General features: G+C 39.7%; 2 protein-coding genes across 2 annotated transcripts; one reads left to right on the forward strand and one right to left on the reverse strand.

Annotated features, from left to right (window-relative positions):
• Window positions 1-12651: 12651 nt before the first annotated feature.
• LOC107804408 (serine/threonine-protein kinase-like protein At1g28390) lies at window positions 12652-14451 on the forward strand. The gene has a single exon (XM_016628289.2). The coding sequence runs from the start codon at window positions 12918-12920 to the stop codon at window positions 14409-14411; it is 1494 nt and encodes a 497-aa protein (XP_016483775.1). The 5' UTR covers window positions 12652-12917; the 3' UTR covers window positions 14412-14451.
• Window positions 14452-38742: 24291 nt separating this feature from the next.
• Window positions 38743-40171, reverse strand: LOC107779291 (zinc-finger homeodomain protein 2-like). The gene is made up of 2 exons (XM_016599683.2): window positions 39627-40171; window positions 38743-39479 (listed from the first exon to the last, which is right to left on the reverse strand). Exons 1-2 carry the CDS (start codon window positions 39874-39876, stop codon window positions 38965-38967), a joined length of 765 nt encoding a protein of 254 aa, XP_016455169.2. The 5' UTR covers window positions 39877-40171; the 3' UTR covers window positions 38743-38964.
• Window positions 40172-72089: the final 31918 nt, after the last annotated feature.

The following is a 72089-nucleotide window of genomic DNA, read 5'->3' on the forward strand; positions in this document are numbered from 1 at the left end:
AAAAACATGCTTCATCACTAAATACGATACCTACTATTATAACGTAATGTCATTCGGACTAAAAACTGCCGGTGCCACTTACCAACGCCTAGTAAATCGGATGTTCAAAGAGCAAATAGTAAAATCAATGAAGGTTTATATTGATGACATGTTAGTTAAGTCCCTACGAGCAGAGGACCATTTGAAACATTTGCAGGAGACCTTCAACATATTAAAGAAATACAATATGAAGCTGAACCCAGAGAAATACGTATTCGGAGTCGGGTCCGGAAAAATTCTCGAATTCATGGTGTCCAACCGAGGTATCGAGATAAATCCCGATAAGATCAAGACCATTGAGGACATTATCATGGTGGACAATGTCAAGGTCGTCCAAAGGTTAACTAGGCGAATAGCCGCCTTGGGTCGACTTACTTCAAGGTCCTCCTACAAGAGCCATCGGTTCTTCTCGTTATTGAAGAAGAAGAATAACTTCTCATTGACCCCGGAGTGCCAATAAGCCCTGGAAGAACTCAAGTGGTACCTTTCGAGCCCGACTTTGCTTTATACTCCGAAATCGGATGAGCAGTTATACCTGTACTTGGCGGTATCCGAGATAGTGGTAAGTGGAGTCCTGATCCGGGAAGAGGAAAGTACGTAATTTTCTATCTATTATATTAGCAAGACTCTAGGCGAGACCGAAACTAGGTATCCTCACCTGAAAAATTTGGTGCTCACTTTGCTAAGCGCCTCTAGGAACTTAAAACCGTATTTTCAATGTCATCCCATATGTATCATAAATACTTACCCGTTGAGAAACATAATGCATAAACCCGAGCTGTCGGGGCGATTGGCCAAATGGGCCATGGAAATCAGTAGATACGATATCGAATATCGACCCAGAACCGCCATCAAATCTCAAATTTTGGCGGACTTCGTGGTCGGCTTCATGCCGGCGCTAATACCCGAGGTCAAAAAGGAATTGTTGTTGAACTCGGGGACTTCCTCGTGGATCTGGACCCTCCTTACGGACGGTGCCTTGAATGCAAAGGGGTTCGGGCTTGGCATCGTGTTGAAACCACCGACGGGTAGTGTAGTTAGGCAATCTATTAGAACGGTAAAATTGACTAACAACGAGGCCGAGTATGACGCCATGATTGCAGGTCTCGAACTGGCTAAAATCCTAGGGGCCGATGTTATCGAAGCTAAATGTGATTCCCTCATTGTGGTAAACCAAGTCAATGGGACATTCGAAGTCAAAGAGAAACAAATGCAAAGGTACCTGGATAAACTACAGGTAACACTACATCGGTTCAAGGAATGGACCCTACAACATGTACCTCGAGATCAAAATAGTGAAGCCGATGCTCTCGCTAACTTGGGATCATCGGTTGATGACGTTGAATTCAGCTCGGGAACGGTCGTACAACTTATGAAATCGGTAGTAGAAGAAGGCCATGCTGAGATAAATTCGACAAGCTTAACCTGGGACTGGAGAAATAAGTATATAGATTACCTAAAGACCGGGAAGCTGCCCTCGGATCCTAAAGAATCAAGAGCCTTGTGCACAAAGGCGGACAAGTTCAGTTTGTCCAAAAGATAAAACCCTATTCAGGAGAACGTTCGATGACCCACTCGCCATATATCTAGGACCGGGAGATACCGAATATGTCTTGAAGGAAGTTAATGAAGGAACTTGCGTGAACCATTCGGGTGCCGAATCACTGGTTCGTAAGATAATCAGAGTTGGTTACTACTGGATAGATATGGAAAAAGATGCGAAGGAGTTCTTACGAAAGTGCGACGGTTGTCAGAGGCACACACCGATGATCCATTAGCCCGGGGAGCTACTGCATTCGGTCCTGTCACCTTGGCTATTCATGAAATGGGGGATGTACATCGTCGGTACCCTACCATGGCACCCGGTAAATCTTAATTTATATTATTTATGAGTGACTATTTTACTAAATGGGTCGAAGCCTAGGCATTCGAGAAAGTCAGGGAGAAAGAAGTTATTGATTTTATATGGGACCACATAATATGCCAGTTCTGAATGTCAGCCGAGATCATATGCGACAATGGGAAGCAGTTCGTCGGCAGTAAGGTGAGCAAAGTTTTCGAGGACCATAAGATCAAAATGATCCTATCAATATCCTATCACCCTAGTGGGAACGGGCAGGCAGAGTCTACGAACAAGACCATACTCCAGAACCATAAAAAGAGATTGACCGATGCCAAATGAAAATGGAAGGAAATTTTTTCCGAAGTCTTGTAGGCGTATCGTACGACCTCAAAATCTAGTACTGGGGCCACCCCGTTCTCGCTGGTCTACAATGTCGAAGCTCTAATACCGGTCAAAGTAGGAGAACCGAGTTTCAGGTTCCGATATGCGACCGAAGAATCAAACGATAACCCTATGAGCACGAGCCTGGAATTATTATACGATAGGCGAGAGGAAGCCCTCGTCCGATTGGCCGCCCAGAAGCAACAAATCGAAAGGTATTACAACCGGAGAGCCAACCTCCGACACTTAAATATCAGGGACTTAGTATTAAGAAAGGTGACACTGAACACCTGAAGCCCGAATGAGGGAAAGCTGGGATCGAATTGGGAAGGTCCATATCGGATTATTGAGATTACCGGCAAAGGATCATACAAACGCGAAGCAGGGAATGGAGAGCGACTACCGAACAACTAAAACGTAACCCACTTAAAATGATACTACTGCAAAGGTATGACTCCATCCATTCTTTTCTTTACATATATTACGAATTGGACTACACTTACAGGCAACAGTCAAAAAATGATGCAGCAATTAGGCCCGAAAGCACACGCTGCACTCTTTCTTCCTTGAACCAATTTTGTCCCAAATGGGTTTTCCGGCAGAGTTTTTAATGAGGCAACAGTAGAGCTTGCTAACTTAGAATTGAAGACTGGTTGCGAACTAGAGTCGAGGGTCACATCAATAGTATTCGAGCCCTCTCAACGATCGACCTCGATTACTGGGGGGCATCACCCTCGGATAATGATTTTGTCAAGGAAGGAAACTTTGCACTTCAACAGTCTGGGCTCGGTGGATAGGATTTCTTGTAAGGGCCAAACAATCAAATGAACAGTGCCCACATAGACCACTTAAGCCATAACACGAAGCTTGTTTAAATTTGCGATCTAGTATGTTGCGCACAGAATTAAAAGAAAGTTTCTACCTTCCATATACATATTTTGTCCCTTAAGACTATTACATTTTGTTCCTTAAGGATGGATATTGAGCCTAAGGGACGCCTCTATCAGGATCCAAGAGATCACCCCCACTCGGGGATTGTCGTCCTAGGCAAGACCGAATGACTCGGGTATCGAAGGCCAGGGGTACAAATCCTATTAGAAAATACCCAAACTTAAAAGGCTACGACCATCCTAGAAACGGCTTGGAGACGTCTGAGGCCAGTAATCAAAACATAAGGCCTTCAAAAATTTCAAACCGGTTCAAAGGCTACCCTCGACAAAACTATAATCTAAAAACGTTTAAGTACGCACTTCGGGAAAGGCTTCCGGTCATACCGATCCCCCACAAGTTTTAAACAAAATTACATCGAGAACGAGCCTTGTTCGAACCTCCGAACAAGACCCTATTACTAGGTTTTTGTCATGGCCCAAAATCCTAACCTGTCGTGATGGTGCCTATCGTAGTATTAGGCAAGCCGACATTACAAAATAATCCCAACTCTTTTAACCGAAAATGAATTAAAGTAGTTAAAATAAAACAATTTTCATAAACAGGGATAAAACCCAAAACATAACGCGGAAGTTCCCAACTATCGGGGTGTCACAGAGTGCATGAGCTTCTATATATCATAAGTCTAGAAGATACTGTCTATGATAGTCTGATACAAAATACAACAAATGAAACGATAGAAAAGGAGAAACAAGGTCTGCGAAACGCCGGGCAGCTACCTTGGAATCTCCCAAAAGATCAACAGTGCAATGAAATTAACACCCTCCATGTCCGGAAACACCTGAATCTGCACAGGAAGTGCAGGGTGTGGTATGAGTACAACCAACTCAGCAAGTAACAATACTAAATAAAGAGCTGAAGATAGTGACGAGCTTCATAGGTGAGTCCAATTACAGTAATTTCCAACATAAGATTTAGGGCATGCTTTCATGTTCAACATTTAACACTCAACAGTAATTTCATATCAAGTTCGATTGGAAAAAAAGAAGAAGATAATATCTTTCAAAAATTTCCAACACAATAATATATGACAACTGTAGTGCAATAAGAATGAAATCATATGTATCCTCTCAAGACCACAGTCACTCAGCCATTTCATTCACCCAACACTCGCACTCAGTAGGTACCTGCGCTCACTGGGGGTGTGTACAGACTCTGGAGGGGCTTCCTTCAGCCCAAGCGCTATAATCCGCACGAACAACTCACGTGCTATAGTATCAATATCTGGATCCGCACGGACAACTCAAATGTTGCACGGACAACTCACGTGATATATTATAATATATGGATCTGCACGGAACACTCACGTGCTATAGTATAATATCTGGATCCGCACGGACAACTCTCGTGCTGCACGGACAACTCACGTGCTATAGTATAATATCTGGATCCGTACGGACAACTCACGTGCTGCACGGACAACTTACGTGTTATAGTATAATATCTTACAATCAGGCCCTCGGCCTCACTCAGACATAAATCTCTCCGGTCTCTCGGACTCTCAATAATCATGAAAATCAGCTCAAACAATAATAATATGATGCATCAATAATGAACAATAGAGAGTGAGATAAAATAAACAAGTAAAACTGTGACTCAGTACAAAACAATAATTTAGCATATAATTCAACATGTACGCGACCTCTGTGGGTCCCTACAGTGCCAACACATAGTCTAAACAAGATTTGTGGTTCAATTTCCTACTATATGGGGAATGTACAGATAACGACAGATTATTCAACTACAGGGTTTCATGGAATTTGATCAAGTCATAATTCTTACGGTGCACTCCCACGCGCCCGTCACCTAGCATGTGCATCACCTCAATCCGAGCAATTCTTTATTCCAATAAGACTTTTCATCGCGATTCGGTCTCCGTGCGCCTCGAATATTAGTCAAAAGAATTTGATACAATTAGCACGAGGTATAGGAATCAATTCCATATAAAAATGCTAAATTTCACAATAAAATCCGAAATTAACTCAAAAACTCAACAGTGGGGGCCATGTCTCGGAATTCAATAAAATTTACAAAGTATGAGCGCCCATTCAACCACGAGTCCAACCATACAAAAATTACTAAATTCCAACATCGGATTGACCTTCAAATCTTCATTTTACATTTTTGGAAGATTTTATAAAAATCTGATTTTTTTTTCTCCCATAAATTCACGGATTCATGATGTAAATGAGTATGGAATCATGAAATAGAATCAATATAGGATAAGGAACACTTACCCAATATTTTTCCGTGAAAATCGCCCAAATATCGCCTGAACCGAGCTCCCCAAACTCAAAAATAAGTAAAAATGGCAAAACTACCCGTTTTAGGGGTTTTTTATGTCTGTGGCGCCACAAGTGGCATGGGGCGCTGCTTGTGGCACCCTTTCCAGTACCTCCAGCAGTCCCAGCGCCAGGGATAGCGCCCCACGCTACCCTGGATACTGACGACGACGCGAAATATTTTCCGACACGGAAATTGGCATAACTCTCTCATACGATGTCCGAATTCGATGTTTCTTTTTGCTATGGCTCCGAAATTTCAATACGGATCTAATGCTTCAATAAAAACTGAATTTTGAACTCATTTTCTTAATGTTATACCACTTAATCTTGTCAGAACATTCTACATTCGATGCCAAAACCTATCAAATCAAATCCGATTGACCTCAAATTTTGCACACAAGTCATAAATGACATAACGGACCTAAGAAAATTTCTAAGACTGGATTCAGACCCCGATATCAAAAAGTCAACTCCCTGGTCAAACTTTCAAACTTAAATTTCTTACTTTCGCTATTTCAAGCCTAATTTAACTACGAACTTTCAAATAATTTTCCGGACACGCTCCTAAGTCCACAATCACCATACAGAGCTATTGAAATCATCAAAATTCTATTCAGGGGTCATTTACACATAAGTAAATATCTGGTCAACCTTTTCAACTTAAGTTTCATCTTGGAGACGAAGTATCTCAATTCATTTCAAATCCTCACCGGGCCTAAACCAATTACCCTGGCAAGTCATATAACAACTTTAAATCATAAATTGAGCAGTAAATGGGGGAACATAGTTGTAATACTCAAAACGGCCGGTCGGATCGTTACAGTTTTATTTCGTGCTAAGGCATTGAAAATCTTTGCAATCATAAAGAGGAAACCGAAATAACTAACTCGAAATTGCCAAAGGAGAGCCTTATATATATATACAATCCAATAAAGATCTTTACAAAGGCCAAACAACCTCAACAAAATGAACAAAAATAAAAAAACAAAAGAAAAATCTCTAAGGCACCTAGGCCTAATCTCTACCGGAGCCAGCCACGTCACTGGGGCCATCAGAGTCTTCTCCACCCTCGAATTCGCTGGAGTCCTCACAGCCTTCCTCGTCCTCGGGGTCAAATAGCTTCTTGGCCTCAGCCTCGAGCTTTTTAGCAAATTCGATCTCGATCGACAGGTCGAAACCCCAAACATGGACGTCCTCAAAAACATCTCTTCGGGACTGCCACTTCACGTATTCAACAGTGAGTTTCAAGCGCTCCTAGACCGCCTTAGCATCAGCTCTGTACTGAGCCACCATCTCTTCAGTATCATCCCTGGTTGTTTTCGTCACTCACTTGGCTATTTCTAGCTCCTAGCCAAGGGCATCCCGTTCAGCGATGGTCGAGCCCAGTTGAGACTGGAGGTCTTCGAATTTTTAGGCATGAGCCTCGGCTTTCTCCCTAGCCACCCAAAGTTGGGCCTCCACGGAGGCCAGCTGCTCCCGGGCAGTCTCCTTCTCTGAAGCTAATCAGTCCATTTTTCCCTTCCTCTCTTCGGTCATGGTCTTGACCTCGTCCATCTCGGCTTGAAGTTGGTCGATCATATCAACCTTCTGCTGAACCTGTGGGTTTTGACCGTTAGTCTCAATGTCTAACTCGTCATTGCTAACTTCAAAGATCTTTACCTGTTCCACCAGGTTGGCATGTTCCTTCCGAGCTACGTCTAACTCAGCCTGGAGGTTCTTGACTGCTTCTTCGCGTTGCTCGCTGAGAAGCTTATATATGTCCCTCTTCTCAGCAAGGTACTTGAACTTATCCTCGAACTAGTTAACCTCAGCCCGGTACTTGAGAAAGACTTCACGATGGAGTACCTAGCCCTGCAAAAATATGAAAAGGAAAAGGCATGAGAGCAATCAAAATTTAAATTCAAAGAAAAAAGAGTGTAATGATGCCTTACCCGGTTCAGCGCCTGCTGTGCTTCGTTGAACAAACACGGCACATCCACCTCGTTCATTGTTTCCTGGTCATCTTTGGTTACCAGGCACCGGAGGTTGCTAGCTACTTCGATAGGGGCGGAAAGAACCCGGGCGTCCTCTAGGACAGTAATGATAATTGACCGCTTCCGATTAGGATCAATGCTCGGGCAGGGAATCGGTTGATCAACTATGGGCTCGAGTTCGGCCCACCGACCTCCGATGATGAGCTTTTCCCCGGTAACTCTAAATCACCCAATCCGGAGAAGTCTTCTACAGCGGTTGATTCCACACCATAAAAAAAGCAACAGAGGGGATCGTCCGCGCCATGAGCCCCTTTGTTCGATTAATCCTTCGTCGCTCGGGCTTCATCTAACATGGACTCTGTAAAGGAAGGCGACCCCAAAATTTCTATAACACCGGGCGGGGCGGAGCTGACTTCTCGAGAAGTCTCGGCTCTCGCTTCTGCACCAGCCTCCTAAACGTGAGGGGGATTAACATCCATTTTCCCCCCTCAGTTTCCACCCTCACCTTGGGGACATACGACTCACAGAACATGAAAAAATCATCCTCCTCGGGATCTTCCCTGAGCCGGTAAAGCGAGTCCGAGTAAGGAATTCGAGAGCTGGAACTTTTCTTTGACTTACGAGCTAACCTTCTCCTTGGATTCTTCTTCTCCGTGCTCGAGGAACTCGGAGCCCTCCTTATTTTCTTCTCTTCTGCTGCGGCCCCGGGCTGCCCCGAAACAGAAGGATCAACGGGCAGGTCTTCGCCTCCTACTTAGGGCCTGAGCTCAATGGTCTTAGGAAAGCCTGCAAAAAGAAAAGAGAAGGAAGGAAAACGTAATGCTGAAAAAGAAAGCCTACTGCTACTTATTCAGGAAGAGAAACCTTACTGTGGAAACGGGCCTCCCAGCGGCCTTTCGAGAGCTCGCGCCACGAACGCTCGGCATAAGGCATCTGCGAAAAACTGCCCCTGATCCACTTCTTGAGCCTGGTAATGGCATTTGGAGCTCGAGCAAGGGCTGCACCACAGCAAATACCGATGAGAAAAAGGGAGGTAAAACGTAAAATCGACATCTAAAAGAAAAGGACACTTACGTGCTATATTCCACTTCTCAGGGAATGGCCTAAATTCGGTAGGTATCAAGTCGGCGGTCTTCACCCGAACGAAGCGTCCCTGCCAACCCCGATCCCGATCCTCGTCGATGCTTGAAAATGGGGCTTTGCTGGCCCGTCGTACGAGCTTTATCACCCCCTGAAAGATTCGGGGACTGTACAGGCGGAGTAGATGGTCGATGGTGAACGAGCATGAATCGATATTTTTTCACGAAAAATCGGAGGAGGATTGCGATCCTCCACAATGATGGGTGGATCTGACCGAGGAACACTGCATACCTCTTATAGAAATCCAGAACAACTGAGTCCACCAAGCCTAGTGTGAAGGGGTAAGTGTAAACACTCAGATTCCCCTCCACATGGGTAATAATGTCATCGCCTGGCCCAGGGATTACTATGTCCTTACCCGCCCAGCCACAGTCTTTGCGAACCGTAGGGAGAACAACCCCGGTGATGGAGTAGATGTACCGGGATACCGCGTCGCATCGGCCTTGCACCGATGAAGGTTTTTCGACCTTAAAGTCAGCAGCGACCGAACACCACCCGGGGACGAACATTTTCAAGGGAGGTTCGGCTGCCAGTTCATCGGTAGCCGCGCCCGGAGCAGACCTTCCAAGGTCAACCATATCGGGAGAGTTCTCCTCAACTTCAGCGGTCGGCCTTGAAGAGGAAGTAATTTGGGGAACAATCTTATAAGTCTTCGCCATTGTTATCTAATTTAGAATAAGTGAAAAGAAAGATTATGAGATGAAGGATAAAAGCTTGCTGAAAAAATCAAACGTGCTGGTTTGGGTAAAAGATAAACGAAAACTTGCAATTTGCTGAAAACTCTTGAAGAACGAAGGTAAAAATGTTAAGGTAAGAAGAGTGGCAGTGATATTCTGAAGCTGCGAGGGTAGAAGCTCGGTCAAAAAGTAAAAAATGAATGAAAGAGGGGAGTATTTATAGGGGCTTCGCGCTGTTTCGTATCCAAGGACATTCCGCCGACGGTTGACACGCATTTGAAGTCATTATGACGAATCTGACACGACATTTCAAATCTTTTGTCGTTTCTTCTACGGCGTATTGGGGAATGAATCGAGGTGCTCATGTCGTTTCCCATCGTTTTCGTAAACTTACTCTCCGAGAAACGAGGAGACTATCTGTATACGGGTAAAACCGAGCCCATGAGATGCCTCGTCTTCCAATAAAGCAAACGGAGCAAGAGATGCGATGACAGGGAACCAGAATCGAGACTAGGAGCCCCTCGAGCCGGGGTCCGGGCAAAATGCCCGAGCTCAAGAAGTATTGGGGCCATAACCCCGAGTTTGGTTCGAATCCCAAAGGCCTCGAAAAACACTACTAGGTAACTTAGCATGACCAACAAAAGATCGTGATATCCGTGACCAGCCGGATATCACGACGTGGATCTCGGTACTTATTCGCACAGAACGAGTGATTGGTTAAACGAAGGATTTTTATCTTTCATAGAATTGTACTTGGGGTAAAACTCCCCTATTATATAAAGGTGAGTCTGATTATTTATTAGAGACAATGTAACACGCATATCAAAGGAATATATTATTATTATCTCTGTTATTCAAAGTTCTAGTTCTTGTTCACCAGTACTTGGGCATTGTGAGTCCTTGATCAAGGGCGAATATTTTAATGAGGTTGTTGTCAAGTCCAGTATCACCTTCCGCAAGTGGTTTGATAATTTATTACCCCCTTTATACGTTTAATCTTACGCAATTTATCGTTTGTATTGAATTAATCTACATACCCTTAAAATGAAAAACAAATTTAATTGTTATCATTTTATTTTTTTAGGGTAAACAAGGTTAAATCCTTTAGTGCATTAAACCTAGATCTTAGTAAGCCCTAAAGCTGGAGTTAGCCAATTGATGATTCTCTCTTCAAAAGGAATATTGAAAATACAAAAGAAAGAGTAGTACTGTACCATATTTTCTTCTCTTTGGCCATCTGGGTTGCATAAAACTATGTCGCAAATGGTTAAAGTATATGATACTTAATACTTTAATAATAAAAATGAAACACTACTGACAGTATTTAAAAAAGGAGACTAAAAAGCAGAAGAGAACCAAATAATTAAAGTAGATGAAATGAGTAAATGAATATGAAAAGCATAAGGGAATGGGGACATTTTGACCCTACTGTATTAAGATCACGTCCCCGAGATATTCCCCTCTTCCCCTTTTTCTAAGCCATTTCACGCCACTGCTTCGCATCTCTAAACTAAACTTTTGAATACAATGCTACTATAATATTTAAAGTACTGTACAACTTTCCACCTTTTGATTTTTTTCTTGTGCTTTTAGAATGAAACATCATGTATCAAAAGATTCTTCATTTATAAAATGCGATCCTATCTTTGTTAAAAATGAAGAAATTTTAATTTATTTATTTATTTCTTTGTGACGTGTAGGTCATGAATTCAGACTCGTGAAATCATCCACTAATATAGATAAGATCCTTCTTCGAATCATCCCTAAATACGAAATATTTTGTCCAGAACTACTTTTTATAAGTTGCTTATGTGGTTGTTTCTATTGTACAGATAAACGTGCACATCTTGGATCCTCTATTTCTTAATTAAAATTTTCTTATCTCATTAATTAATGCAATTACATTTACATGTTCTTCTATCACGTAATCGACATGCAACTTTCGTTTCCTCTCAAATAACGTCAACGTTACTAAAAGGAAAAGTAATTTATGCGTGGTGCAAATTTCAAGAGCTACTCTTTCTCTTCTTTCTTAAATAAATTAATCTCATAAAATCTTTCGGCGGAGACCAAAAGAGAATGCAAGCTAATCGTCCCCTTAGTTTCCGTAATTTAAACTTTAACCCTTAAGAGTTTGAAAATTTTATGGGAAAACTGTTCTAAAATTCTTTATTCCTTTCTCTTTATTCTAGCAGAATTATTTTCCCCGTTTCCTCATATAAACCCTGGCTGTAGCACTGCCTCCCTGAAAGTAGCTTACATACCTCTTATTTTTCTTTCTAAATATATACTTTTTATATGTGCTAGGTGATATTTGAGAAAATAATTCTTTCCAACTAGAGTCAAAAGGCAAAATTTAAAGCTTATGAGTTCGAGATTTTAATCTTTTTAAGTTACTGTAAATTTGTACATATTTAATAGATTTCTTAAAACAAATACAAAATTTGAACCAAAACTATTAGATTCGACAGAACCAGTAGCGGAAACAAAATTGTCATTCGGGGGTGTCAAAATTTAAGGAAGTAAATACACCAAATTCCGACCACCTTTATATTTTTCCGGCGTGAACAGTGTTTTTCCCCCGGCAGCTACAGTAAGATTCCGACGACTACAGTACTTCCTTACTCCGTTTCAGTGGATTACAGTTGATTCTTTCTCTTATTTGGTACTACCTCCGTTCCAGTTTATGTGAACCTATTTCCTTTTTGGTCCGTTCTAAAAAGAATGACTCATTTCTAAATTTGGAAACAATTTTGCTTAAACTTACAATTCTACCCTTAATGAGAAACTTTTATAACCACACAAATACTCTGGGTCCCATTTTGAATTGTTTAGGACCACAAATTCCATCTTAAACTTCGTGCTCAGTCAAATAGGTTCACATAAATTGGATTGGAGGGAGTAATAATTTGCAACAATGTCTTTGAGATTTGATGTTTTTGGGTCTAGAAACATGAGTTCTGGAAGCTCTAGTGTTATGATTACCTCGGAACCTTTTCTTATTTTCCAAGGACGGAAAGTAAAACGAGTTGTAGGCGCAGTGTCAAAAGACATTTTTGATATTAACATAGTCAAAAGATAATTGCATGAAATTTCTATCAAATATTGACAAAAGAATTAAGTGACAGTTTGACGATTTCTTTATACCATCAATGTAACTTTAAGTTATCAATTAATATTACTAGTAATATAGTTATGTAAAATTTATTTTTAACTGATCTAATTGGATATATTTTTACTGTATTATAATACATAAAACTTACTCATTGACGAATTGTTACAAAGAATATTGTTTTGAAGGACGTATTCAGCAATTCGATATTCTCCCTCTGTTTTTATTTTCAATTTAAATTTGTAATCCGTAACACATTTCACAAGTTTCCATTCAATTCGGTATTCTCAAAAAAGCTGTAAAAATAAAAGAAAGAGAAAGATCCGTCCTTTTACCACCGCTTTTTATGTCTTTACGACCACCTCAAACTTTCACCCACTCACTCTTCCTTCTTCCCTCAGTTATGGCCTCTGCCTTCTCTCTTTTCCCACTACACTATTCTCCCTTTCTCTCCTCGCCAATATTTCTTCATTTTCAGATCCGACATTACAACACTTTTATAATTCCTCTTATTAACTTATGGGTTATTTTTCATGCAATGCAGAATCTGCAATTTCCACCTGCGATTCTTACAACTGGCCCAACTTAACAAAAAAGAATCACACCCATAAAAAACCATTCAAAATCAGAGAATTTTCTTACTCTGATCTTCACTCAGCTACCAATGCATTCTCTCAAGACAATCTTCTCGGCAAAGGCAGCCATGGATATGTCTACAAAGCTCATCTTCATCAAAATAAACTCAATACCGTAGCCGTTAAAAAAACCAAACAAACTGAACCACGTAACAGTTCTGCCAACTCCCCAGCTGAAAATGAGATCGAAATTCTTTCCCGCGTTCACCACCCTGGGCTCGTTAACTTACTGGGCTACGCAGTGGACGACAACCAGAATAAATTAATCGTCGTTGAGTTTATGCCTAATGGGTCTTTATATGAATTGCTTCATTCTTCTTCTAAACCTCCTAATTGGGCCCGACGAGTCCGTTTTGCTCTGCGAATTGCAAAGGGAGTTCATTTTTTGCATTGTTCGAATCCGCCGGTGATTCACAGAGATATTAAATCGTCGAATATTTTAATCGATGGGAATTTCAGTGCTCGTCTTGGTGATTTTGGTTTGTCTTTGAGAGGACACGTAGAAGACGTTATAGTAAAAAGTACGCCGCCGGCGGGTACGTTAGGATATTTGGATCCTGCTTATCTTGCACCGGGCGATCTCAGCACAAAGTCCGATGTTTTTAGCTTTGGGATTTTGCTGCTGGAGATTATTAGTGGCCGGAATGCAATTGATGTTAATTATAGTCCGCCGTCGGTGGTGGATTGGGCGGTACCACTGATTAAATCTGGCGAGTATGCAGAGATTTGTGATCCGAGAATCGGTTCGCCGGAGGACGAAGGAGTTTTACGGCAGCTGGCAGTGGTGGCGGCGCGCTGTGTTAGAAAGACGGCGGCAAAACGGCCAGCGATGGCGGAAGTTGTGGAGTGGTTGAAATTGGTGCATAAACGGATGAGCTCGCCGATATGGAATAACATAGGGCGGCGCGTGGGGCGCGTGAGAGAATCAACGCGCGTGGTTAAGTACGAGCCCCTGGATGATAGTATGGAAATTGTCAAGATCTCGAGAGTAGGAAGTAGAAGAAACAGGAAAGTATCCAATGTGACGAGCGTAGAATTAAGAAATGTTGTGATTGGTGGAAATAGAAAGCAAGAAATCCAACCCGTTATTAGGTCAAAATCTATTGGTTGTCTTGATGAGATTGAATCTGAACCGTTAGAAGTAGGTAACAGTAATCAAACGGTTAGGAGGATAGGTGGATTGGCTGTGAAGATGTCTACAGTGAGGTTGAGCAAGTCAAGATCAATGGGCATGATACAAAGTAGTACAAGGTTAATGAACAAGAACAATAGTAGTAATGGGGTTGTGGTAAAGTTTGTAAAGAAACCAAATGGAAAAGAATTAGAGGAGTCTAAATTGCTAGTTAATGTAGGAAAAGAATCCCAAAGGGGAGAGTAATTGATTTGCATTATAAAACTTTTGCTTCTTGTTTTATTCATTTCCTTCTATTTTTAGTTTGTACTTCTTTTCTCACCATTAAGATTTTCTTATGTCTTGAGAAGGATTTTTTTGTTGGAAGAGATCTCTATGATTAAACTCATTTATAACTTGAAAGAGAAATTTTGTTTGCTTATGGAATTGAATCAAATCCACACATGAGAGCATGTTTTTATATCTAATGTAACTAAGTAAATATAAAATTTATCCATAAACTTACTTTACAAATATCAGTAAACTTTTAGATAGGATTGGATGTCGCTACAGTTCCCCCAAACTATTTAATGTAGACAAGACATATTCCAAAAGAAGCAAAAAATGCAGGTCACTTTCTCTGAAAAGTTGCAATACCATGTACTCATGAGTCATGCCTCTACTATTCCCATTGTGTTAGCTGATTCGTAAAATACAATGTTTACCCGTTTTTTTTTTTTTTTTTTGACTGCTGAGGTAACCGAACGAAATGTTGTATTGATTCAATATCGAATCCCAGATCTTCATAGACGACTAATGGTAGGGGCTGCATTTTTCGGAAAGAAAGATAGTGGCAAAAGGAGGTTAATCAAGAACCGACGTCTCATGCCGACCTCGTTTGCAGTTGCTACTACACTGTTACATTCGGATAAAGTGATCCGTATGGTGGAATAATTGCAATGACCTTGCATCCAAATTCATGTTATATACCTTTCCATCATGGGCAACCTTTTACACGCCCAATCTTTTTTGAGTGTCTAAGACACACTATTTTTTTCTTCTCCGAATTTTCAAAGCATGTGTTTTGTCACACACCAATAAAGTCGTGACACGTGTCACTGACTAATAATAAAAAGATAACACATAAAATTATAATTTTATCCATATCTTCTTCATCATGTCCACCATAACGGCCATCGCCATGCTTTCAATTTCAATTCGTGCTCTTTCGATTTTCACAATTGAAATAGCGAGGTAGTAACTAGTAATAATAAAGAGGAATGTGCATTTCTTAGCGAAGAAGATTAAGAATTTTACAATTTAATTATTTGTAAATTTATCCATTAACAAATTTAAAGAATATGTTAATCTGCAAAAGCTTGAGGTAAGATTTAATGGCTGGGGATATTTTTGAAAAATCCATCCTTTCAAAAGTTTTAACTTAGCCATGACAAAAGCTCGCGCTAAGCTTTCTAGAAAAGAAAAGAATTTTCTGTACATACGCTTGAGCCAAGCTTTAATAGTTGGTGGAGCTACAAAGAGTTTAAATTGTTGAATTCTAATTATAATTTCTTAACAAAAAAATCTATAAAATTAAAGACTAATGATCAACAAGGAGAGAGATGAAAATTCTTGGTAGATCTATTCGAGAAGAGTAGATCTGATGGAGAGAAGTGAGTCTAAGTGTCAAGGAGCAGTTATGGTAGGTTTGGTGATTTTTAAACATGGAAAAAGTTGACCCTATTTAATTTTTTTTTTTTAAACTAAAAATTTGACATATGATACAAAAATTCTCCTGTTCACGCGCTTCATTTGATGGTAAAGATATGCACTGATCACGTGGGCAAAGTGGTGTGTCTTAGACACACTCTATAAATGTTGAGTGTGTAAAAGTTTACCCGTGATGGAGAGGTGTGTAATATGAATTTTGGTGCAAGATCAATGGGTAAACTATGTATTTTGTCCTGATTCTATGATATATAAAATTTTCATTTAAAGTATTTGGCTTTTCTTATTTTCGCCCAACATTAGAACTCATCTCTTTAACATTCTTTTATTCATTAGAATTGTTAAATAGAAATATAAACAATGGCTAAGGTCACATACTTTTGGAGTTTTGCTTCTCCTTTTCTGTCCTTTTAAAAAGTGACGATTGAGATACAGTTGAACATGGTATGAACTATGATGTATCAAAACGGCACCATCTATGTCATGTTCGCAAGGAAATCGAAAATTAAAGATAGCAATATTAGAAGATTAAAAACAATAAAGGTAAAACTGAACATGGATGAATGCTAGAAATGTTTAATGATCGAGGCGTAACTATTGATAAATGCTTCAACCCCTTCAAGAGTGATGGAAATTAAGAGCATTTATGTATAGCGGCACTAGCCCGCCCATATTTATTTTCATTTATGCAAAATACATAAGTTACCTAACCTATGGCCCAAATTCCCCTTATACACTTTCTTGGACAATAATAATATTACACACGCAATCTCTCTAAAGTGTATCTACTACACACCTCTTTTGACTAGGTCCTGTAAAAAGTTCATCCGTGTATTTCACGCGTTTAACTATAGTTTATAAACTTGACCCACTTATTTTTAACCCCTTATATTTATTAATTAACCTGATCCAACCCGACCTTACCTGACTCATCGCTAAAAAGGGTTAGAGCTAATTTATCCCAAATTAACTCTCATTTCTCGATACATCTCGAAGTAGCTCTGGTGAAGGCGATTCCGGCGACTATCTCAAGCGCGACTTTCATCTTGTATGGAAGGTGGATTTATGCGATTTTAGGTTAGTAATTTTCTTCCCTTTGCATTACCCGTTTGTTTTAGCAGTGGGTGGGTTGAACCTAGGGTTTTTTTGAAATTTCTTCTATTTGCTTTAAGGTTTTCGGACTTTTTAAAAGGGGAATCTTTTGTCATTATCGATATTACTGTGAAGTTGTCGTGTTGTTGCCTTTACAGAGAGTTTTTTATAAAAAGATTTACTTTGTGTTTGTAAACCGTGTGTAAAGTTAGGGTTTAAGTAATTATTGTAATACCATTGCTTTGAACAATTTGTGATATACTCTTGTCTTTGTCTCCACTTTTATATTTCTTTATTTTCAATTGTTGCATGTGGCAGTCGATTTATATGTCCCCTTGTTTGTTTGTAGAAAAATGTCTTTTAAATTGATTACACTCAAGTGGTACCATGATGTGGTCTTAGTTCCTGGTAACTTTGCTCGTTATGTGAGGGTAGTCAAACTTTGACTTTAGATGTAGATGTGGATTTATTATTTTTTATTGAACTGATGAACTACACTAAGTTAATGGAATTTAAAAATGTGGTTGAGCTGTATATTTTTCCAATGGATAGGATAAATAAATTGATAAATATTCTCACGGACAAGGTTATATTAGACATTTGTAATGAATTGGAAAATGGGGATACCTTAGATATTTATGTGACTCATGTTGTCCATTTCAATGTTGTTGACATAAATGAGGCTAGTAAAGGGGTTAGTGGGAGTAATAGTGGAGATTTTAATAACACATTAATCTTAGAGGAAGATAATGAACTTGTCCCTGCCCCTATACCTGCTCATGCACCTTCAAGAGAACAAGAGAGTGAAATAGATAGTGAATCAGATGATGATGAGAGTGAGGATGGCAATGAAAATGATTCAGACTTTGATAATCTTGATAGTGATGAGAGTGATAGAGTAGACTTACATGTTCCTGATGATAATGATTATGGATCTGATGTTCATGAAGAATTTGCAGAGTGTAGGGATGAACTGAGGAAGTATAGAAGGAAAATGAGTGAAAGGCCAAAATATAGGGGTGATATTAACCTAGGTGATGTAAGAGTTGATATTGGTTTTTATGAATTAAGAACTGGTAGCAAGAAAAATAGGTACACAAGCTTAGTAGGGATAGATGAGCCTTATTTTGGGTCTTCTGATGCTGAAAGCTTTCCTTCAGATGCTGAAGATGAATTTGATGAAGAACATAAGGAGAGAGTGGCTGCCAAGAGGAGAAAAAAATCTCTGATATTTGATCCAACTGTCAAGAAAATAACCTAGGAGTTGGTGCTGATTTTTTAGAGTGTTGATGATTTTAGGTTGGCTGTTACTATATATACAATTCAAAAAGGAGTTCAAATTGAAAAGTATATTAATGAACCTGGAAAAGGTGAGGGTAAAATACATGCATCCAAAATGTCCATGGTTGTTGGCTGCAAGCAAAGATGGCAGATCCAATAATTTTAAGGTAAAAAAGTATTGTCATGTCCGCAAGTGTTACAGAATAAATAAAAACAAGCTTTGCAACTCCAGATACCTTGCAAAGCATTACATGGATAAGATTGTGTCTCAACTAAATATGAAAGTTTGAGAGCTGAAGAAACTCATTAAGGATGAACTGGACATGTATGTTGTTAGGTCTACTATCCATAGAGCTAGAGTAAAAATTCTGAAAGAGATAATAGTTGATGCGCATGCTGAGTTCAAGAGACTCTATGATTATAGAGATATTCTGTTACAGACAAATCCAGGTACAACTTGTGTTGTGAAGGTAGATGATCAAGGTGAAGGAAAGCTTATGTTCAATTCATTTTATGTGTGCTTCTATGCTACGAAAAAATGATGGTATGAAGGTTACAAAAGGATAATTGGCTTTGATGGATACTTTTTGAAAGACATTTGTAAGGGTCAACTGCTTGTAGCATTATCAAATGATGGCAACAATCAGATGTTCCCTATTTTTTGGGCCATTGTAGATTGTGAGAACAGTTTCACTTGGACATAGTTTCTGAAATGTGTGACTCATGACTTAGAGCTTCAAGATGGAAAGGATCTCACTATCATGTCTGATACGCAAAAGGTGATTTCATTGCTGTCAATATTTAATTTTTTTTATTTCTATTTCTGTTGGCAACTAATATATTCTTCTTATGTTACAGGGATTGCTTAAAGTTGTATCAGAAGTGTTGTCTAAAAGTGAACATAGGTGGTGTGCCAGACATGTATTAGTAAACTGATCCAAAGATTGGAGAGGATTAGAGAGAAGAAACAACTTCTGGAGGTGTGCTAGAGCATCATGTGTGAAAGAATTAAAATTTCACCTGGACAACTTGAATATGCTTGGGAATGGGATATGTGAAAACCTATTGAGGTATAACAAGGAAACTTGGTGCAGAGCATACCTCAACTGTGACAGAAAATGTGATATAATTGACGACAATATGTGTGAGACCTTTAATGCTTGGATACTTATTGCCAGACACAAGACATTGATCACAATATTGGACGAAATCAGAGTGAAGATGATGAAGAGAATAGAAAAGTTGAGGGAGTTTGCAGATACATGGATATGTGATATATCCCCAATTGCTATGAAAGTGTACCAGAATAACATGGCCCAGTCTATGAGGCGTACAATCAAATGGAATGGTGAATATGGCTATGAGGTTTAGGATACCTTATTAAGATTGGTATTGAAGAACAGTGTGAATATGCTAACCTAGACTTGTACCTGTAGGTCATGGAAGTTAATGGGTATCCCTTGTGCTCATGCAATTGCTGCTATGCACTTCAAGAACATTGAGCCAATTAACTACATATCCTACTGGTACCACAAATCTACTAATCTAAAGGCATATTCAACATTTATCCAGCATGTGCCAAACATGCAAATGTGGCCAACATCTACCAATCCACTAATTAAACCCCCACCAATTAAAAAGATGCCTGGCAGACCAAAGAAGAAAATAAGAAGAGAAGAAACTGAACATCCTAAGTCTAGAAAGCTTTAAAGAAGGGGTATAGAGATGACATGTTCAAACTGAGGTATCTATGGACACAACAAAATGAGCTTCCCCAAGAAACCAAGGCCTGCAGATTCTACTCCCGCAAATGCTTCTTATAGAGAAAGAAGTGGAGGAAGAGGAACAAGAACAGGAACAGGAACAGGAACAACTGCTCCAACACCTTCAGCTTTAACTACTTCTTCCTTTACTGCTGCTGGCAGAGGAAGAGGAACTGGTAGAGGTAAAGGAAGTAATACACCTTCAGCTTCAACTACTTCTGCCCCTGGAAGAGGAAGATGAACTGGTAGAGGCAGTGGAAGAGGAACTAGAAGTTCTGGGTTTGGACTGTTTTAATCAAGCAGTGGGTTCATAAGTTTTTCTGTAAGTATTTCAAACTTAAGTTTATGTCTTGTTTTGTTTAACTACTTTACTAAATACTTTACTGTTTTGGTAGTCTGGTAGAGATAAACTAAGAGTTGTTTCTCATGGTGGTGAAAAGAGGTCCTCGGTAGATATTCATGAATGTGCCTTCAAGCCAACAAGTGGAGTAAAATGAAATGGTAGACCAGCCATTACTAGAAGACAACTTGAAATAACTGTTGCATTCCATTTCAGAACTGTTGCATCCCATTCCAATCTAAGTCAAGCAAGTTCATCATCCCAGCCATCCAAGAACAAATATATGTAGTTGGTATTGAATGTTGTTATTGTAAAACATTGTTAAGTTATTTTGGAACCGCTGTTAGGTTATTTTGGAACTGCTGTTAAGTGGTGTATTGAATGTTGCTATTTTGTTAAGGCAGGCTGCTGTTATTTTGGTATGATGTTAAGATGTCAACCTATATTTTTGTTAAGGCAGTCTGCTATTAGGTGACTGTAATGAACACCTTTACTCTATGATGCTATGTGTTTTAAATTGAAAATTTCTAGGCAAATTCATCTCTTTAGTGTTACCACTTTAGTATTTCAACATTTGAGCTGTATTTTAGGCAGCAATTTCAACCACTATTTAACTATGTAAGCAATGTATTATCTGCATTTTGCCCTGAAAATTCCTAGACAGATTCATCTCTTTAGTATTACCACTTCAGTATTTAAGAATTTGAGCTGTATTTCAGGCAGCAATTTCAGCCACTATTTAACTGTATAAGCATTGTATTATCTGCATTTTCAGCTCATATAGCAACAACCACAAACCAAACAACATTAACAGTTGCAAAAAATGTCATTCATTTCTAACAAAGGGAAACAAAATCCACCAAAAAGCTTCATTCATTGTCTTGCATTATATAACAATCTTTAGAACTACCAAACACAATCAACTTCAATACAATTATAATTAAAATCAACACACACAATCTCCTCCAATTTCTTTGATTCCTATTTTCCTTCAATAATGCATCGAACTCCCACTTCTTCTTAAGCATCCCCAAAATCATAATTTTCAAGTGCTCTGGAGTTTGGGGATCAAACCACACAAAGAAATTACATCCCGAGCGACTGTCCCTCTGAAAATCGAAGAGAAAAATTATTAAGGAATATAAAATCGATTATAATATTTTCTCAGATTATGCATTTCCTCTAACCCTAGAAATTATAATGTCGAAAAAGAGAAGGAAAAAGTAGAAGAAGATGGTAATATTGGCAACAGAAAATCGCATAAGAAGATGTCAAGAAGAAGAAATTTTCTGCAACTTTCGAGCTTTCAAGGAGGAAGAATAACGAGAAGAGGGATCCAATTTGAGAAGAGATGGGTTGAGGGCCTTTTTATTTGTTTGAAAATGGCTGTAGGGATTTGTTTCTGGCCGTTCATTTAAGTCAGAAATTGTCTACTTCTACTTTTCACGCGCTTCTACCATTTTGTGCTACACATGCTTAGACCTGGTCAAAGGAGGTGTATACTAGATATACTTTAGAAAGGTTACGTGTGTAATATTATTATCGTCCACAGAAAGTGTGTAAGGGGGATTTGGGCCATAGGTCAGGTGGCAACTTATGTATTTTGCTTTTCATTTATCATAATTGTCGTGCATTAACTTGTTAGAATGTTCAGTGTCTTGCGCTACTCATACGATCAACTCTCATGCGAAATAAGGATTTAAAGATTATAAGTTTTTATAATGTCCTCAAATTCATATATATATTTAGTGATTTTTTTAAATACATATACAAAACATTAGAAAAAAGGTAAGTGCTAATTTCTAAGTGCAGATACCTTGCTTCGGCTTCGCCTAGGGTTCGACTAACATAAAAAATAGAAAATTGCGTACCTTCTTCTTCCCGGACCTGGACACCACTTATCGTCACCTCGAAAACCGCCAAGTAGAGGTATAGTTGTTCGTCCGCCTTCAGAGTGTGCGGCAAGGGAGGGCTCGACAGGTATCGCTTGAGTTCTTCTAAAGCTTGCTGGCATTCCGAGGTCCAAGAGAAGTCGTTCTTCTTTTTCAATAGTGAGAAAAAATGACGGCTCTTATCCGACGATCAAAAATATGGCCCAACGCGGCTATCTGCCCGGTCAGTCTTTATACTGTCTTACCGTTGTCAACTATTCTGATGTCTTCGATGGCTTTTGTTTTATTCGGGTTGATCTCTACTCCCCGATTAGATACCATAAACCCGAGCAACTTGCCCGAGCTGACCCCGAAGGCACACTTCTCCGGGTTTAGCTTCATATTGTACTTCCTCAGTATGTCGAAGGTTTCCTGCAAATGTTCAAATGGTCCTTTGCTCGCAGGGACGTAACCAACATATAGTTAATATAAACTTTCATTGATTTCCCTTTTTGTTCTTCGAACATCCGGTTAAGTAGGCGTTAGTACGTGGCACCGACATTCTTTTTGTCCGAACGACATTATGTTATAACAGTAGGTGTCGAATTCGATTATGAAAGAAGTCTTTTATTGATCGCCCGGGTCCATACGAATTTGGTTGTACCCGAAATAAGCATTGAGAAAACTCAGTATCTCGTGTCCGGCCATTGCTTCGATCATTCGATCGATGTTAGGCAAAGGGAAAGAGTCCTTCGGACACGCCTTGTTTAGATCCTTATAATCTACACACATCCTAAGTTTATTTCCTTTTTTAATTACGACTATTACGTTAACTAACCAATCCAGGTATTTAACTTCCTCGATGGATCCTATTTTTAGAAGTTTAGATACCTCGTCCTTGATGAATGCGTGTTTGATCTCGGACTGTGGACTTTACTTTTTCTTAACCGGATAGAACTTTGGATCCAAGCTCAATTTGTGAGTTGTTACCTCCGGTGGGTTCCCTGTCATGTCTAGATGGGACCAGGCAAAACTTCTGAGCTCGGGGGTTAATCTCATGCCCATGTATAACTTTTGATCCGGTAGGTGCTCTATCAGTATAACCTGCTCCAACTCCTCGATCGTCGACTTGGTGGCGTCGGTGTCATCAGGTTCTATGAAAGATCTCGGGATGCCATAATCATTTTCATCGTCCGTTCCATGCTCCTTCTATTTTTTCGGCCCAGTTGAGGCCGAGATCATTGATTGCTATTTAGTTTCTTTTTCTTCGGTCAGTTCCCTGCTTTTTGATGTCGCAACCACGGGCACCGGGACTACTTCATCGACAGTGAACATTTCCTCTACGGCTAGCTGTTTCCCGTAGATTATTTTGACTCCTCCCGGAGTGGGAAAATTCAGCGCCTGATGTAAGGTCGAAGGCTCCGCTCTCATGTTGTGAATCCATGGCCTTCCGAACAAGGCGTTGTATCTCATATTCCCTTTGTTCACGTAGAACTTTGTAACTTGGGTGGTCCCACCAGTGTTTACCAATAAATGTATCTCACCCTTCGTGGTCTCGCATGCCATGTTGAATCCGTTCAATACCTGGACCGCCGGTATGATTTGGTCCAGCAATCCAAGTTGTTATACGGCCCTCAATTGGATGATATTGGATGAGCTACATGGATCAATCAACACAAGTTTAACCCGAGATTTATTAATAAGTACGGATATCACCAGCGTGTCATTATGGGATTGGATGATGCCCTCGGCGTCTTCATCAATGAACGAGATGGCTCCTTCCGGGACGTAATCCAGGGTGCATTTTTCCCTCGTGATCGAAACTTTGGTGCGTTTTATCATTGGCCTTTTGGGGACATCCACTACCCCAATGATCATATTGATAATGTGTTGGGGCTCCTCCTGTTCGACCTGTTTGTTGGCGTCATTATTTTTGAAATGGTTTTTGGACCATTTGCTTAGGAATTCTCGAAGATGCCCATGGTTGAACAAACTAGCCATTTCTTCTCTTAGTATGACTGTGAGTACCGAGGTATTTACACACCAAGTTATGACCCCTCTAGGTGTGGTCGGACTTTAATGGCATAGGCCACTTGGTCTCTTTGATTCATCCTATGGTCGACACTATAATTGCAACATCTACGTTGAAATTATACTCCGATAATCTTGGTGCTTCCCTATTCCTGAGCGACCTATCAAAATCGCTTTTGCTCATCAGGCTCTTGCTGCTCGGTCCTTGATCATTTTTCTTGTCGTTCCTTGTCGGGTGGTGCCTGAATCTATTTCCCCTTAGATCTGCACCGTATGGCTGGTATCGATCTCGGACTGGCCTTGGCTCCTGATCTATCATTCTCTTAGATCTGTCATTTGTTATGTTAGGGTAAACAAACCCAAAGTGCCCCCGAGCTGTTCGTCCTTGACTCTGATCTTCGATTGATACCTGTTATGGACATCAGCCCATATGACTGGCGGGTATTCCACCAAGTTTTGCTTTAATTGCTGAGAAGCCACGGAACATCGGGGGTCGGACCCTTGAGTAAATGCCCGAACGGCCCAATCATCCGCGGCCGGGGGAGGGGGGCAGATCTATCTGTTTCATCCGGAACCTCGATACGAACTCCCTAAGCATCTCATTATCCCTCTGATTGACGTTGAAAAGATCTGACTTCCTCGTCTCGACCTTGATGGCGCCGGCAATAGCCTTTACGAAAGTATCTGCAAGTATAGTAAATGAGTCAATAGAATTTGGAGGCAAGTTATGATACCATATCATTGCTCCCTTGGACAAGGTTTTCCCTTATTTTTTCAGCAACACTGACTCAATCTCGTCGTCTTCAAGGTCATTCCCCTTGATTGTGCATGTATAGGAGGTTACATGCTAGTTTGGATCCGTGGTCCCATTATACTTGGGAATGTCAGGCATTAGAAATCTCTTCGGGATCGGCTTAGGTGCCGCGCTCGGGGGGAAAGGATTCTGAATGAAATTTTTGGAGTCCAGCCCCTTCAATATCGGGGGTTCTCCCGAGATCTGATCGACCCTAGAGTTATAAGTTTTCACCTTCTTATCGTTGGCCTCTATCTTTTTCTCGCTAGACTCCACTTGTTTTATCAATGCTTCGAGCATCTTCATCACCTCGAAAGTTTCTCCGGGCCCAAATTCACCCGGCTCTATGGCAGCTTGTCCATTCCTTCGAGTATTTTTTCTGGTCCGCCCGGGCTCGACCCTGTTAGGGGCGTGGCTTTAGGTTTATAACTACGTTATTGCTGCTTGCTGAGCTTGAAATATTTCGAAAATCAACCGCAAGCTCACCCCATCACCTTCACCTTCGGCGCTTGTCGAGCGGTTTGTCAGGATGCCCCGCGAACACTATTTGCGGGGTCAGTTGGTAGATTGATGTTGATGGTAACATGTGAGTTAGCATCGGCTGGGTCGGCGGTTGGGACACCATTAGGATCAACAGGGGGCACATAATTGCTAGGTATCACGTTATTGTTCTCGCCGTGGTGGCCTTACTCATCGTCAATGTTCAAGTGAGCAGACTGAGAATTTGACACCCTTAGGATAACCTGAAATCAAAACTTCAAAGAATAAACGTAAAATAGGGTGTGTTATGGAGATTCGTATCAAATCGCCACTATTATCCTTAGCCCCATGGTGTGCACCAAACTGTTTACTCTTAAAAATGAGTAACAATTAAATTTGTATGCGGTTTAAAGAATACGTGATTTACATCAATACGAATGATCTAAGGAAAGAAAGTTATTTAATTAAAGAAAGAATGAACAATCAAACCAATCGTAATGTGACTATCAAGCATGATCTTAAGTTGAACACTGAAATTCGGCCTCGATCGGACCCTCGATATAAACTCGGTTGCGATTAAAGAAGAGAATAACTGAAGAACACTTTGAATAATATCTAGAAGAAAAAAATAAACTTTTATTTCTTTGATATGCGTGTCAACAGTGTGTTAAAATAAAAAAAAATCTTTCCTTTATATAGTAGGAGAATTTGATCCCTAATATAAGTCTAAATAAGGTAAAAATCTTCTTTTTCGATAAATGTCGATCTACAATTGATATCAGACGGGACTCGCGCCGTAATATCCGATTGAGCACGAATATTACGGCTCCCTACTTGCCATGTCCAACCGTTCCTCCTTTTCCCTGATCACGAAACTTTACTTGGTCCGGGACCGTTATTTTATTGTGCCCGATCCCACATACATCGTTCACTCCTCCCGAGTTCCTATATGAGGGATCCTTCGGCCTTGCTTGTAGTTGCGTTGAGCCATGCTTCCCTCTTGTTTCCTTATTGGGGAATCGAGGAAAATATTGCCCCCAATTTTACCCGTATACAATATAATACAAATTTTATTTATGGTATATTATATATGCTCCCTATTGCACATGTAAAAGATGTTATGTGAGACCATAAATGAGATCTGTGAGTGCGATGTGCTTGAGAAAATGCTCAAGAGAATGTAAAGTTTGGGCAAGGCATTTGCTTCTCTTAGTTTTGTTCAGCTTGGTTTGAAAGCTTGACTAAGTTATATGACTCGATCCTTGCTCATTTATGAGATCCTTATGCAGAGTTTCTTGGTCTTTGAACTGCCATTATCGTTAGCATTCATGTAAAGGCTTACAATGAAGCTCAGGTACCTTTTTTGGAAAATTGAGGAATAAGGTAAGCTACATATTTAAGTCTTATTCTCTAGGTTGCTAAGCAAGTTAACGTAATAATTTTGCGATTTCAGGGTGTTTTCTTACTCATGTATTGTTGTTGCATCTATTGGATTAGTCCCTGTTGGATTCTCTAAAGTTCAGAAATTAACTCTAAATAACTAGACAAATTTTTACTGATCAAATTTATTCCTTTATATACCTCTTTTCTCTTTATGGGTTAATACTTGCTGGTTTCGAACAAAATTTTTGTCAACAGTCAGGTGAGCTTATAACATTTTTATGTTTGTATTTGTGAGTATCTTAATTAAGAATATTACAGTTCATGGCTCTATTCTCTAGTTAGTATTCGAGCCGAATAAATCGAAATCGAAAGGAGAAAAATCGAACCATACCGAATTTAATTAGGTATGGTATTGGTATAACATTTTAAGTAATCAAATACCGAAAAATGTAGAACCGAAATGTTTAAATACTATATCGTACTGATTGACGAATACCAGGGGCGAAGCTTTGTATTGAACACCCTTCGCCGAAATTTTTTACTACATATAGGGTAAAATATTACTTGTTATTGATTAGAAATTAGACTTTGAATACTCTTGCATAGCCCAATAGTAAAGAATGTTCAAAATTTGAATATTCTTATTAAATTTTCTGGTTTCGCCACTGACGAATAATCGTGCCTCGTAGACCTGATATTCAAAACTTTAGGCTAGCCAGATTGTCCTAGTGTTGTTTACATCCATAATTTGTGTATATATAAGCTGGCATGAAAGAATCACGAGCCTGTGGTTATTGAAGGAAGTTTGGATCATTGGATGTCCTTATTCATATATTATTACTGAAATCCAGAAACTTCTTTTAATACTAAATCAGAGATCAGCCAAGACCGCTATTAATTCTTCTTGACTTACCTGCACTAAAATCCTACAACATGTGGTGTTTATATGCAAGTAGCATACTTAACAAAATTTGACCAATATGTGTTTGTACAACCAGTTGCTCTAGTGGTGAGCATCCTCTACTTCCAACCAAGAGGTTGTGAGTTCGAGTCACCCCAAGAGCAAGGTGGGGAATTTTTTAAGGGAGAGAGCCGAGGGTCTATCGGAAACAGCCTCTCTACTCCAGGATAGGGGTAATGTCTGCGTACACACTATCCTCGATTGTTGTTGTTTATGTGTTTGTACAACCACTAGAAATACTATTTTTTTTTTTTATTTGTTTATCTGCAGTTTGTCGTTAAACATATTACTAGGGCTATATTCAATTGTGGACAAGTCTGTCTGATGTTTAATTTCTTTGGACTGGAAGAAATAGCAAAATTAGTAAATTTGGAATGGATTCCCAGTTGAGGAATGGGAGGCAATAGATGCTCCTTTCTCTCTCTCTCTGTTCCCCACAATATTTAATGTTAACTAGTAGTCATACTCGCGCGATGCGCCGTCAATATTAAAAAATATTAATTAAATTAAATAATGATCGGGCTTGTTTGAACATTAGATCGTATTGCTTTAATAAGTTTTAATTGTCATTTTATTTGCCAATATGATATACCAATAATAAAATCTCTATTAAATTAAAGGGACTTACATAGTCATTGAATAACATTTTTGTTCTATATTTGTCTTTATTATATTATCCAATGTTTAGTATTATTCATCGTTAATATAAATTTTTATTAACATATTATTTTGTTTAATATTTTATCATATATTTTGTTACTCTTGAAATATTTTTTTATTTTGAAGTTTATTCTATTGTTCTCAATTAAATTGTCTGAATTTTAATTAATAAAATCTCTAATAAATTGAAGAGACTTATATATCATCGAATAACTTTTTTGTTCTGTATATTTCTTTATTATACTATCCAATTTTTAGTATTATTTCATGTTGCAGTTTAATTTTCCCATTTGGTTTATAACCTTAAAATATAAGGGTGGAAATCATTTACAGCTTCAATTTTATTTTAAAAACTTTAGACACCGCCCCCCCCCCCCCCCCCCCCCCCCCAAATTTTAAGATTGTATTTTTAGCCCAAGCGACGCATAATTTGTCCAAATTATAAGAGGGATCAATTGATTTTGTGGCCCATTACAAACTTGTATTTAGTTTTATGACCCCATCTCTTTTTTTATACATGAGAGATTTGCTTTTACACATAAGAGATCTTTCTTTTATACGTAAAAGATCTAAAAAGATATTTTCTTAAATTTAGCATTGTAAAAAACCATGAAGGCCTAAAACCCTTATAAGAGATGGCCGCCCTTCTCTCATGCAATTTATTCCATGAGGTTTCTTGTGTAGGAGTTCTTAGGTGTTATTTGTACATCACACCCCTTTACAATTTGAAAATTGAGAAAGTGACATTTTTAGATCTTTTATGTGTAAAAGACAGATCTATTACGTATAAAAGTAAATCTCTCATGTATAAAAAAGAAAAAGATGTAGGATCATAAAACTAAACACAAGTTTGTAAAGAGCCACAAAACCAATTGACCCGTTTTTTCGTCTTGGTTGTGTACTCGTATTTTACTTCTTTCATTTCCAACAATAGCCGCTAAATTTTTAATAGATTTAACTAAATTATGACGAACTCTCAAATTCTTGTACTTGATTAATTTTTATTTAGTCATGAAAAGTATGTTTAATGAATTTGTTCCTAGGGAAATTCTGTTGAAATACCTAGTTTTATTATCCTAAAAGTAGAGTGGCCTTACTATCTAAAAGATTTATATTTAATCAAACTTATAAAAGGTTATATATACGGGAAAATGCAAAACAGGTACGTATAGAAATATATATATTGCAACACACAGATAGAAAAGGCCAGCAAAGCTTCTCTCTGGTTCTTGCCCTTTGAAAGGTTTTCATTACATACTATAGAAATGTAACTAGTTGCTAGTTGCTTGATTTCTTCTAGTATACTACTCCCTCCGTTCTAGAATTTATTTTTTTTGGTCCGTTCTAAAAAAAATGACCTATTTTTAAATTTGAAAACAATTTAGCTTAAACTTACAAATATATCCTTAATGAAAAGCTTTAATAATCACACAAATACTCTGGGTCCCTTTTTAATTTATTTATGATCACAAATTTCAAAATTTTTTTTTTTTTTTTTTTTTTTTACTTTGTACCTAATCAAACAGGTTCACACAAATTGTAACTGAGCGCATCAATTAACACTTACATCAAGTAGTTTTGACCAAAGGCAAGTAATTAATTTTGACCAAAGATGTCAAATCATTGCACAACTCTATGAGGAACACGTATTTGATATAATTCGGAGGAGGAAAATATGCATTTGGATGCACGCAAGAAATTAAACTCAATAAAGTGCTCAAAATATCAGATCCTTGTGTTGATAACATTTTATAAAATAAGACTGTAAAGTAAATAAATCGAAGACAAGTATAGAGAGAGATTGATATATTATTCAACTTCAAACTGATATACATAATGAACTGAAATCTTCTCTATTTATAGAAGAAAGGAAACAGCTGCGAGGCTTTTCAGGAAGCAACTGCAAGACTTTCTTCTAGTATACTACTCCCTCCGTTCCCGATTTTTTTTTGGTCCGTTCTAAAAATAATGATCCATTTCTAAATTTGAAAATAATTTAGCTTAAACTTACAAATATATCCTTAATGAAAAGTTTTAATAACCACACAAATACTCTAGGCCACTTTTTAACTTGTTTATGACCACAAATTTCAAAAATCTTCATTTTTTTCTTAAATTTCGTACCCAACTTTTTTCTTAAATTTCGTACCCAATCAAACAGATTCACGTAAATCGTAACTGAGGGCATCAATTAACACTTATATCAAGTAGTTTTGACCAAGGCAAGTAGTTAATTTTGACCAAAGATGTCAAATCATTGCACAACTCTATGAGGAACACGTGTTTGATATAATTCGGAGGAGGAAAATATGCATTTGGATGCATTCATTTATTACAAGGCTCCACAAATGATATATATATATATATATATATAAATAAATATTGTAAAGTAAAGACAAGTATAGAGAGAAATTGATATATTATTCAACTTCAAATTGATGTACATAATGAACTGAAAACTCCTCTATTTATAGAAGAAAGGAAGCAGTTGTGAGGCTTTTCTTGAGCTGTTTGTAAGTTGTCTGCTTGAGCAACTCAAGAAAATCATTTCATATGAAGCTGCTGCAAATCATTTCATTGAGTTGCTTGCAACCTGCCTGCATCAGTTGCTTGTACATAAACTTCAATAAAGTACCAAACGAATAATCTTTTTAGGAAGATTATCTATAGCGGAGTAATAAATGGACATACATATTTTATATATATATATATATATGGTCTCGACAAAAGTTACTGAATGCATAAAAGTCTAAACTACAGTCAATTTATCGTCTTTCTTTTAATGTATGGGAAACAGCCATATTTGCTCTTTGTCATTTCAATTAAACTTTTTATTAGGGGTACAAATCGAACCGAAAAATCGCATCAAACCGATTAAAAAATCCGATGATGTTTGGTTTCATTTGGTTTGGTATTGAATAAAAAAAATCTGAATCAAACCGACACATAAATATATAAGTTATATATATACTTTTAAGACTTTATATAGAATTTTCTTTAAAAAATATCTAGATATTTGGGATTCTCTTATGTGATATAATATTTAATAGGATATGAAGTGCTCCATTTTTATTAACTTTAAATAATGTGTTGTATGATCACTTTCTTATTAATTGTTACTGAAATGCATTAATCTCTGTGTTATTCCATATTCATATGTCAAGATCTATTAGATTCTTATATCTTTTTCGAATTTGAAGTGGTATTTCGATAATTGAAAATTAAATAGAGCATATCATTATTAGGTATCATATTGATTTTTATATTTAAATATTAAATTCAGTTAACCTTGAAAGTGTACATCAATAAAAAATTATTATCAGACAACTACAAAAATAACTATCATGTGTTACTAAGAAAATTGTCAAATAAAAATATTTTAATACATCATATGTTTGTCAATTTTTTTAATTTTTATTAAACATATATTTACTTATAAAAAATTTAACAAAGCAAGATTGATATATTATTCATGTAACAAAAAACCCGAAAAATCCGACAAAATCGAACCTATCCAAACCGATATAGTTGGTTTGGTTTGATTTTAATAAAAATCGAACCAACCCGATCCATGTACACCCCTCATCTTGATCTAATGTTACTCTATCACTAAGAGAAAAATCTTATTACCCTGGATCCCGAACGGAGCTTGAACCTTAGGTTAAGTAGCCAAAAGTTGAGATGTAAATTTGGGTTAACTTATAAATCAAACAGCACTGACTACCTTCCTTTTCCTTAAAGAAAACAAAAGCATTTTTGAAGTAGATGCATATTTATCATTTAAATCATAGTCTAATCTGGCACTTGTTAGTATCATATATGTAGGTGGCTGGCTTTACACTTTTCAAATTCTTTTCTTGCAAGCCTGGCATTCTGATTTAGAATCAATATTAGTCCAATATATTGGTCATCCCGCCTATCTTTTTGGGGGAAACTACTCATTTCGGGCTTTTAGAGCAAATATGCTATCAATATTAGCCAATTTATAAAACTCCATTCCACAGTGAGTAGTAGCAATGTTAATCATTAATTTCTGGTTCATTTATGGTGATTAGAATTGAGTGACACAGATTCTATTCCCTCTTTTTAGTTTCCATTTTTTTACCATCTTTCAACTAATATTAGTAATTTTTTTGGGTCAAAACAAAGATAAAATACATATGTATAAGAGTGCTTTAAAATTTGGAAAAATATAACATTTGAAGTGGAGATTGAAACACTGTTTGATTGCTTAAAAAGTGAAGAAAATAAGCTAAACTTCTATTGAAAAGCCACTGAAACTCGCAAAAAATTTAATTTAAAATTTTGGGTTTTGAAATTAAAATTTGTTTCGTGTGTGTGTTATTGGGATAAATTAGAAACAACTCAAGGAGTTTGTATCCCAATTTTGGGATGATTTAGTGGAGTTTTGATGTGATTTTAATGAAATTAAAAATAGATGTTGAACATGAAAGAAGATGTGATGTGTATTCCCTATATACCCCCATATATCATTTGCGTATCTCATATGTATCAAATGTATATTCCTGATATATACATGTATACCTATGTGTGAGATATATGTTAGATACATGTACCACAGAAAAATTTTTATACTTGATTTTAACTACTGATTTTGAGTCCAAACAAGTCCAAATCACCTCCAATCTTGCTCAAAGTTTTGTATATTGCCTTATTTATGTGGTTTCAACAAATTCTAATCATTCCCATTAAGAAAAAAAAACTTTTTTTTCCTAGGTTTTTATATGTTATATATCATTGATATAAATTTTTAGTCCAAACCCGTGCAATCACCTCAAATCTTTCTCAAATTTTATATATTAACTCATTTACATGTTTTCAAAAAATCTCAACCATGCCCGTTGAAAAAAAAAAAATCTTTTTTACCTAGGTTTCTTGAATGTTGTATATCATTGATAATTGTTTTGACTATTTTTGATAACATGACTTTATCTCTTTGATCTTTTATTGAATTGGACCACAGCTGTACCTTTAGTTCAAGGCCCACGATTGAAATCTAAATTGGGACTTTAAAATTTTGATTTTTGACTGCCTTCCAAATTCCTACGGACTCCCTTTTGTTGGTGTGACTCCGAAAGATTGGGCTGGCTGCAACTTACTGATAACATCGTGTGACCCGAAAGTTAAGAGTTCAAATTGTAAAAATGATTTCGTGCAAAAGTGCAAGATAACGCTACGCGCGAATGATCGAACATTGAATGGTTTGCATAATGAAAGTTGAATGCACCTGACTCGCCTTAACAATAACAACAAATTAAGTAGAATCCCATAAGTGAATTCTGGAGAAGGTAGTGTGTACGCAGACTTTATCCCAACCTTATACATGTAGAAATGTTGTTTTCGATAGGTCGAACATGCTTCTTCTTTGAATCGTTTGTATAATAAAAGTTTATTGCACCTGACTGTTTCCTAAGTGATTGATAGGACAGATAGAAGTCAAATAGCATGCCAAGGTTGGACAAATAGAAGTCATTGGGCCCATTCTATTCCCAAACCTGTTGAGAGGACAATGGATTGAATTTTGGGAGAAGAAATTGAATGACAAACGTTGTTGGATTTAGTTGAAAATTCATGTGATTAGACGAAGGAACAACATAGGATCCTCGATGTAGGGAGGCTTTAAAAGTCAAATCATGCATCTTAATTTAAATTTAAGTTCCATCACATGATATAACTTCCTATTCTCTTTTAATATCTTCTCTTAATTTCAGAACTATATATATAGTCACATTCTTTTGTTCAAATCAAATAACATCTTCCTTTATATCATCAAGAAGGAATGGTTCCTCTGTGTCACTGAACTAAAACTGATTTAACTTCTAGGATTAACAATGTAAAACATGCGAATACACGTTATGCTATTGTATTCAATAAAGAAGTGTTAAAAGTAGTGCTATAGTTGGGTCAGATCTGCACTTGACTTTACAAAAGTGGTATAGATTTGAGTTTATTGAATAATGAGAGGAGGTTTTATTTTAACATATGGACCTCTTTCACAAGTGAAAACGTTCAAATATGCTTTTGAATTATGCAAAATGGTCCAGATTTATCCCTCAGCTTTTTGCGATATAGTTCAGAGTTGACCACCATTATTCCACCACCATCACTCTAAAAGCTAAGAAAGAAAACGTTATGTAGGGTGGGGTTTGAGAAAGTTTCAAGTACACAATTTAGCAGATCTGCGGGGGAATAGATATAAAAATTCCAATTAAACCTTATAATACTGTTTCATAAGTGATTGAAAGGAACATATCAAGGTTCAACAAATACTAAATTGTCTTTTGGATAATGCCATTTTCAAAACCCTACACTGTGCGGAGGTCAATGGATTGAATCGTGCATGGTAGAAGAAATGTATAGCCTGGAAGCTTAACCAAAAGCAAAAGAAAATGTCAAGATAAGTTGATTTAGTTGAAAATAATCTCGATGTTGAGAGGCTTAAGGTTCAAATCATGCATCTTAGGAATTTAATGACTTCAAAGTTCCTTCATAATGATGTAACCTCCTCTCTTTTCAAACTTTAGATCTGTTAATTTCAGAACCTAACTTAGTATGCTTTTGTTTTAGATAACTTACACCTAGTATTTGGCGCTCAAGTAATCAAACACTAAATTACAAAATAAAGTATCCATTGTAGAAAAATCTTTTGGATTAAATCCCCCTTTCTATTTTCTCATGCTCTAGTTCACTCTCTAGTCTCTATGATGAGATACAGATTCTCATTCTTAAAACAAATTAATTGTTTAGGGGAAGATCAAGTAAACTAAAATGATTTGAGTATAATGAATCTTAAGACCTATTTCATTTTTCGTTCAAAAGATAATGTAATGTATTTTCCCTAAAGCGATGTAGAACTAAATCCTGGACGTTATCCAATCGATCAAATGAAGACAAAAAGAGCAGAATTTGTGGAAATAGGAATAATTCATACTTTTTCAGTTAATTGACTTCAAACAAATATTTTCACTTCATTTACTAGGTGAAATAGTGTTGTGGATCCAAATTCACTTTAAGCTTCTCAAAACCCTAAAAAGCCGAGAGAACACAACAAAACAACAGTTAATCACCATGATTATAGACAGATCAATGAATGCTAGCTATCCTTAAAACGACCAAAATTCATCAATTATAATGCTTCTAAAAATGTCATAATCCGTTGTGTGACCAACTTCTTTGAGCTAGTAGCTTTTCTTTCTCTTCTAAGTATTTATTTTGTCTCTTTTTCTTTAAATGGTAATGCATCTAGATATGTCCAAAGGGTATCACTAATCCAATAATCGAGTGTTCAAAGCCGTAGTTAAATCTTCTTTATATTTTTCCTTTTCTAGCAGAGCAATATTCCTAGATATATAGAGGATAAGCTGCGAAAATTTAGAAAAAAAAACATAATTATCTTAAAGACACCATATTCACATGGCCTACTTGTACTCTTTACTTGAAAACGTTAAAGAAAATAATTTCATGAAGTTGGTTAATGGGGTTCGTTCCTAAAGATTATGAACACGAAAAGATATTGGACAGGACACACTATTGAAAGATGACCACATGTTAGAAATGGAAATGAGCTGTAATATATCAGAACACAAGAATTATTAATGTCAGTTTTGGGTTTATGTGAAGAGATAGGGAAGAAAGAAACAGCCCCACATGTTTATACTGGAATGGAATAAAGCAACATGAGACCGATCTTGTGATAATTTTTCCGACAGTTTCTTGACTAGACCAGTCTTTCTCCAACATAACTTAGTACTCCCTCCATGTATGTTCAACTCCTACCTACAATTTTTATTGATATCATTGGTGTCTTCTAGCTAGTTATTTCATTACATACTTGTTAAACTGTTAAATAAATAGTCATAAACTTTTATATATATCAGAAGTTTTGGGTTATACTTTTATATATATCAGAAGTTTTGGGTTGGAATCTCACCGTCACTCGCTGTGAAGGAGAAAAAAAAAAGAATTCCCATGTGTTATTAAGTAATTAGAAGTGTGGATGCTCAAATAGCTTAAGTTTTTTTTATGAGATGATCTTCACTCACTTCAACATGCACCTACTAGCGTAGGTACCAAATAATTCATCAGAGTGAGGGAGATCTAATTAGTTCCGTAGTTCTTTACAATTATAAGTTCACTTATATATATATAAAACCATTTTTATAAAAAAAAAATGGATAAAAATTAACATAAACGATCTATAAATAGACACAAGACATCTTTATATAAACATTTTTCTTCGATTCAAGTTGGATATTATCTATTCAAATTGTAAAAGACCATAGGAGATCATTTCCTCCGCCAATACAAGCTCGTCATTTTACGTGGGGTACAATTACAAATATACAGTCATATAGGATGTCTTGACATTCACATATACATGTTTGGAAGTACGGATGTAGTTATTGCTGATTCATGCATGTATATAAACAACATAAGTTAGGGAAGATTCTAATTCTATAAACAATCACATATACTAATATACTATATAATATAGCTCAAGGAATTAAGGTGTGCCATAAATGTAGAGTTGTTGGAACTGCAGGCTCATTGACAGGCAAATCATCACGCTGAATGAAAAAATCTTTTTTTTGTCCAACTAAGTAGTAATTTCTATTAGGTTCCACTTTTTTTTTTTCATACTGCCCAAAGAACCTTTGGATCGAGATCCACAACTATGGATTCCGATTATTCTTTTTTTATTTTTGCTTTCATCGAATATGATCTACTACTCTTATTTGCTACTCTACCATTAACTTCTTTAAAAAAAAAGGATTCCAACAACAAAACTGCTTCCACAACTGTGAAAGGAAATTTCTATAACATGTTCAGCAGATGCCTGTTCATCCACTGTTGCTAACTGAGTGTCATAAGCTGGTTCATTCAATCCCCACCTCATTAACTAGCTTTTGGGGTTGAATTAGGCCCAAGGTCAATTTATTTTGGTATCCGAGCCAGACCCATCCTGATTATTTTTACCGATGTTAAGCCCCCATTTATATTGTCCACGCTCCAGTTTGCAGTCCTAGGCGTGAGTTGGAGTGTTGAGTTGTCCCACATCGGTGGGATTTGAGGTCCTTGGTATTATTATATGGTCTTGGGTAATTCTCACCTCTTAAACTAGCTTCTGAAGTTAAAGTTAGGTCCAAGATCCATTTATCGATAAAAGTGACTAAGTTTTTTAACTACCAAATCCATGAAGAAGCGATACCACTTAAAAATAAGATATTTAAGACCATCCTATGATCCTAATATAAACGATACCACTTAAAAATAAGATATTTAAGACCATCCTATGATCCTAATATAAACGATACCACTTAAAAATAAGATATTTAAGACCATCCAATGATCCTAATATAAACAATACTAATTTGTCATATATATATAGTAGTAACATAGTATTTGAATGAGCTAATCCACCTTTCAAACCTAACGGTAAGGATAAGGTATACGTAAACACTACCCTTTCACTTGTGAGATTATACTGGAATAATTGTTGTAATCTACCTTTCAAGCAGGAAAGCACGAGAAGGGGTTGTTTAGTAAGAAAGAAGGTAGATGAAAAAGAGAATTAATAAGGTGAGTATTGAAGTAGTAGTACCCCTATGCTATAAGTTTATTTACACAGCAGCAAAGGTCAGCAGAAGCTTTTAATAACCAAATATAGGGGTATAATCTTATCTTTAAAGACTATTGAAAAACAAAATGCAGATGTAAATGAAAGTGCAAGTTGAGAAGGAAATTAATGCTGCAGTATGGAAAACAAAACAAAAGCTTTGAAGAGTGCTTAAAAGTAATTAAGCCCGCCCGCAATGGAGCATGTGAAGAAGAGAAATATTGACAGATGGGGAAATAAACCCGCCTTACAAACTGTAACCTTTGCATGTTGAACACGTACCAATTTTTCTTCCCACAAATTCAGCCCTTAATTCTTCATTCACCAATCTGATCATATGATAATAGTAACACACTAGCTAGCTGATGTATCAAGAAAATGCCAAAAAGAAAACACGTATAGCTTCATCATATTATACAAGAAATAATAAATATCAAGATTAACACGAAGAAAAGTGCTTAAATTTAAGTGCTAGCAATGGTTGACCTACTAGCTAGAAATCATCATTAATTGCACAGAAAATACCCCAAGAACACGTACAAAAAAAATCAGATGGAATTTAAAGTGGACAAATGGAATTTCATAAAGAAAATAAATAAAGAAGAACCAAGGTGACTAAAAATGTCTAGCTAGGAATTAACCCTAACAAAAAGTTAATTTAGTAATCTCTTACAACAAATCCTTGGCTAGTGATAATATATCTAGCTAGCTGCCGTCTACCCATTTTGCTCCTCCATATGAAATAGATGCTTTTTTTAAACCATAAAAAGGTGAAAAGCATAATAGTGAAGAAAATGTTTTTAGGGTTTTTTACCAAGAGTGTGCTTGTTGTTGTGCATCCAAACTTTGAAAACATGTCGCTGAACATTTGTCTCGGCACAAAACTGCTGCACTAATGCCTCATCTTGCTTTTGCATACGCCACCCCAATCTTTCAGCAAATGCCAACATTTTATCCTTTTGGTCTGCTGTGAACTTTGTCCTAAACCTCTTTCTTGATGAACCACCCACCCCACCATTTCCCCCACCCCCACTACTGCTTGGGTTCGACATATCTTCATCTTCTCTAGAAGTTGATGGTAGTGCTAAGGGTCTTTGGTGTGATGGTGGGGTGACGTGTAGGTACCCAGATGGGTGGTGAGGGGTTCGATAGGAAGTGTAGGGAGAAAATTGGGGGTGGTGGGAATGATGGGGTTGGGGGTGGTGGTGGGTTAGGTGGGGTGGAGGGGTATGGTGGAACACCTCTCCTTCAACCTCTTTCCGGTGGAAATTCCGGTGGCAATTGCAGGCAGCACATTTCAGAGCATCCATAGTACCTGTTGCGACATAATATAAGTAACTAACTAAAAAAATCACACGTAAAGGATGTGTTGGGACAAATATAATTAGTAATTAAAAGTAGTATACATTTTCTAACAATTTAAACTTATAAATGAGATAGTAATACGCTTCAACATTAATACCTTCTTCGCCGGCGGGCATAAAATCTCCGCAGCCATCTACAGCATGTCCACCTATGCCCACAGCATGATTTTTCAAGCACTCTCTATACCTAACACTACTTTTTCTAACAGTAGTGGAAACACCTTCTTCAACTCCTCTAACTGAATTATTTCCTTGTGTTTGGTAATTCACAGTCGCCGCAGCTGATGATATTTGGTGAATATTTCCAATTTCCTCTTCTTGCTCCTCATGTTCTTCATCAAATTCCATCACTCTCTCTTCAATCACCCTCCCAACCTACACCCTTTTTTACTTTATAATTATATAGCTGGCTATATATATTATGTAATTATTGGAATTTGACTACAAGAAAAAAATCTACATCACCCCTCAAAGAAATTAGATCTAAAAGTGGGGTTGTATATAAAAGAATTAGATAGTGAGAGGAGGGGACAAAGGGAGAGAAAAAAGAGACTGAAAAATGATTAGTGATGAGAAAGATGATGATCAGAAGAGAAGATAAGAGAAAGAGCTAAGGTGTGGACATAAATTACCCAAACCTGCAAAAGAAAAAGAATAAAAAGATGGCCTTTTTACTTGATTCTTGCTTATATATTTTTTTTCTCTCAAAACCCTAATTGTATTAGTTTCTTTAACTTTTATGTGAGGTAATTAATGGGAGGGGTAAAAAGATGGATTTTTACTGGAGTTGAGATAGTAAAACATGTGCTCCCTAGGGTGAGAGCATCAAACATGAATGCTCCTCACTGGCAATCAGAACATTTTTTGGCCAATGGAGGTAAAAGTGAAGGGTCATTGAAATTACTTTACAGTAAGCACGAGAATGGAAAATAAGATGGCGTGTCTGCTCAGTATTTCAGTTTAGTGACGTCTTGTACACCTGCAAAAAGCCTGTACCTTTGGAAAAATTAAATTTCATTGTATCTTATGAAAATTAATCTTTTGAAGCTCCAAGGTTTTAAATAGTGTGGTTAATTTAGACAAAGCTCTTTACCATTTTTGGGTTGATCTTTGCCTTCGTTAGCATATTTGTTTAGATTATTCAATCTCCGTATCACTTTATCACCTATCTCGCTGTTATTTCAATTGTTATTTCTGCTTCTTCTTTTTTTAAAACCGAAAATCTATCGGAAACACAATTTCCCTGCTTCGTTGTTGTTGCTGCTGCTCTGCTTCGTTGGAGCTGTTTAAAATTTCCCTATGAGTCAAAGGTCCACTTATCCCACCTAAACACAATTTACTTACTGATTATATGATGCATAAAACTTAAAAAATTTCTAACTAGCGATTGATTAAGTTCATAAATTGACTATCCATTTAGTTTCAAAGACAAATATAATATCGAGAATGGACATTGTAGTCCCAGCAAACAGTGTGCGGATATAAGGGACAAAGAGCAAAAGAAAAATGGGAAGGAATGGTTGTGCTTCAAAATGAGGAAACAAAGGGAAGAAAGTTAAACGGTGGGAAGAGAGGGAACTTGTCGGCATTTATGGCAGCTGCTCCGCTACGTGCTTCCTTCTCCCACACACTGTGACGCCACCATTTTTCTATTTTAGGCAACTTATAATATTACTGAGAAAAAAATAGACCTAAAAATAATGCAATTTGCACTGCAGTACTGATCCTGGACACTGTGATGACAAAATTATTGATATGAAGCTAATCTAACAAGCTAAGTTCCAAGTAATATAGGTAGGAGTAATTAATATCAAACGAATTGCTAAAGAACTTAAGGATTAGGTTTGCCAGAAATGAGAACTAGGGGTAGTTTGATACGTGGATTAAATTATTCCGGGATTATAATCCGAAAATTATAATTCCTGTACTAATTTATCCCATCTGGGAGGTGAGAAAAAATTCTAAGTTTGATGGGATAAGATGAGATATTTATGATTAAGTTTGATATTATTTGATACTATTTTTGGTTGACGATATAAATTTATCCCATGATAAATTTATAATGTCAATAAAATAACAGTATAAATTTAATCTCACACCTTATCCCGCGTACCAAATAACCCCTAATTGTACAACACATGCACTCTCCTTAATACATAGGCCAATATGGATTAGATCGGATTCATAATTTAAACTCAATAGGTTCAGTTTTTAAAGTTTTTAAAGCTGAACTCATTCTAGATTTTTAATGTAAGGGTTCAATATTTAATATTTATTAAAATTTTAGTGGTTTTCACATGTATATTTATGTTCTATATCAAAAGTACTGGTTCAGTTCAACCTGCGATGCCACATCCACTGCTGCAACATGGTGCTACGAAGATTAAACAAAGAACAAGAAAAGAAGGAACACATGATATATGGAAATTCTTGAAAGGTTGACTAAATACAGTAAATGATATTTGTCCTCTTTTTCGGTGTTGGGAATTACAGGAAGAATTGACTGCGTGCATTTGAGGGATAAGCAAATGGCTTCTAACTATTTTCTTAAATTTCTTGCGTCAATATAGTAGCATGTTTACACTTCAAAAAAAAGTGCTTACCTCTTGATTTTTCAGTTGACTCACGTCATAAAAATAACTGGGAATCAAGTTTTAATGATTACTAATGGCATCGATATATTTTTGGGCTAGCTGGCTCTAAATGATAATTATTATCACTAAGAAACTGCGCAAATTTCTATTGAATAATCGATCTTAAGACGTTGATGTAAACCTTGATTTGCGTGTATCGAAGTTCTAGTTTTAGAAGAGAGTCATTTGTTTTTTTTTTTTTTCCTTCCAAAAAGACAAAGTAATAGTAGTAGCTATTTTTGTAACGAATTATGCGTTATTTGTTTTTACGGAAGGGACAAAATACCCTCAAGCTATTCGAAATAGATTGTTTTTACCATCCGTTAAATTTTGGTACCAATCAATTAAGTTCTTGCTGTCTAAAATTTGGATCACTTCTACCCCGATTTTCTAACGGCTGAAGTTTATATCCTAATCCTTGTCTAATTGGATTAAATAATTTTAACCATTTTAAGAAATTTTTAATCCATCTTTTTACTTTAATTCCCTCTGTCGTAGTAAATCGTCAAATTAAATTTTTGTTTAAGCGGCAGTGGTGCTAGGAATCAAATATGTGCACCCAATCAATATAAATCACCCGTTGTATCATTTTCTTTTTCGTCATTTGCCATGTATTTTAGTGTGACAAATCTTTTCTTTTTTCATTTTACATTGACATCATCAGTATTCTCTCTAGTTCAATTTCTATCATTATTAACACCATTAGGGCTTATATATTTGTATGTAATAATAATCTTTTTATGAATTCTGTGTTCGATTAAACATCCAAACAATTACAAATGGGGCGAAGAAAGTATTTGAGAAGACAAATTATACATACTCTCTTTGACTATGATTTTTTAAACATTTTTGATATTTTAAGTAGATAATTCTGATACACTTTTTTTTATGACAAAGGGAGTATAAGGATTCTTTTTATTTTTTATTTCACCCTTTCGTTTTCAATGGCGTGGAGTGTGGGGTTGTAGTAAAGGGGAACAACGATGGTGACTACACATAAAAAGCAGACCTGAGAAGCTCTGACTCTTTTATCTCCATTTCCGTCCATCTTTTCTTGCCAGTCCCCTCCTCTCCCTCCTTTTTTTTAATTTAATTTTTCATCGGGTGTTTTATATTTATATGTTTGGAGTACTGTGTCACGCCCCAACCTTGGAAACGCGACCGGCGCTCAACCGAGTGAACTCGACCGAGCAAGCCTGTTAGATACTTTCTATCCACTTCACCCATAATCAAGACAAGACGTGATTTCATTAATTAACAGCAGGATGTTCATTAATACAATCATAAATCGTTTCATTAGGCATTGTGCCTTTAAATCTCAAAATACATATTTTTTTATAGTTCGAGTGGAACAAGTGATCAAACACAACACAACTTGTTTAGCATTCCCAACATCCATATACAACCCACATAGCGTCTACGGAGCCTCTAAAGATACAAAAGAGAGTAAAGATGGTGCCGACAACAAGGCCCCGGCTATACCTAAAAAAGTGACCATAATATAAACAAAAGGTACAATACATGACCCCGGAATGAAATGAGGCTCACCGAGTCCGCTGAGAAGAGGATGCAACATTATCTGTGATCAACACAGATAGTGTTTGATCCACAAAATTCCTGTAATACCCTGCTAAGCCCAAGAAACTGCGAATCTCATTGGGCGTTGTAGGCCTAGGCCAATTCTTTACTGCTGAAATCTTTTTAGGATCAACCTTGATTCCTTCTCTAGAGATAACATGACCCAAGAATGTGACAGATTCAAGCCAAAATTCACACTTTAAAAACTTCACATACAATCGGTGCTGATGAAGAGTCTGCAACACCGCCCTGAGATGATCGGCATGGTCCTCCCGACCTCGTGAATACACAAAAATATCGTCAATGAACACTATCACAAAGGAATCAATAAAATGCTTAAAAACCCGATTCATAAGATCCATGAAAGCTGTCGGGGCATTTGTTAGCCCAAAAGACATTACCAGAAATTCAAAGTGCCCATACCGGGTTCTAAAAGCTATTTTCGGAATATCCTGCTCCCTGATCTTCAATTAGTAATACCCGGATCGTAAATAAATTTTGGAGAAGTATCTAGTACCCTGTAATTGATCAAACAAATCATCTATCTTTCTTCCTCACAAATAGAACCGGTGTGCCTCATGGCGACACACTCGGTCGGATGAAACCCTTCTCTAATAAATCCTTCAATTGTTCCTTTAGCTCCTTCAATTCTGTTGGTGCCATCCTATAGGGTGGAATGGATATAGGATGCGTGTCTGGCATCTCATCAATCCCAAAATCAATCTCCCTGTCTGGCAGAATCCCAGGGAGCTCATCAGGAAAGACCTTCGGAAATTCATTCACAACTGGCACTGATTCGAGTGTAGGTGCTCAGCAGTGGTGTCTGTAACCCGGACCAAATGGTAAATACACCCCTTGTTGATCATCTTCGTGGCCTTGAGGTAAGAAATAAACCTACCCTTCGGCACAATATTATCCCCCTTCACTCAATAACTGACTCATTTGGATATTCAAACCTCACAGTTCTAGTTTGGCAGTCGAGCTTAGCAAAACATGAATAAAGAAAATCAATTCCCATAATTACATCACAATTCAATACGATCGACCATGGTGTCCTGACCACGCACCGTGACAACACAACCCCTATAAACCTGTGCGACCACAATAGACTCGCCAACCAGAGTAGATATAGAGAACGGCTCAAGAAGCTGTTCCGGTTCTATCCCAAATTCCATAGTAACATAAGGGGTAACATAGGACAAGGTGGAACCGGGATCAAGAAGAGCATATACACCATGAGTTTGGACAGTCAATATACATGTGGCAATATCTGGAGAAGCCTCTGCATTCTGGCGACCACTCATAGAATAGAAACGGCTGGGTCCTCCTGAACTCTGCGCACCACCCCTAGCTGCACCACGCCCTGCTGGTGCCGGAGTACCTCGAGCTGGAGGGGTGCTGAAGATATAGCAGCTGTAGAACTGGGTGGCTGTGCTGTGACCCTGCCTGCACCGTGGCAGGATGAACGAAACTCCCTCTGAATATGACCCCTCAATCCGTACCCGTAAAAATATAGGTAAGTCCATGTAGCAAATCCCCGAGTGCATCCTCCCACACCTGGGGCATGGGGGCTTTCGCTGCTACAAAAATCTCCCTCCTGATCGGCCCTGATGGTGGGGTCCCCTGTTGCCCTGATTGGGCCTTAAGAAACTCCCATGCTGTTGACTGTGCCCCGCTGGCGGTGCACTGGCTGAAGACTGAGCATGAGACTGGGTTGGCCCTGATGACCCTCCCGTGAAAGCTGATCTTCCCCCACCAAATGACTCCCCAAAGTTTCCCGCGGATCGGGCCTTGCTGTTACCCTCTCGCTCCCTTCTGTTCTTCAACTCACGGTCCTCTGTAGCTTGAGCAAATGCTACCATATTCCCATTGTTCATGTCTGAATTCAAGGCAACTATAGCGACCTCATTGATAACCAAGGGGCTAAGGCCCTGCATAAACCGGCGCACTCTAGCCTTCATAGTAGGCAACATGTGAATAGCATATTTTGACAGGCGCACGAACTCCATGTAATACTCCCACACACTACTACTCCCTTGCTTAAGATTCTCAAACTCTGCGGCACGGGCTGCCCTAGTCTCGGCATGCAAGAAATGGTCTATAACGGCATCAGCAAACTCACTCCATTTCGCTGGAGGGCTCCCCTCCTCCCGGGAGTCCTCTCACAGCTCAAACCAAGAATAGGCTACCCCTTTCAGGCGATAGGCGGCCAATTCCACTCCCTCCGTCTCAGTAGCGTGCATAACCCGAAGAGTCTTATGCGTCTCATCAATAAAGTCCTGTGGGTCCTCCTCGGGATTAGCATCCATGAACACTAGAGGATCCAACTGCAGAAACATGTTCACCCTGGAACCACTAGAATCCCCTTGTTGGCTAGAAGATGTGGGTGCAACATTTGACCTTTGGGCCTGAGAAGCCACTATCTGAGTCAGCATCTGAATAGCTCCCGTAAGATCCCCATCAGAAATACCAGAGCCGGAAGCTGGGGCTGGAGGTGGAATCAAAATATCAGGTGGAGGAGCCGTCGCACCTTCAGTAGGTGTAGGAACTGGTGTGGCCTGGGCCGGTGTAGCGAAATCAGGTAGTGTAGCAGTTGGGGATTATGCTCACCCCTAGGGTGTTCACCCGCATCATCAAATAAAGGGTCCACTGCCACTCCTAAGGCGGCGTTGGCTCCTTGGCCAGTTCTTGCTCTCTTCTTAGGTGCCATATATTGAAAGTTAAAGGAATGCATGAGTTAGAAGAGGAACAGTTGCACAATTAGTTTTATCGCACGATCCAGAATATCAAAGAAGGGTATTGTTCCTAAATGTCCAAGTAGCCTCCAACTTATAGATGTGGTCGACAACACACCGATAAGAAGGACTCTACTAGACACGGCTCTGAGACATCCCAGGACACTTTAAAACCTTAGGCTCTGATACCAAGTTTGTCATGCCCTAAACTCGGGAAGGGCGACCGGTGCTCAACCGAGTGAACTCGGCCGAGCAAGCCTGTTAGATACTTTCTACTCACTTCACCCATGATCAAGACAAGGCGTGATTTCATTAATTAACAGCAGGAAGCTCATTCATACAATCCTAAATTGTTTAATTAGGCATTGCGCCTTTAAGTCTCAAAATACACATTTCTTATAGTTCGAGTGGAACAAGTGATCAAATACTACACAACTTGTTTAGCATTCCCAACACCCATATACAACCCACATAGTGTCTACAGAGCCTCTAAAGATACAAAAGAGAGTAAAGATGGTGCCGGCAACAAGGCCCTGGATATACCTCAAAAAGTGACCATAATATAAACAAAAGGTACAATACATAACCCCGGAATGAATTGGGGCTCACCGAGTCCGCTGAGAAGAGGATGCAGCACTATCTGTGATCAACACTGTCTGCCATGTAACCACCTGCATCCATTTAAAGATACAGCGCCCCCGACAAAAGGGACGTTAGTACCGTCGAATAGCACTACTATGTAAAGCTAAACACCAACTCAATAGAATGAATAATAATACAAGAGGAACAGTCAAGAATAAAATAATATTAAAACACCAAGTTAAGGATCATATACGTTTTCAAGTCAATTTTCATATTATTAGGTTGGGAGATCTTTAGTACCGATATTCCATAATTTACAATACCTCCGTATTCTTACACAGAGTCCGATATCGGCCCGATCGGCTAGGCCATCTCATTTGAGACATTACCATAATTTCATTATAACTTTCCAGCACAGTACCACCATGTGTGCAGCATGGCGTCCGATCACGGCCCGATCGGCTAGGCCATCTCATTTGAGACATCAACCCTTTTCACAATTTCATCCACAATACCACTGTGTTCTTAGACGGAGTCTGATCTCGGCCCGATCGTCTAAGCCATCTCCTTTGAGACATTACCTTTTTCAGTCAATCATCTCACATCGTACTTCTTTCATATACTTTCGATTTATTGGCACTAGTGATTACGATTACAAAGTCATTCTTGGCACTTGGCCGTATTTCATAGTTCCAGACCCCCTTTTCCACATTCAATATCATTATCATTATCAACAACAACAAGGATTCCCATTCAAGACATTAAATTCACATATGAGCAATTTGGGAATTTTAGGCATATAGAGGTTTTTCATACAATTTGGCATAACAACCTTTATTTCAATCTTGACATGAAGTCTTAACATTTCTAATACATATTCCACATTTTTGAACACGTCCTCAAATAACAAGATAACATGATGAAGCTTTTAGAATAAATATTGAACTTACATCATTCAACACAAACACATTAGAAATCGCCATTTCTATAATGATCAAGAGCTTACTCTAATTACATGAACACCGTGGGGTTCGATTCTAAGAAGAAGGGGGTTTAACAAACATACCTCAATTGATCTTCTCAAACGCTAAAATGATCCGGAATTCTTAGCAACTTCAATCTATTTTAGAAATATAACAAGTTGGACCAAAATTAGGAAGCTGAACATGGTTTTAGCTCATTTGAGCATATTATCAAACACTAGGTGTGCATCAATATTTTAAGGCCCTTTTTGTGGAGGATTCTATCATTCCCCAACCCATTCTCTATCATTTTTAGCTCACAATATTCCCACATACTACAAGGATACATGCATGCAAGGTAAGCACTCCTTTCCCCATGAATTACCCTACTAATGGCCCATTCTAGTTATATTTTAAAATTAAGAGTTTGGGTGATAGAATCTTACCTCTTAGGAAGGAGACCTAGGTGCCTCTCTTGATAATATTCAAGATTTTAAGTGAGAATTAAAGAACAATGTGATGAAGATCACTTCTTCCTCTAGGACCCTCTCTCTCACTCAAAAAATATCAGAAAATATGATCAAAATAGTCTATGGGGTGTGTTTTAACGGAATTGGATCGGGTTTAAAAACCACAAAAATGAAGCTCTGGAACGGGTTCTGCGGTCGCATATGCGACCGCATATTGGTTATGTGGTCGGCAAAATGACCGCGAAAATGGGTGCCAGAGCTGGAAAGAAACTGGCCTGGCTTGCGGTCACTATACGTCCCGCAGACCTATTCTGTGGTTGCATAATGCACCGCAGAACGGTTCTGCGGTAGCATAGTGCACTGCAGAACCTCCCTCCAAAAAATCCCAAGGCGGGATATGCGACAGGAATGCGGCCCGCGAAACGATTATGCGGTCGCATAATGGCCGCGAAATTGGACATCAAAAATGCCCCAGAAATCTGCCCCTCTACGACCAGTCTGCGGTCCGCAGAGTGGTTCTGCGGCCGCAGAATGGGCCGCAGAAATACGTACTTCTACCTAACATTTTCCTTCAACTCCCAGCACACTGTTCAATCCAAAAAGTACGAACCGCAGCTCGCAAGCTCTCTTTGAATAACTTCTACTATTATTAATCTCTACGCCTACTTTGGCATCACGGAAATCCGAGTTTTTAGAAAAAATAATTTTACGGAGCATTACATATTGGCTAATTCAGATTTGCGCCGAGAAGTCCATTACCTACCTTATTAAAGTTGATTTCATTTTCATGACTCCAATTTGAATCCTTTAATTAAAGGATATAGAGATGCTTACTATCTCACTATAACCTTTTGTGATCCCCTCTTTCCCACTTCAAATTTCATATCTTTTCATTAGTTTCATAACATCTCTGCTTCTTGAGTTCTTCTAATTGACTTTATTACTCCATTTGTTATTTAATTATATTTCTAAGCTATATACTTTATTGATTACTTCGTAAGGAGAAGGGAGAATGTAAGAATTAAATTCATTCATATAAATTATAAATTTTTATTTCTAAGTTATACTCCCCAATGAGTCATTTTGCATTTTATAACAGCTCATAATAACAACGACATACCAGTGTGATACCATAAGTAGAGTTTAAGAGGGTAGTATGTACGCAGACCTTACTCCTATTTCGTGAAGGTAGAGAGGTTGTTTCCGATAGATTCTTGGTTCAAGGAAAGACGAAAAAGAAGCAGTAGCAACACGTAATAATATCAACAAGAAAACCGAAGTGAAAGAAATCGAATGTAGTAATAGAAATATTTTAAAACAAAACAAGAAAGTGCAATAAGGAAAATACACGACTACTTACTAATTTTCTACTATAATTCCGACTCCACACCCTCTCATTGATAGCCATGTCCTCAATAAGTTGAAGCAGTTCCATGTCCTCTCAAATCATCTCTCCAATACTACTTTTGCATACCTCTACCTCTCCTCAGACCCACCAAGGTCAACTTCTCACACCTCGTACTGGGGCATCTGTGACTCTCATTTTTACATGCTAGAACAATCTAAGCTTAGCTTCCCATATATTCATTTCTAATATTATCTGTCCTGGTATGCCCGCTCATCCATCTCAACTTACTCATTTCTGCTACCTTTATCTTCTGAACATGAGAGTTCTTGACCGGCCAACACTCTGCCCCACGCAACATAGTCGGTCTAACCACTACTCTATAGAATTTTATCTTTATGTGTAGGTGGAATATTTTTAATAAACTAAACACCGGATGCGAGTCTCCATTTCATCCAACCTGCTCCAATATAATATGTGACATCCTCGTTAATCTCTCTATTTTCTTGGATTACTGATCCAAGTGTAATGACCCGGTCGATCGTTTTGAGAGTATTAGCCCCGAACCCCTATTTATTTTCTTTCTCTATTTCATTTTATGGTTTTTTGACTTGTCAGGGTGCTTGGTGTCGGGTTCGGGAGAGTTTCAGAGTGAACTGGGACACATAGTCCCTAAAATAGAAGTTTAAGTCATAGGAGTTGACCATAGTTCGAATTTTGTAAAGACGACTCTGAAATGGAGTTTTGACGGTTCCAATAGCTCCGTATAGTGATTTTGGTCTTAAGAGCATGTCTGGATGTTGATCTGGAGATCCGTAGGTCGTTTCGGCGTTACTTGGTGAAAGTTGGAAAGTTGGATGATTTTTGAAAAGTTTGACCGGGAGTGAACTTTTTGATATCGGGGTCAGATTCCGATTCCGAAAGTTGGATTAGATCTGTAATGTCATTGTGACTTGTGTGCAAAATTAGAGGTCAATCGGACTTGATTTGATAGGTTTCGGCATCGAATGTAGAAGTTAGAAGTTCTAAAGTTCATTAGGCTTGAATCGATTTCGGATGATTAACGGAACGAAAATTGGACTTAGAACAAATCTGAAATTTTTTGCCTTCTGGTGCAATCGCACCTGCGGAATTTTGCTCGCAGGTGCGAGCTCGAAGAAGCGATCATGGAAGCGCAGAAGCAGAAAGGGGCTGAGTGTGGCAGTGGCTGCAGGTGCGGATGAATGACCGTAGAAGCGGAGTCGCATCTGCGGCAGGCCAACCGCAGATACGGAAATAGGAAAAGGGGAGTTGCTTCGCAGAAGTGGACAACTTCTCGAAGAAGCGATGTCCGCAGAAGCGTGAGCAGGCCTCGCATCTGCGAGACCGCTGATGCAACCAACTTTATCGCAGATGCGGAAGTCCTGGGTAGAAAAGGCCTAAGTTTGAGGGTTTGATTTCATTCTCTATTTTTGGACCTAGAGAGCTCGGATTGAGGAAAAATTTGAGGGATTTTCAGAGGAAACATTTGGGTAAGGATTCTTGACTCATTTTTTATTATATTCCACTAATCTATCATTAATTTCTTCATTTAATTGAGGATTTGGGTTAAGAAATTAGGGAAAAAATGTGTAAAGTTCTTAAACCGAATTTTAAGGTTTTGATTGAGGTTTTGATATCGGATTTGAGTAATATTGGCATGGGTGGACCCGAGACGTGGGCACGTGTCAACGTTTTGGGGCGATTTTTCAATTCTTTGCTAAATTCGTAGTTTCATTATTTAAATTAGTTTCTTATAGTTTTATTTATAGTATGTAATATTTTGGCTAGATTCAAGCCGATCGGAGTTGGAAAGTCGAGGGAAAGGCATGCTTATTGATTGATTGAGCAAGATTTGAGGTAAGTGCCTTGTCTAACCTTGTGTAGGGAAAATTTCCCTTAAGATTTGGTACTGTTATGGTAAATTGCAATACGTGAAGGCTGTGTACACGAGGTGACGAGTGCGTACTCGGGCTTAGATGTTGAAAATCCCATTTTTTTTAAATAGTTCCTTTTATTCTCTTAATTGAGTTACTCTAGCAAGTGTAGTCGTCATGCTTAGCCTAATATCATATGTCTACGTGTCTTATCTCTTACTTGCAATTTGTGCAACATGCTTAGTTGAATTACCGGCTTCCTTGATTTCGTATTCAGTCTTTAACTGTAGGATTCCTTGTTGTAATTTCATTGTCCCATTGGTTATGTGTTGTATATTTACTTTTGGGACTACGAGGCGGTACCTCGGGAGCACCCTTGTTGCATATTTACTTTTGGGACTACGAGGCGGTACCTCGGGAGTGCCCATGTTGTATATTTACTTTTGGGACTACGAGGCGGTACCTCGGGAGCGCCCCTGTTATATATTTACTTTTAGGACTACGAGGCGGTACCTCGGGAGTTCCCCTGTTGTGTATTTACTTTTGGGACTACGAGGCGGTACCTTAGGAGCGCCTCTGTTGTTTAGCTCTATTTGTTGTATTGTTGTTTCTTAACTTGTAAGAATCTTGTTTTCCTCACGTGTTGTAGTTGTCTTCTTGAATCCCGTGTCGTTATTTTCTGTAAATTCTCATTGTTCACTTCTTAGTCATTTCATTATACTATTATATCTTCTGTCTTGTTTCCTATTATTTCCAGTAGGGCCCTGACCTGACCTCGTTACTACTCTACTGAGGTTAGGCTTGGCATTTACTGGGTACCGTTGTGGTGTACTTATACTACGCTTCTGCACATCTTTTTGTGCAGATCCAGGTACTGCTTACTAGACCAGGTACCAGTGAGCTAGCCCGTACGTGGAGACTTCAAGGTACATCTGTCAGCGTCCGCAGACCTCGGAGTTCCCCTCTATCTTTATTATGTTATTTTATTCATTCCTCATTAGACTCTGATGTATAGAGATATTTAGTATTTTTCTCTTTAGATCTTGTGACTTATTTCTATCGGGTTCTGGGAGTTGTAACTATTTTGAATCGCAGTTTTTATTTATTTCAGATGATGAGGTTTGAGTTTCAGCTTATATTCAATTATTCCGCATTATTGTTAGGCTTACCTAGTCTTAAAGACTAGGTGTCATCACGACATCCTACGGAGGAGAATTGGGGTCGTGACAAGTTGGTATCAGAGCTCTAGGTTCATAGGTGTTATGAGTCACAAGCAGGTTTAGTAGAGTCTCGCGGATCGGTATAGAGACGCCTATACTTATCTTTGGGAGGCTATGGAACTGTTAGGAAAAGCTTCACTTCTTTGATTCCTTATCGTACAAAACTTTTGACTTCAGATTCTAAATTTTTGTCTTTCTACTCTCTCACAGATGGTGAGGACACGTATAGCTGGATCAGATGACCAGGCACCCGCGCCCCCTGCTAGAGCCGTGAGAGGCGCGGGCTGGGGTAGAGGCCGAAGACGTCCACGTGGTGCAACCAGAGCACCCGCACGAGCTGCTACAAAAGAGCTACCAGTAGCTCCAGTTGGAGGGGAGGCACCTGAGACGCGTGTTACTGCACTAGCCCTCCAGGAGACTCTTGCCTAGTTTCTAAGCATGTTCATCACCTTGGCTCAGGCAGGATTGATACCACTTGCTCCTTCCACATCTCAGGCCGGGGGAGGAGCACAGACTCCAGCCACCTGTACCCCAGATCAGCGGGTCTAGGTCGACTAGGTTTCGGAGGTCATACCGATGCAGCCAGTAGCTCCAATTCAGCCCGAGGTTAGGGCAGTAGTTTCTGAGGAGGAGCAGCTCAGGCTCGAGAGGTATAAGAAGTACCACCCTCCTACTTTCAGTGGTTTAATGTCAGAGGATGCCCAGGGTTTTCTTGAGGAGTGCCACCGTATCCTCCGTACTATGGGTGTTGCAGAGTCTAGTGGGGTTTCTTTCACTATGTTCCAGCTTAGAGGAGCGGCCTATCAGTGGTGGCGAGCATACGAGTTGGGTAGTCCGACCGAGGCAGATTCACACACTTGGACTCAGTTCTCAGATATGTTCTTGAGGGAGTATGTTCCCCAGAGTCTCAGAGATGCATGGCGCGCAGAGTTTGAGCAGTTGCGCCAGGGTTCTATGACCATGACAGAGTATGCGGTTCGGTTCAGTGATTTGGCCAGGCATGCACCAGCCTTGGTTGCTACTGTTCGGGAGCGGGTTCGCCGATTCATTAAGGGTATCAACCTCAGTATCAGATTTAGCTTGGCTCGAGAGTTGGAGATGGACATCACATACCAGCAGGTGGTGGGAGTCGCTAAGAGATTGGAGGGTATGTTGACTCGGGAGAGAGGAGAGGGAGGCCAAGAGGTCTTGAGAGTCTGGCACACATAGTGGTACTCATGCCCCAGCTGCAGCTCGTCAGGTTAGGGCTATATGGGTCGTCTTATTCATTCAGCACTTCCAGCCGCCAGCAGTACTCCGGCCACTCCAAGGCCCCAGGCTCTTTATTATGCACCGCCATGTTCTAGTGTACCTCTTGCATGGGGTGCTTTCAGCGGTCAGTCCAGCCGATCAGGCCCGAGCTAGCCACAATAGCCATGTCCTTCTAGAACTTGTTTTGAGTGTGGGGACACTCGTTATATAGTGAGGGATTTCCCCAGACTTAGGAGGGGTGCACCTCCACAGACCACTCAGGCACCGCGTGGTCCACCAGGTCCTCAAGCTATGGTTACAGCACCAGCTACCACTCTACCTGCATAGCCAGCTCGAGGTGGAGGTCGGACACATAGAGGTTGCCCTAGAGGGGGAGGCCAGGCCAAATATTATGCCCTTCCTGCTAGGACGAGGGTAGTTGATTCCTACTCTGTCATCACATATATTGTTCCGGTCTGTCATAGAGATGCATCAGTCTTATTTGATCCAGGCTCCACTTATTCCTATGTGTCATCTTATTTAGCTCCATATTTGGGTGTATCCTATGATTCTTTGAGTTCTCCTGTCTATGTGTCTACACCCGTGGGAGATTCTATTGTTGTTGACCATGTGTATCGGTCGTGTTTGGCTGTTCTTAGTGGTTTTGAGACCAGATCTGATTTATTATTGCTCAGTATGGTGGATTTTGATGTTATTTTGGGCATGGACTGGTTGTCGCCCTATCACGCTATCCTTGATTGTCACGCCAAGGCGGTGATGTTTGCTATGCCAGGTCTACCACGGCTAGAGTTGAGAGGTACTTTAGATTATGTTCCTAGCAGGGTTGTTTCATTTCTTAAGGCTCAGCGGATGGTTCAGAAGGGGTGTGATGCGTATCTGGCATATGTGAGGGATGTTAGTATTGATACTCCTACCGTCGAGTCAGTTCCGATAGTGAGGGATTATCCAGACATATTTCCGGCAGATCTTCCGGGCATGCCGCCCGACAGAGATATCGACTTTGGTATTAATTTGTTACCAGGCAATCAGCCCATTTCTATTCCACCTTATCGTATGGCCCCAGCAGAGTTGAAAGAGTTAGAGGAACAGTTGCAAGAGTTGCTCGATAAGGGCTTCATTTGGCCTAGTGTGTCACCTTGGGGTGCTCTTGTCTTGTTTGTAAAGAAGAATGATGGTTCTATGCGAATGTGTATTGATTATGGCCAGTTGAACAAGGTTACATTGAAGAAGAGGTATCCATTACCCCGTATTATTGACCCATTTGATCAGCTTCATGGTGCCAGAGTGTTCTCTAAGATCTACTTGCGTTCAGGCTATCATCAGTTGTGATGTATTTTGGGCTGATGCGGCCAACTTTATCGCAGATGCGGATGTCCTGGGGCAGAAAAGGCCCAAGTTCAAGGGTTTGACTTCATTCTCCATTTTTGGACCTAGAGAGCTCGGATTGAGGCGAAATTTTGAGGAATTTTCAGTTGAAACATTTGAGTAAGAACTCTTGACTCATTTTTTATTATATTCCACTAATCTATCATTAATTTCTTCATTTAATTGAGGATTTGGGTTGAGAAATTAGGGGAAAAATGTGTAAAGTTCTTAAACCGAATTTTAAGGTTTTGATTGAGGTTTTGATATCGGATTTGAGTAATATTGGTATGGGTGGACCCGAGACGTGGGCACGTGTCAACGTTTTGGGGCGATTTTTCAATTCTTTGCTAAATTCATAGTTTCATTATTTAAATTAGTTTCTTATAGTTTTATTTATAGTATGTAATATTTTGGCTAGATTCAAGCCGATCGGAGTTGAAAAGTCGAGGGAAAGGCATGCTTATTGATTGATTGAGCAAGATTTGAGGTAAGTGTCTTGTCTAACCTTATGTAGGGAAATTTTCCTTAGAATTTGGTACTGTTATGGTAAATTGCAATACGTGAAGGTTGTGTACGCAAGGTGATGAGTGCGTACTCGGGCTAGATGTTGAAAATTCGGTTTTTGCTAAATAGTTCCTTTTATTCTCTTAATTGAGTTACTCTAGCACGTGTAGTCGTCATGTTTATCCTAATGTCACATGTCTACGTGTCTTATCTCTTACTTGCAATTTGTGCAACATGCTTAGTTGAATTACCTGCTTCCTTGATTTTGTATTCGGTCTTTAACTGTAGGATTCCTTGCTGTAATTTTATTGTCCCATTGGTTATGTGTTGTATATTCACTTTTGGGACGATGAGGCGGTACCTCGGGAGCGCCCATGTTGTATATTTACTTTTGGGACTACGAGGCAGTATCTCGGGAGCGCCCCTGTTGTATATTTACTTTTGGGCCTACGAGGTGGTACCTCGGGAGCACCCCTGTTGTATATTTACTTTTGGGATTACGAGGCGGTACCTCGGGAGCGCCCCTGTTGTGTATTTACTTTTGGGACTACGAGGTGGTACCTCGGGAGCGCCCTTGTTGTTTAGCTCTATTTGTTGTATTGTTGTTGTTTCTTAACTTGTAAGAATCTTGTTTTCCTCACGTGTTGTAGTTGTCTTCTTGAATCCCGTGTCGTTATCTTCTATAAATTCTCATTGTTCACATCTCAGTCATTTCATTATACTATTATATCTTTTGCCTTGTTTCCTATTATTTCTAGTAGGGCCCTGACCTTACCTCGTCACTACTCTACTAAGGTTAGGGTTGGAACTTACTGGGTACCTGTAATGACTCGGCCTGTCGTTTCGAGAGTTGAAGCCTCGTTTCCCCATTTTCTGCCTCTTTTGTGTTCTATAGCTACTATATGACTTACCGGATTAGTTGGTTTGGGTCCGGAGTGATTTCAGAGTGAATTGAGACACTTAATCTCATAATTGAAATCTTAACCTGGAAAAGTCGATCGGATGTCGACTTATGTGTAAACAGCCTCGGACTGGAATTTTGATAGCTCCGTTGGGTGATTCTAGATTTAGGAGCACGTCTGGATTGTGATTTGGAGGTCGGGAGTAGAATTAGGCATGAAATGGAGAAAGTTAAATTTTTGGAAAGTTTGACCGGGGGTTGACTTTTTTATATTAGGGTCGGATTCCGATTTCGGAGCCTGCAATAGGTTCATGGGGTCATTTGTGACTTGTGTGCAAAATTTGAGGTCAATCGGACGTGATTTGATAGATTTCGGCGTCGTTTGTAGAATTTGGAAATTTCGAAGTTCATTAAGCTTGAATCTTGTGTAATTCGTGTTTTTGATATTGTTTGAGGTGAATTGAGGATCCGACTAAGTTCGTATCGTGATTTAGGACTTGTTGGAATGTTTGGTTCAGGTCCCGAGGGCCTCGGGTTGATTTCGGGTGGTCAACAGACTTGGTTTCGAGTTGGTGAAGCAGAAGCGGGAAGAGAGAGACGCAGAAATGGGCTAGGTGGTGAAGGCAGTGGTCGCAGGTGCGATGTTCCTTCCACACCTGCGAGGACGCAGATGTGGCGAGAAGGGCGCAAGTGCGAAGTTTGAAGGTTTGGCTGTTTCCGCATAAGCGGACAAAGGGCCGCAGAAGCGCCTTCGCAGGTGCGAAACTGTAATGACTCGGCCGGTCGTTTTGAGTATTTCAGCCTCGTTCCCCTATTTACTGCTCAATGTATGCCTTACAATTGATTTATGACTTATCAGGTTAGTTAGTTCGGGCCCGGAAGGATTTCGGAGTGAAATGAGACACTTAGTCTCATAATTGAAAACTTAAATTGAAAAAGTTGACCGGATATTGAAATATGAGTAAACGACCTTGGAATTAAATTTTGATGATTCTAATAGCTCTGTATGGTGATTTTGGACTTTGGAGCATGTCCGAAAAATTAATTGGAGGTCCGTAGTGGAATTAGGCTTGAAATGACGAAAGTTGAATTTTTGGAAAGTTTGACCGGGGGATTGACTCTTTGATATCGGGGTCAAAATCCGATTCTGAAAATTTTAATAGGTCCGTTATGTCATTTATAACTTGTGTGCAAAATTTGAGGTCAATCGGACGTGAATTGATACGTTCCGGCGTCGTTTGTAGAAATTGGAAGTTTTGAAGTTCATTAGGCTTGAATCTATGTGTGATTCATATTTTTGGCATTGTTTGATGTGATTTGAAGGCTCGACTAAGTTTGTGTGATGTTTTAGGACTTGTTGGTGTATTTGGTTGGGGTCCCGGGGGGCCTCGGGTGAGTTCGGATGCTTAACGGATCGAATTTTGATTTGGAGGAGGAGCTGTATTAGCTGGGCATCTGGTATGATCGCACCTGCGCAAAAAAGGGCCGCAGGTGCGAGCTCGCGGAAGCGAGGCATGAGTCACTAAAGCGAAAATGCATGGGCTGGCCAGGCACAGCGGGTGCGAAAATTTTTGCCTCGGGAGCGAAGACCGCAGGCGCGAAGAAATCCATCGCAGGCGCGGTTTTGCCATGGGAGCGAAGACCGCAGGCGCAAAGAAATCCATCGCAGGCGCGAGAGTTTTGCCGTAGGTGCGAAGACCGAATGTGCGAAGAAATCATCGTGGGCGCGAAAATCCTGGATAGAATCTTAAAAATAGAGGAGTCCGAGATTTTGTCATTTTTGACATTTCCAAAAGCGGGTGAGGCGATTTTTGAGCGAGAAATCACGGGAAATCTTGATGTAAGTCCCTTGTGATCATTTCTACTCCATAATATTGAATTATCATCGAATAATCCGACTATATTACATGTTTTTGAGGTGTAAATCAGGGATTTGAACTTAGGGATTTGAAAAATAGATTTGAAGATTTGGAGGTCGAGTTGAGGTCGGATTTTGGTAAATTTGGTATGGTTAGACTCGTGGTTGAATGGGCTTTCAGATTTTGTAACTTTTGTCGAGTTCCGAGACGTGGGCCCGATGGGCAATTTTTGAGCTAATTTTCGAATTTTTATGGAAATTAGTATTTTCTTATGGAATTAATTCCAGAAAATTTTATTGACCGAATCGAATTAATTGTGGCTATATTCGAGGCGTTTGGAGGCCAATTCACGAGGCAAAGGCATACCGGAGTAAAGAATTACACGGTTTGAAGTAAGTAACACTTCTAAACTTGGTTCTGATAGGTGACGAGCATGTGGACGTGCACTATATAAATTGTGTCTTGAATAAATCCTATGCAATTGTAAGATTAATGAATCATGTTATTATCTTAACATTCTCCACGTGTTAGAGAAATTGAGCTGAGACTCCTATTAAAGATCATGTTTAGGCTACGTGCCAATATTTTGGGACCCATGGGGTCGTGTTGCTATTGAATTAATTGTTCAAAAATATAAATTTCACACTCAATAATATTTGTCCATTGTGAGGATATTTATATGATCGAGCTACGCGACGCAGTAGGCCATATTGGCTTTATATTATGCTTGGGCTGAAGGAGCCCCTCTGGAGTCTGTACACCCCCAGTAAGCGTAGATGATTATATATATTCGGGATGAATTTCCCGGGGCATGGACTTGCCTTACTTATTTGTATTGTAATGAGTTTACCTGGACATGGATCTTGTCCGTATCAGTTATATTTGGGGATAAAATTATCCTAGGATTGGACTGGCTTTATACGGTACTGGGTGACTAACTCTCAGTCGATGTGTATTTATATACGGGTTGGAACACCCCTGGGTTGGATTGTCCATAAACAATACCGAGTGACCGGATAATTTGTGACCAGTATTTACATGAGGTCTTTCTACTGAGATGTCACATTCCTCATATCATGCAGTATTGATCGATTTCACTTGTACTGAGTTTAAGTGTTGAACTTGAAAACATGCCTACATTTTTGTACCATTATTTATACGGGACTGTACTTGCGAAGCTCGTCACTACTTTCAGCCTAGAGGTTAGTTTTGTTACTTATTGTGTTGGTTGTACTCATACTATACTCTGCACCTTGTGTTCAGATCCATGTGCTTCCGGACACGGCGACTGTTAGATCTCAGTGTGTTACCAGTTGGAAACTATCAAGGTAGTTACCTGGCGTCCGCTGACCTTGTCTCTCTTTCCTTCAGTTATTATATTGTTCTATTTAGACAGTGGTTTTTTTAATCAGTCAGACATTGTATTCATATTAGATGCTCATGTATTCAGTGACACCGGGTTTTGGGAGTGTTATATTTGTATTTGTGAGGTTTCTTCTGTTGAATTTAATTATTTTGTTTTCAAATTTAAAGGATATGGTGGTTTATTAAGATTTTGGGCTTGCCTCGTATTGAGATAAGCGCCATCACGACTGGTGAGATTTTTGTGTGTCGTGACAAGTTGGTATCAGAGCTCTAGGTAACATAGGTCTCGTGAGTCATGAGCAGATTTAGTAGAGTCTTGCGGATCGGTACGAAGAGGTCTGTACTTATCTTCGAGAGGCTGTCGAACCCTTAGGAAATTTCACTTTATTGTATTCAGTCATGCGAACTTGTTAATTTCAGAAACTAAAAGTCCTGTTATTCTATTCTCTCACAGATGGTGAGGACATGTACTACCGGATCGGACGGTCAGCCACTAGTGCCACCAGTTAGGGCCGTAAGAGGCCGGGGCCGTAGTAGAGGCCGGGGCCGAGGTAGAGGTCGAGATATAGCTCGTGCAGCAGTTGGAACAGCACCTGTAGTACCACCAGTTGTTCCAGTTCAGGAGCAGATTCCAGATATAGTTGAGCCGACAAGATCAGCTCAGGCACCAGCTGTGCCCATTGAGATTGCAGGCATTCAGGAGACTCTGGCCTATATATTGACAGTTTGTACTGGTCTTGCTCAGGTGGTTTCGTCTTAGGCCGCACCTGCCACTTCTCAAGCCGGGGGAGGTACTCATACCCCTGTTGCCCATACTCCAGACCAGGTAGTACATGGACTTCAGATACCGGGGGCACTATCAGCCCAGCTAGTTGCAGCTGCTCAGGCCCTGGTAGTCCCTGTTATGGCAGATGATGAGCAGAGAAGACTTGAGATATTTGGGAGGCTTCGACCTCCATCATTTAGCGGTGCTGAGTCAGACGATGCTCAGGGTTTTCTGGATAAGTGCCAGTGGATGCTTCGGACAGCAGGTTTTCTGGAGATCAGTGGAGTCTCGTTCACTACTTTTCAATTTTCTGGGGCTGCCTTCAGATGGTGGGAGGCTTATGAGAGGCGCAAGCCAGTTGGTGCAGTACCACTTACATGGCAGGAGTTCTCCGTTCTATTTTTGGAGAAGTTTGTGCCACAGTCTCGCAGAGAGGAGCTGCGCAGACAGTTTGAGCAGTTACGTCAAGATGGCATGTCCATGATGCAGTACGAGATGAGATTTTTTGAGTTGGCTCGTCACGCAGTTTGGTTGGTTCCCACTGATAGGGAGAGGATTAGGAGGTTCATTGATAGCCTCACTTATCAGTTGCAGTTACTTATGACTAGGGAGAAGGTATCTGGTGCCACTTTTGACGAGGTGGTTGACATTGCTCGACAGATAGAGGTGGTCTGTAGCCAGGAGCGTGGTGACAAGGAGGTTAAGAGGCCTCGAGGATCGGGCAGTTTTGGTGGGGTACCTTCTGGAGGGCAGTTCTACTACAATAGGGGTCGTCCAGTTCACCGTGGTGCATTATCCAGTCGTGGTTCATACAGTTCTTATCAAAGTCAGTCAGCTCTCAGTGCCCTTCCAGCCTCGAGTACGCTCCGTGCACCATCAGTTCAGGGATTATATGTACCAAGTCCTTCTGGTAGTTATTCTGGTTCCCAAGGTCCGCCTCAGAACTCGCCACCATTCTTCTAGATGGAGTGCTATGAGTGTGGAGAGCTAGGCCATGTGAGGAAATATTGTCCCCGTCATACGCGAGGTCCAGTTCAGCAGATGAGTCAGGCTACTACTTCTGCACTTGTTGCTCCACCATCCGCTCAGCCAGCTCAGGGTGGGACTCAGTCAGTTAGGGGTCGCCCAAGAGGGGGAGGCCGATCTGGTGGCGGTCAGGGCTGATTCTATGCTTTTCTTGCCAGACCAGATGTTGTTTCTCCAGATGCAGAGATCACAGGTGTTGTCTCAGTGTGCCACAGGGAGGCATCTATATTATTTGACTCTGGTTCCACATATTCGTATGTTTCATCATATTTTGTTCATTTTCTGGATATGTCACGTGAATCCTTAGTTTCACTTGTTTATGTATCTACGCCGGTGGGCGATACTATAATTGTGTACCGGGTGTATCGATCGTGTGTGGAAATTATTGGGGGACGAGACCAGAGTTGATCTTTTATTGCTTAGTATGGTCAATTTAGATATTATCTGGGTATGGTGAGATATCAGATGTTTTGTTATATGGCTTTGGACCAAGTGGGGGAGTCTGCTATCTATGATTTGAGTGCGCGATTATGTGCGGTATTGGTTTCATTCCAAGGTACACTTGTGGATTAGTTATGACTTGCAGAGGTTGAGATCGGGGATGAATTGAGTAAGAAAATTTCTTGAATGCGGGTTATATTGCACTTTATGAGATGATTAAATTGCTATTTTGAAGGATGTAGTGCGCATAAAGTATGAATTTGATTGGTGGTGTTAAGGAAGAGTTACTTCTTTGGGGGCTGTTGTGCTAATGGGAGCTTGTGTCTTGTGGCCCGTTCGGACGGTGCAATTTAGATTTGAGCATAGTGGGTGACTTTCGAAAGGGATATAATGGATTCAAAATGTATATGTGTCAATTGAAATTTTTTTGGAATTTGTATATCGCCAAAATCGGTTATTACACTGGATGGTGCGGGACTTACAGTAATTCTATATGACTATGGATTCCACATTCCAGTATAAGAAGGGAAAAAGAATAATTTTAAATTCACATAAGGTATTTTTAGAGTGAGTGTTACGGTTGTGGTACTTTTGTGGTGCTTAAGAAGAATACAATGACTTATGGACCTTAGGACGGTGTGGTTTTATGTTAGGATGTTTTATAGTGAGCTTTAGGTAAGGGTAGTAGTGTTCTGATAAGGAGAAATGTCAACTTGAGGGTAATTCAGGAGAACCTCGGAGAAAATAAGACCACTGGGTTATAGGCTAGACCAGTATGGTAATGGCATGCTCAGTTCTTTTGGGTAATAATGATGTGGAGGCTTTATAGATGTTTTGGTGGCAATATGTTTGGGTTTTGGTGACCAGCGTGGCTTGGACGAGATAGAGGAAATTAGTTCTGATGGCTTGATTTGGTGAAAATGGATTTAAAAGTGTTCTTAATGGGTTCTATCATGGTTGGAACCAGATATTTTCTACCGGTGTGGGGAACGTGTTGTGCATTGTGATTTCCTCCGGGAAAGAAGCAAGAGAAAAGTTTCCAACTAATAGGGTATGTAATTTGCTGGTGACTCGGAGTTTATAATGAGATTCTCGTGCTTTTCACGCGATAGATGTGGTGTGTTGTGCGGGATTTAGATCTATATGTACGAGGTGGCAGTTCATTCTTGAAAGGAAGATCACGAATTCTGGACGGAACAATCAGTGTTATATATTTAGATGAATGTTATAGTTTCTCGGTAATCCCTGATAAGGGTGTGCAGTTGAAAGGGGCATTGTATTTTGATTTACGGATGAGCATTGGTATTACAGTACTCTCCTGGTTGATAGACTGTTGATATTCAAATTATTGATATTATTGGCACGTGAGTTGTCCGTGCGGGTCTAGATATTGATACTATAGCACGTGAGTTGTCCGTGCGAGTGATGATAATGTGAGCTCTAGAAGAGCTGGTTACTGTTATTAAATTTGTGTCTTGGTTCTACTATATTTAATGAGCTTATAGAATTGTACTTGTGGTGGTGTTTGTTGAACTTGCAATACGGTTCTCTACTTTGAAACATCTTCCATTTTGGGTACAAGGTTGCGCAGTTATGGCTCGAGTTATATTGGTGTGGCATGTCAGCGGGATAGTTGTGTTTAATAATATAAGGTCATTATACCTAGAATGGGTACTATTAGGTTTGATTACGGTATATTCGGGAGGATAATATTGAAAGTCGGCTTAGAAAGTGATTATGGTTCTGGTTGGGGCGATGGAGCTCCATGGCTAGTTGATCTGATGAGTGGTTATGAGTTTTTGATTGTTCTTTTAGCATTGGCAATGCACGAAGGTTTTGGAATGAGGTTCTGTTGAATGCAGGGTTTTATACTAGTACTTGGTTGGTTTTGAGTAGTTACTGTGATCATAAATGGTGTTACGAGTATGCGAGTTGTGTAGTATGTTATGCGATTGTATCTGGGATTATAGTTATGGCTGGGTACAGCTTGTTCAGGCTTATACAGTGGGTAGATATGAGATTCGGGTCTTAAAAAGAATTCTGGATGTTAGAAATTTGGCTCCAAGGTTTTTGGGCTAAGGTTAAATTAATAATTTTCAATTATATTGTGTTGTCGGGCCTATACAATTTATACAGAATAGGGTGGCGTGGGATCACCCCGGGTACGTGCGTGGTAAGATGGAATAGTGATTTGGTGGCTTGGAAATAACTCTTGGTACGTTCGAGGACAAACATGTGTTTAAGTGGGGGGAGAATGTAACAACCCGGCCGGTCGTTTTGAGTATTTCAGCCCCGTTCCCCTATTTACTACTCAATTTATACCTTACAATTGATTTATGACTTATCGGGTTAGTTGGTTCGGGTCCGGAAGGATTTCAGAGTGAAATGAGACACTTAGTCTTATAATTGAAAACTTAAGTTGGAAAAGTTGACCGGAGATTGACTTATGAGTAAACGACCTCGGAATTGAATTCTGATAATTTTAATAGCTCTGTATGGTAATTTTAGACTTAGGAGCGTATCCAGAAAATTAATTGGAGGTCCGTAGTGGAATTAGGCTTGAAATAGCGAAAGTCAAATTTTAGGGAAGTTTCACCAGGGGTTGACTTTTTGATATCCGGGTCAAAATCCGATTCTGATAATTTTAATAGGTCCGTTATGTCATTTATGACTTGTGTGCAAAATTTGAGGTCAATCGGACGTGAATTGATACGTTCCGGCGTTGTTTGTAGAAATTGGAAGTTTTGAAGTTCATTAGGATTGAATCTATGGGTGATTCATATTTTTGGCATTGTTTGATGTGATTTGAAGGCTCGACTAAGTTCGTATGATGTTTTAGGACTTGTTGGTGTATTTGGTTGCGGTCTCGGGGGGCCTCAGGTGAGTTCGGATGCTTAACGGATCGAATTTGGATTTGGAGGAGGAGTTGAAGCAGCTGGGCATCTGGTATGATCGCACCTGTGCGAAAAAGGGTCGTAGGTGCGAGTTTATGGAAGCGAGGCATGAGTCGCAAAAGCGAAAATGCATGGGCTGGCCAGGCACCGCGGGTGAGAAAAATTTTGCCGCGGGTGTGAAGACCACAGAAGAAATCCATCGCAGGCGCGAGAGTTTTGCCGCGGGTGCTAAGACCGCAGGCGTGAAGAAATCCATCGCAGGCGCGGACACTGCAGACGCGAGAGTTTTGCCGTAGGTGCGAAGACCGCAGGTGCGAAGAAATCATCGCGGGCGCGAAAATCCTCAACAGAATGTTAAAAAAAGAGGAGTCTGAGATTTTGTCATTTTTGACATTTCCAAAAGCGGATGAGGCGATTTTTGAGCAAGAAATTATGGGAAATCTTGAGGTAAGTCCCTTGTGTTTATTTCTACTCTATAATATTGAATTATCATCGAATAATCCGACTAGATTACATATTTTTGAGGTGTAAATTGGGAATTTGAACTTAGGGATTTCAAAAATAGATTTGATGATTTGGAGGTCGAGTTGAGGTCAGATTTTGGTAAAATTGGTATGGTTAGACTCATGGTTGAATGGGCTTTCGGATTTTATAACTTTTATCGAGTTCCGATATATGGGCCCCATGGGCAATTTTTGAGCTAATTTTTGGATTTTTATGGAAATTAGTATTTTCTTATGGAATTAATTCCAGTAAATTTCATTGACCGAATCGAATTAATTGTGGCTAGATTTGAGGCGTTTGGAGGCCAATTCACGAGGCAAAGGCATACCGGAGTAAAGAATTACACGGTTTGAAGTAAGTAACACTTCTAAACTTAGTTCTGAGGGTATGAATCCCTGAATTTGGTATGATATAAATTGTTTGGAGGTGACACACATGATAGGTAACGAGCATGTGGACGTGCACCATATAAATTGTGTCTTGAATAAATCCTATACAGTTGTAAGGTTAATAAATCATGTTATTATTTGAACATTCTTCACGTGTTAGAGAAATTGAGCTGAGGCTCCTAGTAAAGATCATGTTTAGGCTACGTGCCAATATTTTGGGACCCATGGGGTTGTGTTGCTGTTGAATTTATTGTTCAAAAATATACATTTCACACTCAGTAATATTTGTCCATTGTGAGGATATTTATGGGATCGAGCTGCGCGACGCAGCAGGCCATAATAGCTTTATACATTATTATTATATGGATCAGGGGCTGCCCTCCTATAGCGGGCCTTATAGGCTTTACTATTTTATGGATCGGGGCTGCCCGCCTACAGCAGACCTTATAGGCTTTATTATTATACGAATCGGGATTGCCCGCCTGTAGTAGGCCATCTTGGCTTTATATTACGCTTGGGCTGAAGGAGCCCCTCCGGAGTCTGTACACCCCCAGTGAGCGTAGATGATTATATATATTCGGGATAGATTTCCCACGGCATGGACTTGCCTTACTTATTTGTATTGTAATGAGTTTACCTGGACATGGATTTTGTCCGTATCAGTTATATTTGGGGATAAAATTATCCCAGGGATGGATTGGCCTTATACGGTACTGGTTGACTGACTGTCAGTCGATGTGTATTTATATACGGGTTGGAACACCCCTGGGCTGGAATGGCCATAAACAGTACTGAGTGACCGGATAATTTGTGACCAGTATTTACATGAGGTCTTTCTACTGAGATGTCACATTCCTCATATCATGCAGTATTGATCTATTTCACTTGTACTGAGTTTAACTGTTGAACTTGAATGCATGCCTATATTTTTGTACCATTATTTATACTGGACTGTACCTGCGGAGCTCGTCATTACTTTCAGCCTAGAGGTTAGTCTTGTTACTTATTGAGTTGGTTGTACTCATACTACACTCTGCACCTTGTGTGCAGATCCATGTGCTTCCGGACACGGTGACTGTTAGACCTCAGTATGTTACCAGTTGGAGACTATCAGGGTAGATGCCTGGCGTCCACTGACCTTGTCTCTCTTTCCTTTAGTTATTGTACTGTTCTATACTTTCAGACAATGGTTTTTTTTATCAGTCAGACATTGTATTCATATTAGATGCTCATGTACTAAGTGACACCGGGTTTTAGGAGTATTATATTTGTATTGTGAGGTTTCTTCCGCTGAATTTAATTATTTTGTTTTCAAATGTAAAGGATATGGTGGTTTATTAAGATTTTGGGCTTGCCTAGTATTGAGATAGGCGCCATCATGACTGGTGAGATTTTTGGGTCGTGACAGAAACCTGGAGCGCAGGTGCTAGTCCAGTGACTTAAGTGGTTTCCGCAGAAGTGGAGTAATAATCGCAGAAGCGGTCTCGCAAGTGCGAAAAGCCTGGGTAGAATGTTTAAAAACAAGGGTTCGCGATTTTAGTCTCATTTAAACATTTTGAACTCGGACTTGAGCGATTTTGGAGAGGATTTTCGAGGGGATTTTTTAGGTAAGCTTCTTGTACTCATTTTTAATCAATAATCTTGTTCCCCATTGTTGTTCCCACTTAGATTGTGTGGTGTTGAGGTGAAATTTAGGGGTTTAAGGATAGGGATTTGAAGAGTTAATTTTGGGGAATTGAATTGTCATTTGATGTCGGATTTTGATAAATTTGGTATGGTTAGACTCGTGAGTGAATGGGCTTTCAGGTTTTGTGACTTTTTTCAGATTTCGATACGTGGGCCCGAGTCCGGCTTTTGATCAATTTCGGATTTTGGCTTATAATTTCGTATTTTTCTTGTGGAGTTGATTTCCTTTAGTTCGTATTGATTGTATTGTACTTCTTATGGCTAGATTCGAGATATTTGGAGGCTGATTCGCAAGGCAAAGGCATATTATAGTAGAGTTTTGCTCGGATTGAGGTAAGTAACAATTTTAAATCTAGTCTTGAGGGTATGAAACCCCGAACTTTGGTGTTATATGATTCTTTTAGAGGTTACGCACATGCTAGGTGATGGGCGTGTGGGCGTGCATCGTGGAAATTGTGACTTGGTCCATTCCGTGAAACTGAGAAGTTGAATAAACTTTTTGTTAACTATATGCTCTTAATGTGTTATTGATATTTGACTGTGAATCATGTTAGAGAGCATAATTAGGCTATGTGTTGGTACTGTTGGGCCCTACAGAGGCCATGTTACATGTTGGATTACATGCTAAATACTATTTGTACTCAGTCTCAGTGTTATTCATATATCATATCTCAGTCTCTATTATTCTTGTTGATACATCATATTATTGTTATTTTGGCTGATTTTTCTGATTTCTGAGAGCCTGAGAGACTGGAGAGATTGTTGACTGAGTGAGACCGAGAGCCTGATTGAAAGGATATTTATGGGATCGGGCTGCACGCCGCAACATGTTTTCATTGATTTATGCCATGATTTGGCTTGATATAGCGCTTGGGCTAAAGGAGCCCCACCGGAGTCTGTACGCACCCCCAGTGAGTGCAGGTACCTACTGAGTGTGAGTGTCGAGTGCTGAGAGATTGTGAGGAATGAGTGGCTATGAGGAATGAGTGATTGTGAAGTAGGAGTGAATGGGAGGACTGAGTGCTTGTTGCCTTGAGAGGTTGTATATGATTTCATTGTTGTTGCACATAGATGCCATATATCACTGATTTTGGAAAACTTTTGAAGGATACTTTTATCTGGTTTTTACTTGAATTTGGATCAAATAAACTGATTTGACTTAATTTGCTGGATTTGAAAGCATGTCTATTTTTCTTGTTGAGACTACTGAAAATGAATTATAACTGTGTAGTTCGTCACTATCTTTCAGTTCCTTATTTATTATTGTTACTTACTGAGTTGGTTATACTCACGCTACACCCTGCACTTCGTGTGCAGATCTAGGAGTTTTTAGACGCGGAGAGTGTTAATATTTCGCGTAGCTGACCGTTGGAGATATCGAGGTAGTTTCCTGGCGTTCGCATTCCTTGTTTCTCCTTCCTTATCCTTTCTTTCATTGTATTTGGATCCAAACCGTTACAATCGTATCATTTCTAGACTGATTATGTATAGATGCTCATGGTTTAGTGACACCCCGATATTGGGAGCTATTTCTGCACTTGTGTTTTGGGTTTTACCCCCCTGTTTATGAAAACTTTGCCTATTTCAAATGTCATGATTTATTTTTCTGTTAAATATTTGGAGTATTTGGAAATGATGGCTTTCCTAGTACTATCGATAGGCGCCATCACGACAGGTTAGATTTTGGTTGTGACAATTTGGTATCTGAGCCTAGGTTACATAGGCCTTACGAGTCATGAGCAGGTTTAGTAGAGTCTTGTGGATCAGTACGGAGACGTCTGTACTTATCTTCGAGAGGCTGTCAAACCCTTAGGAAACTTCACATTCTGGAATTCTTGTCGTGTGAATCTTTTGATTCTGGTAACTAAATTTTTGTTGTTCTAATTCTCTCACAGATGGTGAGGACACGTACTATGGGGCATGATGGGCAGCCACCAGCACCACCAATCGGGGCCGCGAGATGCTAAGGTCGCGGTAGGGGCTACGGTAGGGGCAGAGTTGTAGCTCGCACAACAGTTAGGGCAGCACCTGCAGATACACCAGTTGCCCTAGTTCAGGAGCAGGCTCCAGTTGTGGATGAGCCTATGAGACCAGCTCAGGCACCACCCGTGCCCATTGTGATTACAGGCCTTCAGGAGGCCTTAGCTCAGATTCTGACCGCGTGCACCAGTCTTGCTCAGGCGGTCTCTATTCCGGCCGCAACAACCACTTCTCAGGCCGGGGAAGGTGCTCAGACTCCCGTAGCCCGCACACTAGAGCAGGTGGTAATGGGATTCCAAACACCGGGGGTACTACCAGCCCAGCCTGTTGCAGTCATTCAGGATTATGTGGTTCCTGTCATGCCTGATGATGAGCAGTGTAGATTGGAGAGGTTTGGGAGACTCCAGCCTCTATCTTTCAGTGGTACAGAGGGATATGATGTATAGGGCTTCTTGGATAAGTGCCAGAGGATACTCCGTATAGCAGGTATTCTAGAGACCAGTGGGGTCTCGTTCACTACTTTTCAGTTCTCTGGGGCTGCCTTCAGTTAGTGGGAGGCTTATGAGAGGCGTAGGCCGGTCGGCACAGCATCCTTTACATGGAAGCAGTTCTCCGTTCTCTTCTTGGAGAAGTTCGTGCCTCAGTCCCATAGAGAGGAGCTGCGCAGGCAGTACGAGCAGCTTCGTCAGGGTGATATGTATGTGACGCTGTATGAGATGAGATTTTCTGAGTTGGCCCGTCATGCTGTCTGTTTGGTCCCTACAGACAAGGAGAGGATCAGGAGGTTCATAGATGGCCTCACTTTTCAGCTGTGATTGCTTATGACTAGAGAGAGAGTGTCTGGTGCTACTTTTGATGTGGTTGTCAACATTGCTCGTCACATTGAGATGGTTCACAGCCAAGAGCCTGGTGAGAGGGAGGCCAAGAGGCCTCGTGGACAGGGTGGATTCAGCGGTGTTCCTTCTGGGGGTCAGTTCTACCAAGGCAGGGGTCGTCCTTATAGGCATGCTCAGACGGCTCGCCCAGTTCACCGTGGTGCATCATCTGGCCATGGTTCACATTGTTATCAGCAGGGTCACTTATCTCTCAGTGCCCTTCCAGCTCAGAGTTCTTCCCGTGCTTTATCGGGTCAGGGCTCGTCTATGCCAGGTCCTTCTACCAGTTATCCTGGTCCTCGGGGCTCCTTTCAGTCCCCATCACCCACACCAGGGAGTTGTTTAGAGTGCGGGGAGTTTGGGCATGTGTGGAGGCAGTGTCCTCATTGTCAGGGAGGTCCAGCACAGCAGAGGAGTCAGGCTGCGTCTTCTGCACCAATTGTTACACCACTCGCTCAACCAGCTCGGGGTGGGGCCCAGTCAGCTAGAGGTTGCCCTAGAGAGGGAGGCCGATCAGGTGGTGGTCATGTGTAGTGACTATTGGGGGATTAGAGACTAGAATTGACCTCTTGTAACTTAGTATGGTTGATTTTGATGTGATCTTGGGAATGGACTGGTTGTCTCCATGTCATGCTATTCTGGATTGTCATGCTAAGACCGTGAGATTGGCGATGCCGGGGTTGCCAAGGGTTGAGTGGAGCGGCTCTATAGACTATGTTCCCAGTAGAGTGATTTCATACTTGAAGGCTCAGCGGATGATTGAGAAGGGTTGTCTATCTTATCTGGCCTCTGCGAGGGATGTTAGTGCAAAGACCCCTGCTATTGATTCTGTTCCGGTGGTGCGAGATTTTCTGGATGTGTTTCCTGCAGACCTGTCGGGCATGCCGCCTGACAGGGATATTGACTTCGGTAATGATTTGGTGCCGGGCACTCAGCCCATTTCTATTCCATCGTATCGTATGGCACCGGCGGAGTTGAAGGAATTGAAGGAAAGGCTTCAGGAACTCCTTGATAAGGGGTTTATTCGGCCTAGCGTGTCACCTTGGGGTGCACAAGTTCAATTTGTGAAGAAGAAGGATGGTACTATAAGAATATGCATTGATTACAAGTAGTTGAAAAAGGTCATAATCAAGAACAAGTATCCTTTGCCGTGTATTAATGATCTATTTGACCAGTTTCAGGGGGCGAGGTTGTTCTCCAAGATTGATTTGCGGTCAGGATATCACCAGTTGAAGATTCGGGACTCAGATATTCTTAAGACAACTTTTAGGACCCGATATGGCCATTATGAGTTTTTTGTGATGTCTTTTGGGCTGTCCAACGCCCCAGCAACGT

This window comes from Nicotiana tabacum, chromosome 12 (genome assembly GCF_000715075.1).
Source record: "Nicotiana tabacum cultivar K326 chromosome 12, ASM71507v2, whole genome shotgun sequence".
In the NCBI taxonomy this organism is placed as follows: Eukaryota; Viridiplantae; Streptophyta; class Magnoliopsida; order Solanales; family Solanaceae; genus Nicotiana; species Nicotiana tabacum.

Coding starts and splice junctions, on each gene's coding strand:
- LOC107779291 (XM_016599683.2), bottom strand. CDS start 39,876: ATGGAATTTGATGAAGAACATGAGGAGCAAGAAGAGGAAATTGGAAAT. Junction 39,480..39,626: donor TATGCCCGCCGGCGAAGAAG/GTATTAATGTTG, acceptor ATGTCGCAACAG/GTACTATGGATGCTCTGAAA.
- LOC107804408 (XM_016628289.2), top strand. CDS start 12,918: ATGGGTTATTTTTCATGCAATGCAGAATCTGCAATTTCCACCTGCGAT.